Source organism: Lycium ferocissimum, chromosome 6 (assembly GCF_029784015.1).
Source record: "Lycium ferocissimum isolate CSIRO_LF1 chromosome 6, AGI_CSIRO_Lferr_CH_V1, whole genome shotgun sequence".
NCBI classification, from domain to species: Eukaryota; Viridiplantae; Streptophyta; class Magnoliopsida; order Solanales; family Solanaceae; genus Lycium; species Lycium ferocissimum.
Genome location: NC_081347.1, coordinates 8,691,722 through 8,763,810, shown reverse-complemented (window position 1 = coordinate 8,763,810; position 72,089 = coordinate 8,691,722). Strand labels below are relative to the sequence as shown.

The window sequence follows — 72,089 nt, the reverse complement described above, 5'->3', positions numbered from 1 at the left end:
TGGTCCCGGACAGACAATGGCCAACCATCCCTGTACTACTGTTTAGTTAATGGAGTATTTGTTTATCTTTCCGACCCCAAAAAAAAATGTATAGCCTTAAGCCAATAAGCATCAACCAATAAGTGGTTTACAATTTTAGAAATTTAAGTAGAATTACGTGTAGTGATAAGCAAAAACGAAGACATTAAAACCAAGGCAACTTGGAAAAGGGCAGGGGGAATCTCCATAAAACAATTAGTTGGATAGTAATTCCAAGAACCTTTTTATGTCATTTTCTGCAAAAAAAAAAAAAAAATGCTTCATTCAGCTTCCTCGTTGAGGAAACCTATTGATCTACCATAGTATATGTTGAGCCTATACATAGTTTTATACAACAAAGCTATCGAAGTAAGAATTGCTACAATGGCACAATGAAAGGGTAGACCAGCACCATTTGAATCTGTATTAGCAACTTCGACTAGATACATTTATAAACTAATCACTACCATGAGAAGTTCCGTATCCCCGACACACAACATCTCATTTTCAGGGTCCTACCTTGTGCTCCTTATGTTACTACGTCTCTTTTTCAGGCTCCTTCCTCGTGCTCCTTATGTGTAACATAACCTTTCAGTTTAAGGAATTATTACTCTTCCGACCAATGTTGATTGAAACACGATGGCAAGATCAAATGCAAGCCACTGGTTTGCGCCCGAATGCATAATCGCGTCGACCAATGTAACGACTCATTTGGCCGTTACGGTACTTTTGACCCTGACTTTCTCCGAGCTTTGTGAGCATATATTTAACTTACAGGGGCGGGTGGTATGATTACGGAGGCCATCAGATGAGTATTCGATAGGTTTGTGTTGCAGTTAATTTCCTGAGAGCTAGATGACAATTAGTAATTGTTCAAAGTACCATAGTTATGCAACTAATTTCTCTTTCTTCCCCCATCGTATTAATCATCTTTGGCTTTCTTTTAGCATCTTCATTCTCATTTTCCTTTTTTGAAAAGTCACGAGTACCTTGATCTATTACTAGTAGTATTTAGACTTAAGATTAAATTAGGAGTAATATTTGTAGTATGGTTTCAAAATTTGTTGGTTGTATCAACCATATAGATGGTTTATTGGTAGGTAATAGTTTTTTTTTTCACGTTTGAATGACCTCTTACCATTTCATTTCTTTGGTCTATGTTATGTGCCTCTATATATCTGTGCATGCATGTATGATGAGCTTATGTTTCTTCATCTTCTCAAATCTATTATTTTTTCCCCGCCCGACTCCTTATTGAATTGTGGTTGTAGTTGTACTAACCTATCCGCCACCCTCAAAGCTTTTGCTCTGGATAAATCCTTTTGGGGGACCTACAGTAGGACCCGACCCACGATGGGCCCATGATCCGACATGCACTTGGTATTGTACGTGCCGTGGGTACGACGGATCCCCCCGCACCCCCCCGGGGTAAGAGGCGATTCCCTTTGGGGAATGTAAAGGAGCCTGAGGTTCCGGGTTCGATACCCCGTAGGCCGGCTCAGCCGAAGAGGATTATGTGCGAACCGGGCACCCGGCACAATACAATACCGGCATGTCGTCGGATCATGGGCCCATCAGGGGTCGGGTCCTACCAGAGGTCCCCACAAAAAAGGCGTCTTTTTTGCGAGGATCCACAGTGTGCTGCAATGGGGTTGCCCTCCATGACATGCATGCTTGGCATACTTGGATATTGTTAGCACTGGGTACAGCCGATTCGCACAGGGACTTTGCCCCCATTTAATCCCTCTTCACGCTGCAGCGCTACGGGAGTATCGAACCCGGAACCTCTGGCTTTTTACACTCCCAAGGAGCGCCTTTCACCAACCGAGCCGCAGCCTCACCGCGAGAGACGTTCCCTTCGTGGAAACAAAAGGGGAGAGGTCACGGGTTCGATACCAGCCGCTGCAGCGTATATCGAATTGTCTGTGTCTCTTGCCCATACAATACCTGAGTATGTCATGTCATGTCAGATACATGTTCCCAGAGGTTCACAAAGATGGTCAGCGCCCAGCTGTGGGTCCTCACATTTTTCCACCCCTTACCTGTTTTGACAATTCTCTGATTATAATTCTTATTGCCACAGACTGCAGCATGTCTCTGAATTTCACTAGAGATGAAAATTCGGATTACATCATGTTACGACATTTAATCATATCACGTCATTTTTGTTTTGTTCTTTTTGGTACCAATTTTATTTTATATTGATAATAGATTATTATTTTTATTTGCTAATCTATGTTTTATGAAATGTAGAATAAAAAATGACGACAAAAGCAAGTGGAAGTAGATTACGAATTGCATCGTGGAACATCAACAACAAAAAGGTTGATATAGACTTTACATTGGCGAATCAAGACGCTTACATTATTGTATTGCAAGAGGCTACTACAGTGCCCGACTTGGGAACTAAATTTCATTTCTTGAAAAACGACGATTTGGTGTTCATATGGGATTCTTTGGTTGTCCGGCCTACTACGCCTACAAATAAGGATTATGAGCATATCTCGGGTGGTAACAAATATTTATGGTATGAATTTGAGCTTATTAAATCAAAAGAAAGAATAACAGTTATTGGAGTTCCTGGAGATCCAAGATATGGCCCAGATTTACTATAAAAACCAATACTGCATGAGTGCAGGAAGAAAAAAACGCCATGGATTATGTTGGGGGATTTCAAACTGACAGTGGATATTAAAACGGAAAGAAGCTTGATGTCTGGAGCAAAAGATAAACGCCAAGTCCAGCTCTACAAGAAATTTTTGGAAAAACCTCATATTCATGAAGCAGATTTTAAGGGTGCATATTCATTTATAAGTAATGAGAACCCACAAAGAAAGTCCTTGCCAGATAGAATTGTTTATAATGAACAGTTTAAAAAGTTATTTGGTGAGATTAGTGTATCTATGATACCAGGTACCTTATCTGACCATTTAATGATGTTTCTAGAAGCGAATTGAAATGAACCTTTAGCAGTATTCTTGATTCAGTGTAATAACGTAACTGAATGTACTATTACTTTGCTCTGCACAATATGAAGCATGTTATGTATTATCAAATTGTTATTTTAGGGAATGAACTTTTTTCTTTAACTATTGAGGAATAGTAAGTCCTATAACCTCCAGTCTCCACATGTTAAATACTCAAGTTTAGTAGTCTAATTGAAATTTTTGCAGGTTGCGCAGCTCAGTATTTTTTTTCCAGAGAAACTTGCAACTCTTCAACCACTTAGAAAAATGCAACTCTTATAGTAATAAGTTTGACAGACTAGTAGTATAACAAGGGGTGTCACTGGTTTTCAAAAAATCGACTTAACCTACCAAATTAAACTGATTTTTAGGTTTCTTTTAATAAAACTGATGGGTTGTATTAAAATTTATAACCGCACCGAATAATTAGGTTGGTTTTTAATTTTATAAAAATAAACCGAAAAAATACCGAACCGTACCGAATAAGATTATATGTATAAAACATATTCTATGTATTAGATTTAAATTTAATAAAATATTAAAAAAAATTGCCTTGGGTTCGGGATGATGAAAACAACTACAAGCCGTCAATTTAATTAACACCTAAAGTTCCAACTCCGAAACTTACTATACTACTTCTATTGAAATTAAATTAGTTCTGGCGTCTCCAAAGAGCAACTAGCTTGTAAGCTACAAGGTATTTCAAGATAGAAAGCCACAAAGTATTAGATATACTTCCTCTCATATGATTTTAAATTTATCTTATTAGATACTTAATCTTAGTAGACTCAATTCTTGAGTCCCAGCTTGATTGATTTTTGCCCCCTCGTGCGATATAATTATACTTTTTGTCTTTGCTTAACATTATTTTACACTACCGTAAAATAGTGGGATCAATCTTTATTCTTGTCGTCTTTCATGTTTTCTTTATTCATCACCTTTTAAAAAGTAAAAATGTCTAGAAGTATGCATGATTAAATGTGCATTGTTAAAGTTGGAGTGTTTAGTTTCCAATAGAAGTTAAGTTTAAGTGTTTATCTATGTATTATACCAATAAATTAATCCCTCTAGATAAATCACAAAAACGTAAAGACATAAAGCATTACTAATTGTTAAACTCTAATTCCTTGACAAAAACACTAAAACCCTAAACAAATTGTAGCAAAAACAAATAAGCCCTCCACAGAACGCACAAAACCGTAGAAACATAAAGCATTACTAATTATTAAACTCGAAATCCTTGACAAAAACACTAAAACCCTAAACAAATTGCAGCAGAAACAAATAAGCCCTCCACAGAAAGCACAAAAACATAAATACATAAAGCATTACTAACTACTAAACCCTAAGGGGTCATTTGGTTCGAAAAAAAATTACGCTGGGATAAGTTATCCTGGAATTATTTCTTATTGACTGTTTGGTATGTTGTATTAAAAGTAATATACATTGAATAATTTCTAAAAAGAAGAAGCTTCTTTACAATGCCGGGATAACTTATTCCACCCTATGGCAGTATAAGTTATCCCAAGATACTTTTATATACGGGAAAACTTATCCTGTGATTAGTAACCAAACAAGGGATAAGGAATTATCTAATTCTTATCGCGTGATTATTTTTGCTTATCCTTCATACCAAATGACCCCTAAATTCTTGACAGAAACTCTTAAAACCCTAAATAAATTGCAGCAAAAACAAATTAACCCTCCACATAAACGTAAAGGACATAAAGCAATACTAATTATTAAACTCTAACCCTTGACGAAACACTAAAACCCTAAACAAATTGCAGCAAAAACAAATAAGCCCTCCACAGAACGCACAAAACCGTAGAAACATAAAGCATTACTAATTATTAAACTCGAAATCCTTGACAAAAACACTAAAACCCTAAACAAATTGCAGCAGAAACAAATAAGCCCTCCACAAAAAGCACAAAAACGTAAAAACATAAAGCATTACTAACTACTAAACCCTAAGGGTTCGTTTGGTTCGAAAACAAATTATGCTGGGATAAGTTATCCTATAGTTATTTCTTATTGACTGTTTGGTATGTTGTATTTAAAGTAATATATAATGAATAATTTCTAAAAAAAAAAAAAAGTTTCTTTATAATGCTGGGATAACTTATTCCACCCTATAGCCGGTATAACTTATCCCAGTACTACTTTTATTCCTGGGATAACTTATCCCAGGATTAGTAACCAAACAAGGGATAAGGAATTACTAAATTCTTATCGCAGATTATTTTTGCTTATCCTTCGTACCAAACGACCCCTAAATTCTTGACAAAAACTCTTAAAACCCTAAATAAAATGCAGCAAAAACAAATTAACCCTCCACAAAAACGTAAAGAACATAAAGCATTACTAATTATTAAACTCTAAATCCTTGACCAAAACACTAAAACCCTAAACAAATTGTAGCAAAAACAAATAAGCCCTCCACAGAAAGCACAAAACCATAGAAACATAAAGCATTACTAATTATAAACTCGAAATCCTTGACAAAAACACTAAAACCCTAAACAAATTGCAACAGAAACAAATAAACCCTCCACAGAAAGCACAAAAACGTAAAAACATAAAGCATTACTAACTACTAAACCCTAAGGATTCATTTGGTTCGAAAACAAATTACGCTGGGATAAGTTATCCCGAAATTATTTCTTATTGACCGTTTGGTATGTTGTATTAAAAGTAATATACATTGAATAATTTCTAAAAAGAAAAAGGTTCTTTACAATGCTGGGATAACTTATTCCACCCTATGGCAGGTATAAGTTATCTCATACTACTTTTATTCCTGAGATAACTTATCCCAGGATTAGTAACCAAACAAGGGATAAGGAATTACTAAATTTTTATCGCAGGATTATTTTTGCTTATCCTTCGTACCAAATGACCCCTAAATTCTTGACAGAAACTCTTAAAACCCTAAATAAATTGCAGCAAAAACAAATTAATCCTCCAAAAAAACGTAAAGAACATAAAGCATTACTAATTATTAAACTCTAAATCCTTGATGAAAACACTAAAACCCTAAACAAATTGCAGCAGAAACAAATAAGCCCTCCACTGAAAGCACAAAAAGGGAAAAACGTAAAGCATTACTAACTACTAAACCCTAAGGGGTCGTTTGGTTCGAAAATAAATTACGCTGGGATAAGTTATCCTGCAATTATTTCCTTTTGATCGTTTGGTATGTTGTATTAAAAGTAATATACATTGAATAATTTTTAAAAAGAAGAAGTTTCTCTACAATGCTGGGATAACTTATTCCACCCTATGGCGGGTATAAGTTATCCCAGTACTACTTTTATTCCTGGGATAACTTATCCCAGGATTAGTAACCAAACAAGGGATAAGGAATTACTAAATTCTTAGCGCAGGATTATTTTTGCTTATCCTTCGTACCAAACGACCCCTAAATTCTTGACAGAAACTCTTAAAACCCTAAATAAATTGCAGCAAAAACAAATTAACCCTCCATAAAAACGTAAAGAACATAAAGCATTACTGATTATTAAACTCTAAATCCTTGACAAAAACACTTAAACCCTAAAAAAATTGCAGCAAAAACAAATAAGCCCTCCACTGAAAGCACAAAAACGTAAAAACATAAAGCATTACTAACTACTAAACCCTAAGGGGTCGTTTGGTTCGAAAACAAATTACGCTGGGATAAGTTATCCTGCAATTATTTCTTATTGACGTTTGGTATGTTGTATTAAAAGTAATATACATTGAATAATTTCTAAAAAGAAGAAGTTTCTTACAATCCTAGGATAACTTAATCCACCCTATGGCAGGTATAGGTTATTCCAAAGATTACTTTTATTCCTGGGATAACTTATCCCAGGATTAATAACCAAAGAAGGGATAAGGAATTAATAAATTGTTATCGCAGGATTATTTTTGCTTATCCTTCGTACCAAACGACCCCTAAATTCTTGACAGAAACTCTTCAAACCCTAGAAAATTTCGTGTCACTTTCATTATGAATAGACTAACGTAAGCCTAAAGTGGACATGGAGCCCTTATAAGTTTAAGAAGGATATTTGATAATTTCAAGAGTATGCCTTAATGTTCCAGAGTCATATGAGGTAATGGAGGTAAGTTCATCGGACAAAGTTGAGGTTGAGTCATGTTTGGAAAGCTTTCATATCATGTGAGTTAAACATTGCTTAGTATTACTTTGAGGGAGAGATATAGATCCCCTTGGAGGGTTAATAAAGTTCTAGACAAGTGCCAAGAAGGTTCCATAAGGATTGGAGGTCGAACGGATCGAAAAGAATGCATTTCCGCGAAATCGGGAAAAATAGGCAGTGTGCAGTCGCACACTCAGTGTGCTGAGCCGTATACTGGTCACCAACTTGCCAAATTGGCTGGACTCACAGCCCAAAATCATCCCCAAGCTGAGGATGGAGTGTGCGGCCGCACACTCAGTGTGCTAGGCCTCATACTCATCACCAAGTGGAACGGGGGGTGATTTTGCCACCTTTTTAAATGGCAAACGACCCCAACTTCATTTCTAAATTTCCACACTTATTTCTCTACATTTATAGAGACTTCTTGAGAGCTATTTCCCTAACACTCCACACCTTTCCATAGCATCTAAAGAGAGAATCAACATCAAAACCTCAAGGGTAAATCCATGGAGAGTGATGGTTCTTGCTTCCTTTAAAAGTTGTGGTGAAATTGGTCTTGGAGAGAGAGTTGAGTAAGGTGAAATTATTCTAATACAAGGTATGTTATCCATCCTATTCTTATGGTTGAGTTGATGTAAAGGTTTAGTACCCCTTAGAAAGGAAAAGAATTAAAGTGGAGAAGTCATAAGTGTTGAAGTAAAGAAGATGAACTTGAAAAGGGGATTTTGGATAAGTTTGAGATTGAATTGAATATAATTCCTTGATTATGATATTATAGATGTGGTTATTGTTGTTTGGGAGCTATTTTATGATATGATGGAAATTGATAAAAGAGGAGAAGTGCTGCCCAAATGTTGTTACCTCGTTAAGTTATGCTAGTTGAACTTAAGCATGTTTCCAAGACTTAACCTTGTTATGAATCCTCTTGAATGTAGATTTTGTGTGCTTGGGAGGAAACATTAGTAGTTAAGAAGACGTGAAGGTATGTAAGGCTAATCCTTTCTTTCAAAAGGCATGATTCCTATGTTATGATCCCATACATGCTATCCATGCTACCCTTACTCCCAAAAATGCTAGAAGTCTATCATTCTCAAGACTCTTATGATGACTCCATGTTTAGTGGTACCAAAGCCCAAGGTTCTAGATGTTCTCATGACATGATTGAGCTTACTATATAATTCTTGATTACATTCATGATAATTGGCCTCATTTTATGTTATTGTTCCTTCAAAGTGAGACAAGATAGTGATGATGATTATGATGATGATTTTCATTCTAGAAAGGCCAAAGCTTAAAGTTCTTAATGTTTTCATGATATTATTGAGCGTGTCACATGATTACCAATTTTATTCATTATTGTTGATCTCATCTTATGATAGTTATTCCTTCAAGATGAGATATGGCGATGGTGATGATTCCATAATGACACATCGGAGGTAACCGACCTTACGTCACTCGGATAGAGTAGAAATGTTTCATTGGGCTCTCGTGCATGCTAAATGTATTTATATATGTATTTCTTCCACATCGCGCCGCCCTATAGGCGGCGGCGGCACAACCACCCATTAGTGGGGGCAGCTTATAATATCATTCTGGACGCGGGATGCCCGGACGCGGGATAATGATGATAACACCGCGCCTATATGGCCGGGCAGCATAACACCGTACTTATATGGTCGAGCAGTTTACTATGTATATATTTATGGATGTTGTTTTGAAAATAAAAGTTAGCATGCATGGTATCCGCCTTAAGAGGCAATCAGATATACAGGTTATCTCTTTATCTCATGCTTCTTTATTTCTTGATTATGTTGTTATTCATGCCTTACATACTCAGTACATTATTCGTACTGACGTCCTTTCTTGTGGACGCTGCGTTCATGCCCGCAAATAGACAGGGAGACGGATTTGATCCCTAGGAGCTTCATCAGCGGAGACTTAGGAGCGCTCCACTTATTTCGGAGCCGCATTCTATTGGTATTTCATTTATTTTTTTTGTAAATATTTTGGGCATGGCGGGGTCCTGTCCCGTCCTTATGATTTCCATTACTCTATATAGAGGCTCGTAGACATGTGTAGATAGTTAGAAGTTTAATAACCTCATCGGTACATATGTTGTATATAATTTTTGTAGCCTTATGGGCTTGTGTATATATATATGAGGTGGAGTTGATGATTATCAAGTAGATGAGTTTTTATTTGAGAAATTATGTCCGTTCAGACTATGCAAGTTGTGAATTAGATATGTGGCCCACCGGGATATGATTAAAGAAGCATGCTAGATTGTGCTCGGTAGGCTAGCTCCGGGTACCCATCATGGCCCTAAGGTTGGGTCGTGACAGAAACTCTTAAAACCCTAAATAAATTGCAGCAAAAACAAATTAACCCTCCATAAAACGTAAAGAACATAAAGCATTACTAATTATTAAACTCTAAATCCTTGACAAAAACACTAAAACCCTAAACAAATTGCAGCAAAAATAGATAAGCCCTCCATAGAAAGCACAAAACCGTAGAAACATAAAGCATTACTAATTATTAAACTCGAAATCCTTGACAAAAACCCTTAAACCCTAAACAAATTGCAGCAAACAAATAAGCCCTCTGAAAGCACAAAAACTTAAAAACATAAAGCATTACTAACTACTAAACCCTAAGGGGTCGTTTGGTTCGAAAACAAATTACGCTGGGATAAGTTATCTTGCAATTATTTCTTATTGACCGTTTGGTCTGTTGTATTAAAAGTAATATACATTGAATAATTTCTAAAAAGAAGAAGTTTCTTTACAATGCTGGGATAACTTATTCCACCCTATGGCAGGTATGAGTTATCCCAGTACTACTTTTATTCCTGGGAAAACTTATCCCAGGATTAGTAACCAAACAAGGGATAAGGAATTACTAAATTCTTATCGCAGGATTATTTTTGCTTATCCTTCGTACTAAATGACCCCTAAATTCTTGACAGAAACTCTTAAAACCCTAAATAAATTGCAGCAAAAACAAATTAACCCTCCACAAAAACTTAACGAACATAAAGCATTACTAACTATTAAACCCTAAATTCATTGACAAAAACTCTTAAACCCTTAATAGTTGCAGCAAAAACATACAGCATTACTAATTATTAAACCTCTTAAACCCTAAACAAATTGCAGCGGAAAAAAAAATCATCCACAGAAAGCAAAAAACAAAAAAAGGTAAAAAAGTAAAGCATAAGTAACTTACTTTGAAGCTGCTTGTCCATATACCTATAGAAAACAAAAACAAAATCAAAAATGGAAAAAGGAATAAGAAATCCACGTACATAAGGGGAAAAAAAAGATAGGAAAATAAACATACTTTTTGAGATCCGGAGGTTGACCCGACCTGCTCATCCTTGTGTTCTACTATTGATAACTTGCAAAGCATTAATAAATTTAGAGAAAAGAATTAGCAAGCTATAACAAATTAGGAGATATTTGCCTCTTTATTATGAGGAAAAAAGCACGTGTAAATACCTTACATTCGGGTTAATTTATAAATTTTGTTTATCCATACCAAGTACTTATATGAAATGTATATTAATTCTATGTTGTGTATCTGATATAACTTCTATTAATAAGAAGTTCAAACATTAATAAAACTAAATTAGAATTGCATAATTTCATCTTAAAACTACGTACTAATTACACAAATAAAAAAATAAAAAAAAACTTTAATTATTGCTATTGGTATATTGAGAGAATATACAACTAAAAAATATTAGTTTTAAATGTTACTGGTGGTTAATATTGATGCTAAACAAAAAAAATTAGTAGGACCATTCCTTTGCCTTGCGACATAAATTTTAAAATTTATTGTTTTGCAATTTTAATACATTACTTTGTCATCTAAGCATGCACATACATATTTAATGCATGAGTAACTGCAATACTAATTTGAGATAATAACACCATTTAATGAATAAAAACCATTGGATATTCACTTTTCAAAAACAATTACTCCCTCCGTTCACTTTTACTTGTCCATTTTAGACTTTTTATGCTATTTAAGAAATAATAAATGAAGTGCATAATTTACCAATGTACCCATATTAATTGGTGCATATTTTTATTGGATTTGAAAAATGATTTAAAATGAGTAATTAATACTATGGGTAAAACAGGAAAAAATAAATTGTCTTTTCTTGATATGCTAAAAATGACAAGTAAAAGTGAAAATCTATTTTTGAAATAGTGGACAAGTAAAAGTGAACTGAGGGAGTAATATTTAGACTAGAAAGAAAAGAACATGAACCATCTTCAAATAAATATAATTTAAGGAAGAGAAGGAACCAAAAATAATTGATTAAATCATGACAGTAGAAAAGTGCCATCTAAGTTACAATTTAGTTTTCTTCTTCTCTCATATTAAGATAAGATATGAACTCATCAAAATATTAAGTAGATTTCAACCCTCTGAATTATTTGATGTGAGCTTTCAATTATCTGTAGAAACACCGAAAATATGCTTATATAATTACTATTTTCACAAGTTCTTATTCCCTCACATTTGTTTCAATTATAAATTTTCTTTTTGTACTCAATAAATTCACCAACTTTATTTTTTAAACCTTTTTCAATAAATGATTTTCTCATTCTAAATCAGAATATTGAATTTATTGGTATATTATGTTAATTTACTGCATTTAATTTGTATACGTACTCTAAATAATAATCTATTATAACAGGTTATTTTTAAAAATTAGCACATTATATGTTAACAATTTTACAAACTGTCAATCTCTAGATTAATGTCATGTTAGTTACATACCCGACTGATTCATGAATATTTGAATATCTTAGGACAAATTTAATTGTGCATGTCAAGCTTTAAGATTGTGGTGGTAGAATTCTCATTTTCCTTTCCAACGACATTATTGCCAGACTTGTTCTGATTGCTGGGTCATTTTTATTCTTTTTCTCTTGACACCGAAAGAAAAAAGAAACAGATCTTCAAAGTATTATTTATAAAAATGAAAATAAAAACTTAAGAACTTAGAGTATCGGAGAAAGACGTGTTATCTCACGTTTGAAGGGAATTTGAAGTGTAATGAGTGGTTTAGTAGAAAATCAATGTAGAAAAGAAATAAAAATTATAAAAATTGAAAAGAATTGGAAAAAATACATAATAAATCTAGTTAACATTTATACAGAGTTTTGAAATGAATCATTTACATTATTATGTATTAATTGATCTTTTGCAGTAGAATTGAGATGGAAAGACATATCACGTACGTATCAAATATTTTCCAATATTTAATATCTATGATCAAACTTGTATGTTTCAATATAAAAAATGGAACAAATTTTTGTTAAAGATAAATAATTTCTCTCATCCCAAATCTAGTTTTGAAGAAAGAACTATGAGTTGAATAAACTCACATAATCACTTTATTCATTTTCTTGATCTAACCCTATTTTACTCATATATTCTATAAAATATCATCAAATGTTAAATAACTTATTCAATAACTCATCCAAAATTTACAAAAAACTTATTTTCCCTTTGAGTTAGATCATTATATTATTTGATATCAAAGAGAAATGAAATACATATTTAAAGTTTTACGAGTAAAAGAAAATCTTTCTCACAAACTTGAAGAAAATACTAAAAGAAAAGTCTTGCTTACCTTGAGATTTGCTTGAGAAAGAGAGGGGATAAAGCAATGATGAAAGTATTGAGATAAAGAAAACCATTGCATAAATCTATAACAAAAATATTATTAGAAGAAAATCACAACTCAATGATCACTCAGTTCTTTATAGTAAGTGTACATTTCTGGAAAGTGTATAAATATACTTAGGTTGTACCCACTGCAATATTTTCGACTAACTGTAAAAGAAAATAAAACAACAAAATCCAACATAAAAATGTTATATAAATAAAATTCTTGTAATAAGCTAGCTTCATGTTGTTTAGAACTACCACCTACAAAATATGATTGTGCTTCGAAAACTTTCTTATATCATCTTATGTTCAAAACATTTAATTCAAGATCTCTTAAAATAAAACTCACAATTTTAGAGAATGATCATACCTTTTCCCTAGCTGACTAAAAAAACAGAAAAAACACATAGCATCTTTTATGATATTGTTGTCGTAGCCTTGCTTAATTTCTTTCTTTCCAATGCCCATCTTATACAAATTAAATAGCCTCAGAGAAGAGGAAAAGAGGTAACCTATTTGTAATTAAAGTAATTTAATGAATTAAGAGTAAATTACGAAGATGAAGATGTGTGAGTTATGGAGATGACTTTTTATAAATAATTAAGAAAAATAAGGGAAAACGAGAAAAGATAAATAGGATTAGACATTTTAGAGCATGCTACATCACTCTCCTATTGTCTAGCTTTATATTATATATAGATAGATTTGAACTTTTCTAATTTATTGGGTCAAGCTTGAGTTATTTTTAAAAGTGTTTTTTTTTTTAAAAGAAAAATTGTGAGGAGTAGTTTGTGTTTGGTCGATTAATTTAACAAGCACTTTTGAGCAATAATTAGTATTTGCTCAAGATTTTAAAAAGTATTTTAAGTATCCTTTCTCAAAAGCGCTTTCTAAAAAAGTGTTTTTAGGGAAAAATACTTTTTTTAACTTCTCAAAAACAACTTCTGCTACTCCCCATAAGCATTTATTTTATCCCAAAACTTGGCCAAACACTTCATTAAACATGTAATGTATACTTGTATTACTCTATATTACAAATAGTGGCAAATACAAATACGAGACAATTTAATAATGGAAAAATGTACATTAATAAAAAAAAAAAAATCAGAGAAAATAAAATTCAACTACCTTTGATAGTACATAATTAAATTGAAATGTTTTTTCCAATCAAAATACTACTTTACAATAAACCCAAGGCCTCAACGGAACGATACATGTATAAATGGCGTGGGAGGAGTTGATTACTAAAGTAAAATTGGGAAGATAAATGATTTTCATCCAACTGTTTAAATGTAGTTGAAAAATAGTCAGTTCTTCATTAAAACAAGCACTAAGTGACTTTTCTGTCATTTCATCTTAATTTCCTTCAAGCGACATAAAACATACTCTTTGCGAAGGAGTGATTAGTTCAAACTATTCCATGTCTTGAACCTTCCTCCTTATATATACACTTTCTAGTCATTTCTTCCTTCATTAATCTCTTCAATTCCTTCAACTTTCGATTCGGATTAATTTATCTTCTTTTTTTTTTTTTTTGTCCTCTATATACTTCTATAATCATATCTAGAAAGTTCGATTAATGAGCCAAAGTTCTCCACTAATTTGCTACTCCTTCCGTCCCATAATAAGTGTCACCTTAGTAAAAACAAACATATTAAGAAATCAATAATGCAATGTAAAGTTTATCAAATTACCCCTATATAATAAAAGGACATTAATTTTTCCTCTTGATTAGAACATGTACAAGTAGTAAATCTTTTGATATTGGGAATCTAACAATATCAAGTTACTATGTGGCCTTTCCAATCATCATTTAGATGTTACTTTAACTTGTAGTTTTTGTCTAAGGGTCGAATTGGAAAAAACTAGCCAATTTATGTCTTTGTTTCCTAAGATGACACTTATTATAGGATAATTTTTTTTGCTAAAGTGACACTTATTACGGAACCGAGGGATTACTTCTTTTCGTCGCCGCAAAATAACAAGAAAGAAGATCAATTTTTGCACGAGAGAAGACAAACTTTTCAATCATCGGCCACAAATTTGAACTCCATCAGATTGTTTTTCAGTTTTACTTGTATAAGTTCAAACTTCCAAGTGAAATTCTTGAAGTTTCACTCATATAAATTCAAATTCTATGATATTGTTCAAATTTTTGTTTGTATATGTTCGAATTTTAAAATACTTGTAATTTGAATGGAGAAATATACGGGTTCTGAAGCAATTTAGGCTTATATAATGCTAGAAAGGATAATTGCAAGAAACACATGTGAATCAAGAAAATGAATAGACAGCATGATGCAAGTATTATCATAACTTTGTCATTTTTGTTATGGCTTTAGGACACTATCTTAGAGTTGGAGAAGATTAAGGAGAAACACTTTTGTGTGGAGAAGAAGTGGTTGTGTGCTGTTGATACGTGAGGAACATTATTGTCCAAATATTGTTTATTAATTAAGGAGTTGCTAAATTTCAATTTTTGAAAGGTGGCCAAGTTTAAATCAACAATCCTAAATAGGCTATTTGTCAAATTCATCCCGGTCATTTGCACGATTTCCATTGGAAGGCACTGATATTTAAATTTTGTCCTTCGCCTAATACCCCGAGGTTCTGGTTCGAACCCGGCTCAATCAAAAAAAAAAAATTGCAAGGCAGAGGATTGTAGCAAAATTAGGCCTATTCGGGCAAAAGTTAGACCTTAAGGCAGACTTTTACCTAAACTCTGCCTTATAAGGTTCAAAATCTACCTTACTCTACCTTAAGGTAGAGTTTGAATCCAAAACTCTACCTTGTGATTTTTTATTTTTATTTTTAACTGAGCGGGGGTTCGAATCCAAAACCCATGGGTTTTTAACCAAAAATTAAAGACCAACAATTTGAGGGCCAAATTAAAGACCAGTGCCTTTGAAGGGCATTCCGCGCAACCATCCTAGATAAACATTTTTTAGCGCGCATTGTCCTTCAAAGGCACTGGTCTTTAATTTTTGGCCCTCAAATTGTTGGTCTTTAATTATTGTCCTTCGCCTAATATCTCGGGGCTTGGGGTTCGAACCTCAGCTCAGTCAATTAAAAAAAATCGTAAGGCAGAGTTTCATAGCAAAATTAAGGCTATTCAGGCAAAAGTTAGGCCTCAAGGCAGAGTTTTGCCAAATTCCAGCTGAGTTAAAAATAAAAAATTGCCTTAGTGCAAACCTCTACCTTAAAGCAGAGTTTTGCCTTATGCCTGAATGCAAAACTCTGCCTTATGCCCGAAGGCAAAACTTTGTCTTAAGTAGAGTTTGCAATCAAACTCTGCCTTGTGAATCCCAAACTCTATCTTGCGATTTTTTTTTAAAAAAAATTGACTGAGCGGGGGTTCGAAGCCGAAACCCAGGAATTTTATGCGAAGGACAAAAATGAAAGACCAGCAATTTGTGGGACAAAAATTAAAGACCGACCCCGTATAAGGACAATTATGCAAATTCTCCCTAGATGCGTATAAAAACCAGCCCAGCACTTTTTATTGGGCCAAGACTGGACCTAACGGGCCCTCTCCCTCGTAGATTAGGATCCAGTCCTGGATATGATTGGCCTTTTGTTTGGAAAATGAGAGTGTGTGGAGAATTTGAAGTTCTTTTTCTTAAAACCACTACTTTTGAAATTAAAAAAATCGAAGAAAGAAAGTGAAAATTATCCATTAATAAACGCTACAGTTAAGATTTCTTTTGAATCGAACTGATCAATGTGCTCTAAATTCTTGTCTCCTTTGATTTTAATACTATATGCAAGGGATGTCAATTTTTTGTAGTCCTCATAAGAGTAAAATGATAATTTTACATTTTTAGAGTTCTAAAGCAAATCTTCTTCTTCTTTTTTGGCCACTTGGGCCTTTGTAGTTGGTCTATAATATACTTTTGTGCATCACTTTTACCTCTTATTTGGTTATATTTTACATTTTTTGTCCTTATGTATAAATCTAAGAAACGTTTAAGTCAAATTTTTATTTTCAATTGGGGCTTTTGGTAAGACCATACATTTAAACATGCCTAAATAGTCTAGCTTGATTTAGATATTAATGACTTCCTTTCTCCAACTTATTAATTTAGAAGGTTGTATGCGTGTCCATTAATTCTTCAATAAAACCAATTTAAATTAAACTATTTAAAAAGAAATTGCCATGTCTTCGTGTGTACTCCTTCCTTCAAATTATCTTTCGTGATTTCTAAAATTAATTGTCTAAAATTATTATCATTTTAGAAATTCATGACAAAATTAATTATTCTTTTCTCATTTTAACCTCAGTAGTAATTGTTCTTGAAGACTATAAACACCTCTTTAATATTTTCTCAATTGAATTTTTCTGAAAATGTTTGCCATTAAAAAAAAAATTACTCCTTATTAGTTTATAGAATATTAAATCACTTGTATATTTTTGGTATTTGTAAATTTTCTGCCAAACTTTCTTCTTCATATAGAATTTTTTTCCTTTAAATAGTTATCATTTTTTTAATAATGATGAATACTTATAAACAAAATTTGACTAACATGCCACTACATCAAATTAATTATGCAACAAAGAAAAATATGAATCAAATTATGCTTCCTTAGTTATCTTTTATTACTTTTATATTTTAAATTTGCACTCGGGCTTAGCACGAGCCTCCTACAACTAATGTGTAAGATAATGGCATATAAATCATATGTAGACCTAATGTCTATTCATAACACCTGGTTGCCTGTTCAAATTTTATTAAGAATTGCATATGATTTTACGATCCATAGTTCTAAGTGGTCGTTTGGTACACGGTATTAGCTAAGATATCCCAAAGACTAACTCTGAGTTTAATTTTGTACCATGTTTAATAGAAGGTATAAATTTATCCTAGGATAAATTTATATCTTGTACCAAACAAAGTTTAAAGTGCATCCCAAACTTGAAGATGGGATATCCCATCTTATCCCATTAATCCTGTGATTATTTTATCCCGTCTCCTAGATGGGATAAATTAGTTCTCTTAGATAAATTAGTCCCAGGATTATAATCCTAAGATAATTTCATCAATGTACCAAACGACCCTAAGAATAATAACTTTGTTAAGTATAAGAATAATTATATATCAATTTGTACGCTTTTACAAAGTAATTAATTGCTCATTCAAAATAAACTTTGTACGTATTACAATCAAATCAAGCTGCAATCAGTAATTTCGGATGTAGGACTTAATTAAATTTCACGCAAAAGATTTTCCTGAAGATCAATCCGAGCACAATCCTCAAATTTGTTTGCAAAAACGTTCTAATTTTCGAAAGAGTAAACCAAAGTAAATCCCAACATGCGTGACAACATTATTAGTCGATCCATAAGGTCCATGATTGCATAGTGGATGGGCTTAGAGGCCGTGCCTGCAACAGTTAATTTGATATTTGCCCGAAAAGAAAGTCATCCACGTAATCTGTCTTTTTATGTTTAACTATCCGATATTCAAAATACATTTATTTTTTTCTCAATTGGAACTCATTCACTTGACTAATTTAGATTCGCGGCGCTAGGACCCATTAAGCAGGAAGCATTCTCTTAGTGTTTGAACCCTATAACTTTGATTAATGATGGATGGATCTCATTCATGATTATCAAGAGGACTAAATCAATGAATGATTATGTAAAGAAAAAAGGTCCAAAAGGATTCCACCCATAATTATTAGGAGGACTACATTCATACTTTGCCCTTTGTTTTATGGGGTAGTAACACGGAAGGTCACTCAATTATAAGTAATGATCTTCCAAAGTTATATTTCTTTATTTTGTAACAATAAGGTCACCTAACTTTTCCTGTATCACATCAAAAGTCACCAAACAAATATTTGGCCAACAAAATATAACATGACATTTAATTTAGTCTACATGGACTTTTTCCTTTTTTTTTTTTCTCTCTTAGTCCACATGGCAAAAAGACCCGACCCGACCGGATCCAAACCCAAATTAACTCTTAAACCATATTTAGTTGAATAAAATCAAGAGGGAAACTTTGTGCTCTCACTAAAAATTCAGAACTTGAAAACTACTGGTGTATGTGGAGTCAAAAGCTAGGAAATCTAAAATAAAGGGGTGCATCTCTTTCCCACAGGCATTATGTAATGCGAAAATGGACCACTATGTTGAGGGTATTGCACAGAACATTAGAGAAAATGAGGTTAGTGTTTTTTTTTTTTTTTTAATTGTTGGCTATTGCATCTCGAAAAAAGTGGTCCATCTCTCAATCTATTGTATATTTGTAAAATTGTGTTTGGTCCATCTCGGAAAAAAGGTTAATTTGAGTTTGGGTCGGGTTGGGTCGAGTCTTTTTGCCATGTGAACTGAGAAAAAAGAAAAATTTATGTGAACTAAATTAAATGACATGTCATATTTTGTTGGCCAAATATTTATTGGATGACTTTTGATGTGATATGAGGAGAGTTAGGTGACCTTGTTGTTACAAAACAAATAAACATGACGTTGGGAGATCATTACTCATAGTTGGGTGATCTTCTGTGTTACTACCTCTTTGTTTTACATTTGTTCTAATATTAACACCCCCTTTTGGTTAGGGAAAAAGTATCGTTTTTGTCGTTGACCCTTTAACCGAGCTCTAGCTTGAAGGTTATTTTAAATCATAATCAAAGGTTGAGAAGTAAAGTTGGATCTTTTTTCATGAAGAATTTGGACATGCAAAAGTATAATCATTATACGTTAGAGCTATGTTATTAGCAAAGACAAATACGAGACAATTTGCTGACGTTAATGGTATGAACGAACTAACAATATAACAAAACATAAAATTAAAATTACAGAAAAGATAAGGGGGAATATTGAACATTTTCCTGGCGTAAAATTAGAAGCAGAGACTTCACGAGACGAATGAAGAAGGAAGGATCCAATACAATAAAAAGCAAAGTATTTGATACAGACGTAAAAAGTTATCTGCATACAATGTTTAAATCAATTCAATTAATGTGTGAGCATGTCTTAATTCATTTTCATATTACTAAACTATAATTAATACATATTTTAACTTTAATTAAACCGTAATAACTTCTTACCTAATATGGACTATTGGACTCTATGATTGAGCTAGCAATCAATTGTTCAAGAGGAATGTTGATAGGAGCAATTCGTTAAAAGCCAAAATCCACATTGCCATGATCAATTGGAAGAAAGGATTCGTAATCAACATTCTTTCATCACACACTATAATCATTTCTTAACTGACTCACCAAACTAACACGTACTAGTTACTACAGTGATTGGGAATTACACGACTTCATGAATTGTCACTCTTAATCTCTTATGCATCATTCATCAAATTACATTCTGAAAACGATGTACCATTTTTTTTTCTTTTTAATGATGTGGACAGAAATTAAAATTTTAGACTTTAAAGGCATCTACTTTATGGCCTAAATTAATGCTTAAAAGATTAGCATGGCATGTTAATCGCCTCAGTTTCAAATGTATTACTTATTTAAAGTACTAATAAGATGGAGACTAGAGGGGGAGTTAGGATTTTGAGTTTATTGATTATGAATTTGATCAGAAAAGATTGCTTATGGGATTCTAGATAAATTGTGCATACATACGGAGTAAATATTTTTATCACAAATATAGAATTTGAGCCAAAGCTCCTAAGGTTTTACCGAATTCGCAAGTTGCATTGTCGCTTCGCAATATATATATGTGTGTGTCAGTGTGTGTGTATGTGTCATATTTAACTAGCAATTCAAACCTAGAAGACAAAGTGCGACTAATTGTCTCGTCACATGATTTCGAGCATTGTCGCTTCGCAATATATGTGTGTGTATGTGTCATATTTAACTAGCAATTCAAAACTCGAAGGCAAAGTGCGACTAATTGTCTCGTCACATGATTTCGAACCATTATTTTATTGTATAAATCATTATCAACCTTCTTATCATGATCTTTACTCTCTTCAATTTTAATTTCAAATTTTCATATTGGCCGCAGAGTTTTTCTTTTAGACTTGTGAAATTCAGATCTAAAACGTTACATCATGCTTAGTCTGTAACGCCACATCTCCCATCATATATTAGAAACTCAAAGACAATAAGGGAGTATGATTTAGATTTTATATAAAAATAAACGCCTAGATGAAAGAAGAAAGCAATTCCATCTTAATTGAAAGATAGTTGACAATTCTGATTACCCATGTTATTTCATTTGGGTTCATTTCGTTCCAATATCCAGTATTTTATAATAGAGGACTTTGTAATAATTTCTACTTATATACGATTTAATTTCTAAACATACTAAAACAAACTCTAGCAAACACTGAAGCTAATTTAAACATATAATTATAATTAAGCGTAAATAGTAAATACCAATTAGTTAGTATCGCCTAGATCGAAGATCTGGGAGAATATATATATATATAATTTGCCAGGTTTGTATTTGCCATTATTAACAAATGACATCAACAATTAACAATAGCCACCAAAACCTTTGACGAAGCAACTTGTTCAATAAATTTGTGCTGCTGTTTTGTCGTCAATATAAGAGATAATGGACAAAAACATACCTCAAGTATAACTTTTTTTTTCCTTAAGTTTCCTACTTAAACTATCAGGTGTGAGAGTTTCCTACTTAAACTATCACTAATTAGTTTGCAAAACACACCTCAACTATCAATTGTGAGAGTTTCCTACCTGAACTATCACTAACTAGTTTTCGAAACACACGTCAAAACTGGTGCGATTTGTAAACTAGTTGATGATAGTTCAGGTAGGAAAAGTGCACAAGTGATAGTTGAGGTGTGTTTTGCAAACTAGTTCGTGATAGTTTAGGTGTGATAGTTTAGGTAGGAAACTCACACACCTAATATTTCAGGTAAGAAACTAAAAAAAAAAAAAAAAAAAAAGTGATACTTGAGGTGTATTTTTAACCCTTAACCCTAATATAATGGTTTGATTGGACCAAAAACATAACAGATGATATAATTAGACAATTTGAATGCTATAGAGATAACTTTGAACATTTCCTCCCTTGTAAAACTGGAGGTTCATACTTCACGTAAACGAATGAAGAAAGAATGATCAAATAAAATAGGGCAAAGGTGCAAATATACTCTTCAACTTTGCGATTGAGAGCAGTTATATTCTTCGTTAAAAATGATGTATATATATCCTTATCGTTATATAAATGGTGCAAATATACCCTTTTCACTTTGCAGAATATAGTTATGAAGAACTGATGAAAGATGAAGAAGATCAAGAAACCCAAGAAAATTAAGAAACACAAGACTGAAATTCAAGAAAAAGAAAAGTCCAAGAAGCTCAAATTTGAAGATTATTTCCCATTCTTGTTTCTTGAATCCTTTTCTGAATAGGTTTCTTGTTTCTTGATTTATATTATAGTAGGAATTAATTTCCTATCATTAGTAAGATCTTTATCCTAGTTCTAGTAGGATTCTAGTTTTCTTTATTCTTTTCCTTATAGAATAGGGATTTTACTTTCCTTGTTTTTTTAGCTATTTCCTTTCTAGCGAATAGGGATTTGTAGTCGTAAAAGAAAGACCTAGCCATATAAAGGGTTCTCATGACTTGTAAATATACTATTCACGTTTTTGAGCTTAAACCCTAGTTTGCAATAGAGTTGTTTTCTCTATTTGGTGTTCTTTATCCTTGTTTTTGGTTCCAAGTAAGGCGGTGATAGTCTTTACCTTGTTTTCAATTGCGTGTGGTGTTTCTTTATCACGTTAATTGATTTCAAGTGGTGACTTAGGAACTTTATTTGTTCTTGATCATTCAAGAACGCTTTCTTGATTAAAATTCGTTACCATTAAATACCAGAACCTTAATTTTCTTACCATCGTCCCGCCCTCAATACTTACTAGATTTAAACGATTCAATAGTTATTTTTATAGTTCAAATCGTCATCTTTCACATTTTTTGAATCACTTTAATCCGACGCCTACAACTTGAAATACATCCGTTTCTTGAATCTGCCCATCAAACCGCTTCAAGAACAAGATCCTGGTCGATTGGTTCTTTGTTAACTCGAAGAATCACATCAATTAAGATCCTGGTCGATTGGTTCTTTGTTAACTCGAAGAATCACATCAAGAACTCTATCATTGAGTTGGAAATCAATTCTTGAGAGGAACAAATCATTAAGAGCCATAATCCATATTGCCATGATTAATTGGAAGAAGGATGCGTAATCAACATTCTTTCATTACACATCATAATCATTTCTTAACTAACTCACCAAATTAACACTTACTAGTAATGTGGTTAGGAACACGACTTCAAAACTTTCTGTTTCATGTGGATCCTCAGCCCAAGAACAAATGCAAAGACCTCAATAATAATAGGTAGCCGTACACTCTACTCCCAGATTCCACCTGATGAGATTATACTGGGTATGTTGTTGTTGTAGTATTTCCATTTTTTGTTCTTTTTTGCCATCTGTTTCTAATTACAAAGTTTCATTCGTTTTCAGGAATTTGTCACTCTTATGCATCATTCATCAAATTACATTTTGAAAACGATATACCAATTCTTTCTTCTACTATTTTTATTTTTATTTTTCATGATGTGGACAGAAATTAAATGTTATACTTCAAAGACACCTACGGTGTGGTCCAAAATAATGCTTAAAAGATTAGCATGGCACGTTAATAGCCTCATTTTCAAATCTTTTTTGTATTTAACGTATTCATAAATTCGTTTCATTAGATGGAGCCAGAAGATAATGATATTTAACAAAGGGTGTGTTCGGTACGGAAAACATAAGAAATTGTTCGTTTGGAAATTTCCCAAAAAGTTAATTATAGCTTCTTCTCTTCATCAGAATAATAAGATCGTTATGCTCATTACTAAACTTGTTGAAGAGATGAAATATAATCAAGGAGAAGAATCTCTTAAATCCGGAGCACCTGGATCTATTTTTTAAGTGCCCTACATCCACCTATGTTAAAGCATCTGATCATTCTTCAGTGAAAGAAAATGCTATTCAAGGATCAAAAAAGAAAGTTAGTGCCTTAAAAAATGTTTTTAAATTTTTTCATGTTCGGTTGGTCAAAATTTTTATGTGACATAAATTTGAATTAACAGGAGCGCTAAAATAAAGATCGAACACCTAATGAGAAAAAATCATTCTTAAGGGAAAAAGAAACTTTCATATAAATAAATCTGAATACTGAAAAATTAGTGATACAAGTTAAAAAGTTGAGCTGCTTATTGACAATTAAGCTTGGATTGAAGTCATATCCACTGATAGTAAAAGAAGTTATCGGACTATTAATATAATTTACTCAGCATGAGACAGACTTTTTCTTTTCCACAGCATGAAACAGACTCATTGTGTATAATAATTGAAAAAATAGGCGGACTTTAGAAATATTTAGACTGTATTTACGAAATATAGTTATAGTTTCAAAAAATTACAAAATGTAGCTATTATACTTGACAGACATAGCTATCGGTGCTGATATAATATGTATTGATACAACTCTTTCACGCCATTTTCAATTGATACAGTATGACTGAAGCCGCCAAATACAGTTGAGCTTATACTTGCCTGCCTAAGCTCTTTCACTGATACGGTAACTACGTTTCGTAACTATAGCTATTTATGAAATATTCTCCATAATAATTAAAGGAAATCAGTTAGATTAGCAATGAGTAAATCAAAATAAAAGACGTTAAACCCAAAGACCAAACAAAACAAAGCCGTCCGGTCCCAAGGGAGCGTCTTTCCAATTGGCACCTAATTTCTCGTTCTATAACTCTATCTATCTATCTTCCTCATCAAGCTCCCACATTACATATAATAATAAACTACATACATATTCCTGCACAAAGCACACATCCCCAAAGCTAAATACTCAAAGAAAATTCAATATCAATACGCATTTCCCCCTTTACTATGCACGTCTAGTTGTCTTCTTCACACTCCCCTATACCATTTGCAACCCATTTCTTACTGATCTAAAGATTGAATCCTTTCACTTGCTTTCCAATATAAAACATATTGTGTTCACTATCAAGATTTGTTATGTCTTGTCCTTTTCTGTTCTGTTAAGCACTTGCCTATTTCTTCCATTGAACTCTTCCTCAACTCCTCAAAAATCTCTTTCTTTCTTTCTTTCTTTCTTCATTTAGTCCTTACCCAAAATAAAATATTGCTTTATTCCAAAAACCCATAAAAACCCATATTTTTTTTGTCATTTCTTCCATTGAACTCTTCCTCTCGTGTTCCAGATTCTCTGTTTGCCCGGAAAATTTCTTTTCATCAACCACATTCAAGAAAAGAATCTCGGTTAATTTCCAAAAACCAAGAAAAACCCACATTTTTTTTCAATAATATTGCTTAATTCCAAAAACCCATATTTTTTTTCATAAATAATTGTCATTTCTTCCATTAAACTCTTCCTCACGTGTTCAAGATTCTAATTTTCCAGGAAAATTTTGATTCATTAGCCATATTCAAAGAAAAGAATCATTAATTTCCAAAACCCAGAAAAAACCCAGATTTTTTTTTTGTTGTTACATTTCGATTTGGGTAATGGGTAATTGTTTCGGGTCGAGAAAGTCGGGTCGGGTCGAGATTGCACCGGCCGACATGCTAAAGAAACATCCGTCCGTCAAACTTTACGGTCATCCAAATAGTATTCCAACTTATTACATTCGATGTGCTCTTCTTTACAAGCCCGTTACCGTCAATTTTACTCCCTCCATTATTCACCAATCACCGTTACTACAGTACAAATCCGACACCGTTACAGGGTCCGTTAATGACGTGCTCCGTTACTTGGACGTTAAGTTTCCTGACCCGAAGGTGTTAACGGGGTGTTATGATGAAACGACGCCGTTTGTGGTTTGGTTGGTTATTTTGCAGCATAGGAGTATGACGTGGCATTTGGAGAGAATGGGGAGGTGGGCTGAGGATTTGGCAGCGCGTGGAGGGAAAGCGCGTGGTGATCCGGCTATGGGGACCCCACGTATGGAGATGAGGAAGTTTGCTAGGGGTTATTCACAGTTGTTGGAGTTGATGCTTGAACATGCTCAAATGGAAGAGAGAGTTGTGTTTCAAATCTTGGAAAAGGCTGATAGAGGTAACTTCATTATTTGAAGAATTTGTTCTCGGTGTATTAGTTTTATTCTTGTATTTTCTTATTTTTGGAGGTCTATTACTACCTGATGTTTCTTTAGCCTCAATTATCTTATTATCTCGTTATTGTTTCTGCTTGTTGCTACTGCCTCTTTTTCATCGTTCTTTGAGTACTCGGAATCAGACCCTTTCCCTTGTCAAGGTAGGGGTGTCTGCGCACACACTACCCTCCCAGACCACACCTGTGGGATTACACTGGGTTTGTTGTTGTTGTAATCTCTTACCCTTTTCATCAAATTGCTGAGCATTTTAGAGTCTTAGACAACTAAAACTTACTTTTTAGTTCCATTAATAAGAGTCTAAATCAAGCATGAATAGGGAAAATGCTCGTATGCTTATCTCTATCTGTTAAGATGTTTTTTTCTTTTTATGAGCGAGAAATCTGTCTTGGGCCAACCGTTAGGACCAACCGCAACCTTTTGAAGCTTAGGGATATTGACCCGGCCACTTTGCCCTTCTCCACTTAAATACCAACAGGGCTCGTACTTGTTAAGATCTTATTGATAAGTAATATTAATGTTATTTGAGCTGGTGCTCTAAAGTTAGAAATTACAAGATTGATCGACTTTCTTTTGGATATGGTTGCTCAAATATGAGACAGGGAAAAATATCTATGTTTTATATTTGTTTATCACGTTGAGGTTATTGTTTCTATGCAAGTTTTGCATAATTAACTACATTGACAACAGTATGTATATTGTTTTGAAGAAATGAAACGACTAATTGGATATTTATAGGTATGAGAACTTGAATAAGAAGTTTGAAAATGGGAAAAGTTGTGTAAGTGCGGCAGATTCTGCCAAACACACATCATAAGGTTATCGTTCTCTTGAATTATTGGGGATAGATGGTGTTGAACTGCCAAGATTTCCGAGATAGGTAGTGACTGTTGAGTGATACAAGAATCCTGCCTACTTTAAGTTCATACTTAGTTTGTGCAACTTAAATATCTTCTCAGATGCATATGATCTGTTAATATTTTGTTTTGCTGCAATAAATTGACCTTACATGGGCTATAATTCAGGATTGTCTAAAGCTGCAAATGAGGAGCATGCAAGGGACCTTCCTATGATGAATGGTATTAAAGAAGATATCAAATCTATAGGAGTTCTTGATTCAGGTCATCCTGCCTACCAAGAGTCCCTTTGCAACCTCTCTACTCGACTCAAAACCTTAAAGGTACATACATACATTCTGCATTCTGTATATCACTTTCAGGATTCGTATATATTATTCCACCGAATGTGTCTGAACTATCTTTTAACAACACTCCTACTTTATATCTAATGAAGAAGCATAGCAAGAAACACTTTGAAGAGGAGGAGAAGAATCTACTGCCACTGATGGAGGCAACTGAATTGAGTAAAGCGCAACAGGATAAAGTCCTAGACCAGTGCCTGGATGTCATGCAGGGGACCCATTCACATCTGTTTCGTTTCTTTATGGAAGGCCTCCTCCCTCAGGACGCAATGCATTACTTGGACATGCTTTCTAGGTGCAGCGACCAAAACCGAGTAACCTCAATGCTCAGGTTAATTGTTGACAAGGTTGTATGATTCAATTTGACTATCAGTCATCGTTTCTTTAAAATACGGATACAATCACTCGACGATTGAGAAATTAATCATTGAGCTTGGTCCAGCTTTGCTGTTAAAGTGGAGCACTTGATGCTATGATCACTGTAATGCTTTGCTTTGCTCTTCTTTAATGTCCTTTAAGCACCATTGGTACCTTTTGTGTATTTCTTTCACGAGGCAGATACTCAAAGCAAAAGGGAGGAGAGGTTGCCTTTTGTTCTTTTCTACTTTTCATTTTTTTTATATTTTTACTTTAGCAGTTTAGCTGGTTATAGTAATCTGTACAGAAGTGAAACATCAAGGGGACAAGCTTTGATGGATGTTGCTTTGAATCTACTTCTCTGTTAATGTAAATAATTTGAAGGTTGTTGCTTTTCAGTAAATAAGGTTTTACAACTTTTATGCTTTATCCATGTTCATCTAATTTTCTTGTATATCATGTCATTGGTCTTAACTTTGATGCCCTTAGCTTGGGAGAACAAGAAGAGAATATTGGATTGTGGACTATAGCCTATTGTTTCTTCTTTTGTGTTCTACTTTTTGCCTTCTTTTTCCTTTGTTATTCTTCACTTCAAAGTTAAGTTACCTTGGGAAACTGAAATAATTCATTTTTCATATTTTAATTTATTTGTCTACTTTCTTTTTAGTTTTGTTTAGATGAGAATGTCACTTTCTATACTCGATTATTCAATTTCAACATCTCATATGTCCTGTTAGATCATAAGATTCAAAAGCTCTTTTTACTTTCTTACAACTCTATTTTATCAAACTAAGACACATAAAATGAAACACTGCATCATATAACTTTGCCAATCAAAAGGTATTATTCTTCATTCTTGGAATCCTACAGTCTGGCTTGGGTTTATCAAGGACGAGTCTGAACACTTCTTCTTTTGAAAAAATAAAAACTGTACTAATAATTTGTCTACCCAACTTTATCATATATTTAAGTTATCCAGTTTTCTTAGATCTAGTTCCATCAAATAATGAAGAATACTGAATACAATTTCCAGCGCAATTAATTCTATCTACAGTGTTAAAATTGTTGATAGCTGACCTCACTGCTATGATCTTTTTTCAATTTTGAATACTTAAATTTGCCCAGTTTAGAAGCAGTTATTGGGCGAAATAAATTGAATCTGGAAGACGCACGTGATTTTAGCAGTCCGTTTTTGTTTGTTTGGTGATTTTAGCTAGTGACAATTATTTTATAAAATTTATATCATAACAATTGTTTGATTTTTTTATTTTGTATAATTATAATTAGACTTTTTGAAATCGTCTCATCGCCTCGGTTTCTCTTCAATATCGGTATATACATATTAATATACTAGCCCGATGTGGCATCTTATATACTGTTAAAATAGCCCGATGTGGCATTTATACATACTATTATACTAGCCCGACGTAGCATTTATACATAGTGTTATACTAGCCCTAATTGGCATTTAAACATACTGTTAAACTTGCCCTAAATGGCATATATACATATTGCTACATAAATAGCCTAAGTGGCCTCGTTGTTAGTGGGAAGATGTATAATGTACTACTTCGATCCAACAATTTCTTAGAAGTACGTTTTAGCTTTGTAAAAAACCGCGTGGATGAGTGAGAATATACAAATATTTTTGTTAGAAGGTATTTTCTTTTTAAAATGTCACGTAAAAGCCTCAAGAAAAAGTTATAAATGGAAGAAATTGCACGGTTTTCCCTTCAAATGGGTTGGTCTTTAATTTTTTTCCTTCAACATTGAATTTATGCCTAGCAGAGCATAAGTTTTTTAAGAATGCGAACATTAACTTGTTATATATTATGATGCGGAAATATAAATTTATGTCTCTTGAAAAAAGTTATTTGCTGAGCAGTAAAAATTAAAAGACCACCACAAAATAGGGTCAAAAGTGCAAATCACCCCGTGTAAAAGTCCCAAATAAATGACTTGTTCTTGCTATTTGAATAAAGAACGAAACTTATGTAAATATACCGTTCGGCCATTTAGTTTATCAAATATAGCTAAAGTATACACTGTCTATCACTTTGACTGTATAGTTAGTGTATAGATATATATATTATATGTATAGGTATGTAAATATACTATATATTAATATACTTTATACACTATCTTTATATTGTGTAAATATTTTATAAATTAGACCGTCAAATGGTAATTTGAGTGTTTTCTCAATAAAGAATTCACGGCCCAATAATATTACTCCATATTCGAGTCAAAAGATTGTGCGGATTGTCCTTCACATGACTGGTGTTTGATTTTTGTCCCCCAAATCGCTGGGCTTTAATTATTGTCCCTACTTCATTTATTGGAAAATTTGTGTGCCAAAGTACAAAGAAAAAATTTCACTGGACAAAGTTTTCATAAAAATTATGCATACTGGGGGCAAAATTATGCCTTACTCCATACTCCCTCCGTTCATTTTTAAATAAATTTTTACTTTAATTTGTCCATTTTCGCATATCAAGAAAAAATAATTTATTTTCCTGTTTTGCCCTTAGCATTAATTACTCATTCCAAATTATTTTTCAAATCCAATGCAATTATACATCAATTAATATGAGTATCATGATAAAATATGCACTTCATTTATTACTCCCACTAGATAAAAAAAAGTGTCCACTTAGCCTATTTTTCTTGAATAAAAAAAGTATCCACTTATCAAATCAAGAAAGAATTAACCTTATTTTTTTTTTCAGATTTGCCCCTATGAAGTGTTATATGATCAAATCTCAATGCTTATTTAATTAGAAATAGTTTAGTTAAATTATCAATTTTTATCTAAGATTAATATTTTTAGGGTGTGTAAATGACTAAATAGACTCTTTTTTTTTTATCGGAAGAAATAATTTTTAAGAAGTGTGTAGAATAAGTAGGCGTTTGGCCATGAGTTTTGAAACCATGGTTTCAAACCAGCGTTTGGACATGTGTTTGAAATGATGGTTTGAAACTGTGATTTCAACTTTTTAAAATATAAAATTTAACTCATAAGTTTATATTTTGTAAAAAAAGACTCATAAGTTGGTAGATATTTTTAACAATTACCCCAACAATCATTTACCAATCTTATTAACTTCCACCAAATTTTATTTATGTCTATCAACCTTTTAATTAAAAAAAAAAGGATCCATAGTTTAATTTTATTTATTGAACTAAAATTTGATCAATGATATTGTATTTTTAAAAAGGTCTTCTAGTATTAATTTTGAGCCGATTGTTATGAATTAGCATATTAATTTTATTATGAATTATGACTTGCTCATTTGGTAAGATTGTATAAGAATTAAAAATATTTTAATAATTTTCACAACTTATGAATTTTTTTCTATAAGAAAAAAAACTCCTTAAAATATTCAAATTATATATCCCGACATAATTTCAAATCATGTCCAACCGGGGCCTAAAATGAACCAGGGAGTAGTTCAGCAGGATAACTTCCTAGGTAAACTACTTAAACACTATTGGAGTACCGGAAAGTCGAGAGTGGAGTCTCCACTATTCGCACTTTCTGGCTGGATAATTGATTAGACGAAATGGTTTCATTAGAGCAGCTCCCAATTTGGGCATCAAAGCCTTGTATAATGGGTATTGATGAAGCTGGTCGTGGTCCTGTTTTAGGTACCCACCTTTTTTTCTTGCTCTGGAATAATGGCCTTTCAATTTGCATCTGTTTTTAACTCTCTTTGTCTTTCCATTTCTTCATACAGGGCCAATGGTCTATGGATGCTTGTACTGTGCACGCTCATACCAGAAGACTCTTTCCACTTTACAATTTGCAGGTTATTATTCATTTTTAACACTGTACACTTTTTTTAAGAGTGTGTTTGGTATGAAGGAAAACTCTTTCTTGGAAAATATATAGTTAACTGGTGTTTGGTAAGTAAGCAAGAAAATTATTATCCCAAGAACATTTATATGTACTAACAACAAAAGTATTCACTGTTAAATAACGGGGATAAAATGGGGAAATAGTGACATCGAGAACTTTTAGGTGGAAAAACAGCCAAAATGGAGCAAATTGATATCACTATGATGAGGAATTTTACACTCTATAGTGACAAGTACAGTACTCAAAAAGTCACTACCCTCTCAAAAGAAACAGCGCTTTTTTGATTTCACACACCTCACTATAATACCGCTCACACTCTCTATTTTTCTTGACAAACTATTTTCAAGAGGTGGGGGTTAGGGGCATTAGAGGGTGGGAGGATACGATGTACTTAGAATGTCACTTATGGTACTTGTTTTTCCTACTCTCATTAAGGAAGTCATTTCTCTTATTTTTAAGGAACTTGTTTTCTTAGATAAAATGTTTTTCCAGACAATTTGACCAACCAAACATGGGAAAATTCTCCATACCAAACACAACCTTAATATTAGTTTATTATCTGCGCTCACACGACCAGTCAAAAGCCCCAAATAAAAGAGGACCATTGTGCTAGGTTGGCAGCAGAGTAAAATTAGTCAAATTTATGACAAATTCTCATGATGTTGGTTATGTTAATGTCAGGATGTACTCTCCTAGGCATGATAAACTATTATCAGTGACGGAATTTGATGTTAGATAGGGAAGGATTCGGGTCCAAATAGAGAAGAATGGATATTTTAGATCATATAGTCTACATCAATAAGTTTGGATTGAGGTGTAATTGTTGTTGTTGTAGTGTTGCGCCTTTACTCTTTGATTTTTGTTGAATTTGGATTCAAGTATCATCTCTAAGGATGCACTCAGTGTTTAAGTAGCTTATATTTGTTTTGGCTTGTTGGGTCGCCAACTATTTATTCTTGCTGATTAAAGGTATGCTTGTTGTTGGGTTGTAATTTGATGATGAAGAAGTGCTACCAAATCGGTATTGTGCTTTGCAGATTATTCCTAGACAATAATCAATGTACACGATTTTCTGGAATCCTCATTTGTGTGAAGTAGACCTTCTAAGCTTGCCATTGCCTTTTTCTATTGCAAAAATTGCATATACATCTTTGTTTTTCTAGTTTTTTTCTGTTGTAGGGATAGTAGTCAACTTTTGATCTTTCTGGAGCTTGGCATGCGAGGAAAAACAGCAAAAAAGTTTATTAATGAAAGTGAAAGCAGTCAGCTAATTTGGATGACCAATGAAGATCATTTCTAAAATGTTGTCTCTTTCTTTCTAAATTAAGTACAATTTAGGGCAATGAAGAACTAGAAAACATTTTAAAAAGATGCTGAGTTCAATGTAGAAAAAAGCTATTGCAAAAACTATTCAGCATTTGCCTAGTATTGACGCTTCAACAGACAGCAGTTTACTTGAATGTAAGAATGAGCACTAAATTTACATGTGCTAACAAAAGTAACCTGCTTTAGGAGTGTGCCAGTCTGTAAAGGCGCAGATTTTTTGTTTGGTGTGACCCCTCCCAATAATGTAATTTCATTAACACTGGTTTTCAGAGCATGCAAGCAATATGTGCATTTTGACTGGTAGTAATTATAATTTATACAAGTGTAATTGAATTACAACATGCGCTACACTTGAATAAGCCTCCAATTTCATTCTACGGTTTTCCATGTTGTAGATGTTTCTAGGTTTTGCAGTGTTTAATACTGTAATAGAAGTTGCCACATCAACTGTCCATGAGGTTCATGTTCTATTAGGAGTAGACATAACTAACTAAAAGGGTTATTTAATGAACTTTGGTTTCCTAATTTGCATCTCTTCATTCCCATTCTTTTTTCTGTTATACATAAGCAGCTGTACCTTTCTCATTGCTTCTTGAGACTTCTGGGGTTTGTTTTCTTTTCTCTCAACACTATTTCAGTTTTCATATTTGTTCTTTTCTTTTTTCCTTTTCTTTTGTTCCTATGTCGGAGTCTGTGATAATTGAACCCACATAGAGGTATTGTGTGTAGAATTATAAGATTGCCTTTCCTTGAAGTGCAAAGATGATTATTTAAAATTTTATGGCAAATCTCAGCTGGGTGAATGTAACAAAAAAGAAATTATATCCTGATTAAAATGTTAGAAAACATATTGGATGAATCATAAGATGTCAGTTGTTTTCTGTACATATAACAAATAGCTATTTTACCTGCAAGTTTCTTTTTCATGCTCATGCAGACTCAGTTTCTCTTCTTTTTTTTAATTGATAAATAATACAGACTCGAAGACTTTGAAAGAAGAGAAGAGGGAAGAATTATTCGAGGAATTAAAGACAAATGAATCCATTGGATGGGCTGTTGACGTGATAGATCCTAGAGATCTCTCAGCCAAGATGTTAAAGAAGTTTGTACAAAACTCTCTTTTGGTTTACCATACTCCAGTTTTATCAATTCCTCACATGACTTCTCTTTTTCTACTATTTGACAGAAACAAAGTAAATCTTAATGAAATATCACATAATTCTGCCATTGGCCTCGTAAGGAAGACACTGGACCTAGGTGTTCTTTTAACGGAGGTAAAATTATCTTATTTTGAACTCAATAGACTTGCTTCCCTTCAAGATGTCTGCACTGCACTGACTTGTGTGTTCTTTTAGCAAAAAGGGAAACTTAATAAAAAATAAGATATCCAATTTAGTGGAATATGGGTACATCCAACTTAGTTTCTTCCAGTTTTTACCGAAAATTGATGCAGAAGGTGTGCCCCTTTTACTCTAGTTAGCATATATAGGGCTTTTTCTTGCCTCACAAGATAGACCCCTTTGTGTGAGTGTGACTGTTAAGAGAAGGGAAAGAAAAGCTGAAATAAATCAGCTACTGGAACTATACTTCAACCATCCTTGCTATTTTAACCAAAATATTAATTAACCAATCAGCTAGATAAACAATCCCAAGCTAGTTGAGTTCGGCTATAGGAATCCTGCATAACCCATTTAGAGGATTCATCATATTCAGACTACATTTATGTTGTTCATTTACCCACTACCAACTCTCCTCCTTTATGGCTTTATCTGGGTTTGAGACTGACTATACTTTGCATAGCTCACATTGGTGAAGTTACTCTAACCAACTATTTTTATGTCGGACTCTCTCTGCCGCAGACCACTGCTTTGATTTTGGTTATCACATTTCATACCTTTAGTTTTGTTAGTATAATATATGGGGCAAATTGCTCATTTTCCTGAATGACTTACTTCACTAAACAACAAATAGGAAAAAATAGACTTGATGGCTTCAAATACTGATACAGATAATATTTATAAATCAAGTATATATTTTATTCCACAAGTAATTTAGACATTGTCAGAAGCAATGCACTAATAAATCCCTTTCAGGTTTATGTGGATACTGTTGGTGATCCTGAAAAGTATAGAGTGAAACTCTCTGAAATATTTCCAGCAATCAAGTTTGTTGTTGCGAAAAAAGCTGACAGTCTTTACCCTGTCGTAAGTGGAGCTAGTATTGTTGCAAAGGTGACTTGGCATCTGTCACTTTGTCTCGCTCTATTTATTACTCTCTGTAAGATTAGAATCTTAATGTCATTTTGAACCATCTTTTAGGTTACTAGGGACCGAGCCTTGCGGGATTGGGTGCTTGATGAAACTGCTGAGAACATGCAAAGAAACTTTGGATCTGGATATCCTGGAGGTAGTTTTTTTTTAACTTCCGTTAAGTTAAAGTTGGTACGATATGTTGCTAGATATTCTAAACATCTTACTCAAAATAATGGATGTAGATCCTGAGACAAAAGCATGGCTGGATAATCATAAACACACAGTTTTTGGGTTCCCCACCTTGGTCCGTTTCAGCTGGGGAACATGCAATGCATACTCGAAGGATAGTGTTGAAGTAGTATGGTGAGTCCATTACTAACTCCCGTAAAACATTTGATAGGGTTAAATTTTGGTATGTAATTGGAGCATGCAGGGATCCTTTATTTTGGCCGGGTCAAAATGGGCTGAGTTAATAATGACCTGCCCAAAAGTTACTTGGGCTGAAATGGTTGGGCTAAAGTGGGCTAAAAAGTGGGCCATAACCCAACCCACCCAATTCTTACTAAGTTTAAATTTCTTTGTTTGTCTTTGTAATCTTTTAAGTACCTAATAAAACTATTTTTTTCTTTATTATGGCAATATATTACATATCAAACAAACAAACAAAAAAGTCTTGTTGAAAATATTATGACAAGGTTTCTTTGGATTAATTTGGGCTACATATCAGCTCAACTTTAGATGAGCTGAAATGGCTGACCTGCCCAAACTTAAGGGAGTTGGGCGGGTCACGATTTCATGGGCTAATTTTGCTACCCCTAAATTCTCATTGTTTTACTTTGCCTCAGTTCCTTCTGTATGGCCAAACATTTTAAGCAGCATATTTTTGCGCAAAGTCTTTTCATTTGCAAGCTTAGTACCATTGGAAATGTGTTGGGTAAGATAACAGTCTTTAAAAGAAAGAAAAAGCACCCTTCCCTCTGTTGGGCTATCCATCTGATAGTTTTCCCCTATTGCTGTTTTTTAATAGACAGTGGAACTCAGAAAGAGTGAAAGCTTAATAAGTTTTTCATACTGCAACAGAAGCAGTTCAATTCATATTTTGCTATTATAATTTAATGTGGATCCTTTTTATGTGGTTTCCGTAGGGAATCTGATGCTAATGACGAAGATGAGTCCAAAGGAAGAGCAAGCAAGCGGCAAATGAAGCTAACTAATGTTGGTTTCACAGGTGTAAAGAGGAAAAGTGAAGATATTGAGTCAAGTGGGAAAGGCCGTTGCAAATTCTTCCAAGCTCGTAAACTTGAGCTCCTCTCGCAGTTCTGAAGGACACAATTCACATTTACTGATAGGATGTGAACTGTTGCTTCAAGCCGAATTCATCTGATATTAAATAGAACAGTGAAATTGGTTCCTTAGACATCCTTCCAGGATGGTGATTAGATTAGTTAGTTATAAAATGTTTACCAGATTTGTAACGCGATTAATGTGATAACATCTTTTAAGGATCATCCATACGTGTTCCTCTTTGGTTACCATAGTTTTTGTGCTCGTCGTGTCTTCAGCTTGCAGCAACTAGAATATCTTCTGATTTCTGGGGACCACTAGCATCTCAAAGGACTATGAACGTCTCGATATTCATGTAGTCACTTAAATTATCTGTTATTTCATGTGTTCCAGTTTGGTGTCTGATGTATCTTTCTAACTTGCTTCTAGCTTTAGAACTCGGATACAATTGGATAGTCCCACCTCATTGAGGATCACTCTGCTTAAGGTTATGTTGTGCATTTAAATCGAATACGCATTTGATGAGAATATGTTCTTTTTTAGATCTTGAACTTTGAGTAGATGGTGTGGAAGAATGAATTCTCACTTTCCTTCTATATCGAACATTTGGAGGGCTAAGGATATCACTTGTTAAAACAACCCAATAGAGAGTTAATTTGAACAACTGGCTATTAATTTATTTCATAGTTTAAGTTTTATACATCGTCAGTGTAATCGATTTTTTACTTTATCAGATCATTCAAAGGATATTTACGGGTAAGCCTCTTTAAAATATGAGATTTAAAATTTTGAAATAAGACATGTATCCTACTATAACATGCAAAGATGACTTGATAGTATAAAAATGACAATGTACGTTACTTAAATTCTTAATTTCAAAAGGTGCATTATATCTGACTGCTGAGCAAGAAGAGATAGAGACTGCGGCGTATCCAACCACAACATGAAAGGAATCTTAGCCATTTTTTTCTTTTCTTGATGCAATTAGAGATAAGTATACATCTTCAAGCTTCTCATTATCTCATGCAACACATCTATGGCTGGAAAGTCAGGTATCATTTGTCATCTTAAGATACCATTGTCTTCCACGTCGTCTCTTATATTAATATTCCTTCAAGGGAAGAAAGTAAAGATAACTACTATAACAAAAAGGAAAAGTGAAAGAGTTGTTGCTTTTAGAACAAAGTAGCAGATGGGGCACGTCTATCTACTAATCTAAGTAGGAAAATACATGCTATACTTTGTCCCATTCATTTCTTATCGTTAGCAAATCACCTCATATGTGTTCTTGTCAGTAATGACGCTCCAGTTTGAAAAGGTGAATTCAATGTGTCTAAATCTTTCGACAGAAAACTCCAAATTTACCCCTCAACTTTTGAGGATGATTTTAAATCACCCTCAACTTGGAGCTCCCCGAGGTGTCAAGAGTAAAATAAAACTTTTTCCTAACAACGGAGATTTACTAGACTAATAGTCTGTTTGGTCAAGCATCTAAAATCAGCTCATTTGAAAAGTACTTCTTTCAAAAGTGCTTTTCAAAAAAGTATTTTTGGCGAAAAATTATTTATGTTTGGCCAATTAATTTAAAAAAAAAGACTTTTGAGCAGCAATTTGTTGTGTTTGGTCAAACTTTTTAAAAGTTTTTAAGTATATTTTTCTCAAAAGTACTTTTCAAAAAAGTGATTTTGGGCAAAAGCTATTATTTTTAGCTTCTGAAAAAACTATTTCTGCTACTCCCCAAAAACACTTATTTTTTCTCAAAAGCTTGACAAAACACACTCGCTTTTTTTTTTTTTTTTTTTTTTTAAATAATCACTTTTAGAGAAAAATAAGTTTGGCCAAACAGGCTATAAAAGTCAAAGGAAGGACACAAATACTCAATTTCGAATCAATACAAAGATAAATTTAATCCTTTTCTCTCCTTAAAATATAGCAAATGCTGATGAAGATGCCCACTTGACTTAACTTTAAAGATTCCTAGGAGAATTTCTGGTAAAATTCATGATTTAATCGTAGAGGTCTCTCTTCATACATATTTGATGTGACAAATCTATATTTATAACATCTATAGAGACAAGTTACCCGTTATGTGCTAATTTTATAAATTTCTTCTATTGTTTCCCTTCAAATTTCACCTTATAGCTGTAGTGATAAAACTCAATACAAACATTAAAAATTTGTTTCCAAGTGAAAGTAAAAAAAATTCAACAAACAATAGCCAAAAAATATTCAACAAACAATAGCCACCTAAAGATCATCCAAATAAATCCCTCTCAAATTCTTCATTTAGTGTTGATATCTAAATAACTCTTTTAGCCAAAATGTACATTCAAGTCCCAAGAGAATGTTGGAACATGCCCCCTATAAAATCAGATGCAGTGCATTCTGCTACACGCAAGCAACAGCAGTCGCACCTAATGAAACATGAGGTAAAATATAGGAAGTGAGTTCAATCCAGTATGAATCCTTCTAAATCCAACATTGTTGTGTCTATGCCAGTTTGCGTAAAGTAAAGAAACATTGAGGGCAACTTCACGTATTAAGTCTTCATGCACCAGTCTGATACTTGGCTCGGCAAAGTTAAGTCTTCATGAGATAAATCTTAAATCAGAAAAGCTTGCCAAAACTGCATTGATATAGGCAACTTATAACAGCATCTCCGTTGAATCCGAACTGTATAAGAATCCTCTTTAGTCAGTCAAAGACATTTGGAACAACACCACAGTTATACTAATAATCAAGAAGCCCTCTTAGGAGGTGCCATATTTTTAATAAGAGAAACGGTTGTACCAATTGCAAATAATTGTACCACAAATCCTGCAGAACAAAGGCAGGGTCAATACATCAGTTGTATACAGCATATGATGAGAACCGGCTTTGCAACATGAAGCTCACCTAGTAGGACAACGGCAATCTTTAGAGTCTCCAAACTTGTAAAATCTTGGAAAGCCTACAAAATAACATCATTAGATTGTTTTAAGTCAAGCCAAAAAGATATCAAGAAATCAAAGAAAGAAGCAAATACACAATAACATCATTAGATTATTTTCCAACCTCATGGACAAATGAGATAGAACTATCAAGTGGTCAGTTTGATGCTTAAAAGAGGCAACCATAAAGTGAGAGGGTACAGAGAGAAAGGTGAACATAGAGCAGGGGATCTTCGACAAAGGATACAAAGGGAATACCAGGTGTTGAGGGTGATAGTAAGAAGGGGCAAGAATAGAGTGATAAGGAAGAGGAAGAGACAAGTGAAACGTTTTCTACTCTTTCCTCTTGTTTTGGGCATAAATAGATAAAAGTTGAGCCATAACAAGCTACCTTCCTTCAAACAAGAATCTTCCACAACCAGGATATATGGCTGTTGGGATATTTCGGTCTCTCTGTGCATTAGTGAGGTGGGTTATACTCTCTTTAACCTTTCTCAAAAAAGGGTTGTGGATGAAGGACTAGTGAAATCAACTTATCTAGTTTGGACTGCAAATTGACGAGCAACTACCAGCAAAACCATACTAGTGCAATAAAATTATCCACGGTTTAAATGGAGAAAATAATTCTATCGATCAGAACATCTCTTACAAAGTTAAGAAATATAAGTGCTGCTTCTTAGATTCTAAGGAGCCATTTGGGCAACATTTGAAGTTGGACAAAAAACCATTTGAAGTCGAGATTGGAAAAGGTTGGTGGAACTTGAGAATTTGTGAGTCTAAGTTGAAGATTTGAAAAACTTCACTTCAAATACCCCTTGAAACTACAATTTAAAATCTTGAACTTGGAGATTTTTTTTCTCCCTAAGTTTTGCGCCAAAACTCAAGCACTAACCTTTTAAAAAATAATTCCAAGTGAAGTTAAACAATTAAACACAGCGCCACCTAAAGATCATCCAAGTAAATCCAGGTTCTCTTAGCTCAATCATGCCAAAGAATTGAGAGGTCCCTATTCAGCATACTTAGATATAAAGCAACAAGGTCATAAATACATTTCTGTCAATTACACCCTTGGAATGAATAACCACATTACCATACCTCCAATGAGAGATTGTTGATGGCAAGACATGCCATTGACAGCAGGATTGCCATCGATGACCCAAAGACATAAAACTTCAGAAAGTTGGACCGACTTTTCTTTCGACCTAATTATAACAAAAGAGAATGTCCAATTAATGGGTGAACGATTAAGTTAATTAGGTCACGAATGAGATCCAGTAGCAAACCTAGTTCTCCTGCCACAACAGACACGAAGCCAATCGCAAGGGAAAAAATGGAAACTCTATCGGGAGACTCCTTCTTTGATAATGAAATAAATACATTAGCTGCTATCATCAATTGAGTGACAACCTGAAGTGCACAATGCAAACTTATCGTCAGAAAGACCACATTAATATGTTTGCAAGCTGTTCCTAAATATGCCACTTATAACCCTGGAAACAAGATAACTACTTTAGTTAAGCCTCCATTTGTCTTTCTTTCCTTTAGTTTTAATTACCAATATCCCAGTAAGAAAGAAATGACATAGGTACCAACAGATCTAAAAAAAAACCCAGTATCCTATTAGACTAAACTAAAATGTCAATTAGTTAACGGTGGCACAATTCAAGTTGAGATGTATACAGTTATTGATGGATTAATAGCATCTTGAAGAACAACTAACTTCACAACTTGTTTTAATCCTATACCAATTCTGATTAAACCAACGATCTTTATGTAATAATAGATCAAATTCAATCTACAAACCTGAGCAAAGATCAATTTGGCCAGACGAGACTTTGCTTTTGCAACTTTCGTGTATCCTACCAGGAAAAAAAAAAGTAAGATTACAGAAAAAAGGAGATAAAATGAAAGTGAGAGTTGGGAAATGTAAAAGGGTAGACAATACTGGAATCAACGACCATGCGGTAGGAGAAATCAGAACCATCGGTTCCGGAGGGCCTCCCTCTAACGGCTGCCCTCTGATTCATATTCACCAGTTTCTTTTCTCTCAACGTCAGATTGACGACTTCATGAAGCCCCAAGGTCTCTGTTGAACAACACAAATTCTCAAGTTCCACCAACTTTTTTCCAATATCATCTATATATATATTTATTTGTGAGTGCAATATTTATATCATCTATATTCTCAATATTTATCGTCTATATTCTCAAGTTACATATAGACGATATAAATATTGTACATATTTAAGATTAGTTCGATATGAAAAATGTCAAAAATTGAGATGATAGAGTACATGTTAGTGTTAAGCATGGTGAACAACCTAGAAAAGATGTTAAATGACGTGTTGAAATACGTCTACTTACATCTACTTACAAAAAGTAGATAAATATGTAAAAATATAAATTTGGTCACTACATTTATTACTCCAAATTCAAGAACATAACCATTTTCAATCCCACTAAAATAAATGTAAAAGTTGTATGTTTCATTTAGATATGAATCTTAATTTCAGTTTGAATAAAGTCTTTAAAATATTACTTCTATTTCTTCGGTTACCAGTGAACTTTTTATTTGTTTACCTGCTTTTCTTGTGGATTTGTAATGTTTTCTATCCTCTGGTCTTCTTTTTCTCATGAAGTACTAATGAATTTTGTAAAAGGCATCAAGAAGATGCAACTTTAACAAGACAATATAAATACAAAAAGACAATTTTAGCCCTTTCAAGTTCTCCATTCTTTGGTTTTATGTAATTTGTATTTTGTGTGTTTGAAGTTCTGCTTGAGTGGTTTTCTTTTTTGTTTGCATGTGGTTTCCCCCCTCAATTTCCAAGTTTCTTCGCTTATTGGGACATCTAGCAATATGATCTAACATAAATTTTGTCCCATATATCACAATCGCCAAAGCGAACACCATCAACCATCACCAATCTAAAATGTTACCATGCTTTAGAAGTCAATTTCGTTTTTCTAGTTTCAGTAACTTCATTGGACCTTGTATAGGCCTTTGACTCTCACTATTAATGGAAGAAGTACTAGAAGATGAATACATCGGATTTGTTTGTCTTGATACTACATGCTTATCTTTTTTGATAAGGAAGTTTCGACATTGACCTGTCCACAGGTTCGCCTATGGAAACCGAGAGTACATACTTATCTATAAACACATAGCTACATTATCAATTAAACAAAGAGGTATTGAAGAGAAAGCACGCATTAACAATGGCAACTTTGTTTGGGAAACAAAACGTCATATTACAGTAAAGTTCTGAGTCAACAAACTGCTTTCTTGAGTTTCTCTGCTCCTACTTGACAACATTATTTATCCAGACACAACTACTTCAACAAACTTTAAGTTAACAATATAGTAAGATGCCCCTGTCTTACCATTAAGAATCTTACTGATTTCTACTCAAAAATAAAAAAGGGCAGCTCGGTGCACAAAACATCCCATGTTAGCAGGTCTGGAAAAGGGCCGTACCCAAGGGGTGTAATGTAGACGACCTAACCTAATGCAAGCATGACTCAAACCTGTGACCTATAGATCACACAGAGAGACAACTTTACCGTTGCTCTAAGCGTCAGTAATTCGAATTATACGCTGAGAAAATTCCTGCAAGATGAATTACTCCCTCCGTCCCAAAAAAATTGTCTTAGTTTGACTTGACACGAAATTTAAGAAATAAAGGAAGACTTTTGAAATGTGTAGTCCAAAATGATATTTTTGTGGCTGTATAAATTGTTTCTAAATATAGAAATGTGTCAATCTTTTTGGGACGGACGGAGTATTTCTTTGTTCAAAAGTTTTGTTTAATCACTCCATAGTATATATAAAAAGAAACTGGTGCAAATCCTGAGACCAACTGAACTAAGTAATTATTTCATGACATTACTGTTTGGATGACTTAATGCACAAAATGGGACCCAAACTCTTCAATAACGTAACTTTCATTGAATCTTGAAAAAGGAACAACCAAAGATAAGAACCCCAGATCATGAAAACCTTGAAAACATTTTTTTGTTCAAACAAAGGTAGATTTGAATCAAACAACCAAGAAAAATTTCAGTAAGACAATAAAAGAATAGAGAAAAAAGAATGAGGTGTAAAGTTAGAGTATTACCGAGAATTCAGAGAATGAGACTGTAAGAATCAATTGTTCAGAGGTTGCTTCAGCAAGGTGAAAACTTTGTTTTAGATAAGTGAAATGACAAAAGGGTCCCTTATGTTTGAGGAAGGTTCATAATGGTCCTTTATACTTCTGATCAAATTTGATCTTTTAAGTTTGTCAAAAATGAACCAATCATCTATGATGCCATGTCAGTATATGATATATACCATGGACGTATCATAGAGAATTGAATAGCGTTTTCTTGAAGAAACAATCATTCCTCTATGATACCCTGTCAGTATATGATATATACCATGTGGGCATCATAGAGGATTGAGTAGTGTTGGAATGAATATGTCATCTATGATACCCTATCAGTATATGATATATATCAGGTTGGTATCATAGATAACTGAGTGTTTTTCTTGAAGGAATGAACCGACAATCCTGTATGATACACTGTTATTATATGATATATATCATGTGGGTATCATAGTATACTTCAACAGTATACTTCAAATGCTATTGATTTGATATGCTATATGTTAGAATTTTTTTTTTTGAGATATAGGGTAAAAATAAAAAATAGTAAATAAAAAGTATAATATATCAGTGATTTTTTTTATTTATTGTATAAAAAACAAAAATAAAAGAATCAAAAGGTGCGTAGAATTAGATTATGAAAAAATATAAAGAAAAATAATAATTTGAAAAAAATTAAATTAGAAAAAAGAATAAAGAAGTAAATGAAAATCACCAGAAATTAAAAAAGAAGAATAAATAAAAATAACAAAATAGGTGAATGAAATTAGATTATGGAAATAAATAAGAAAAAAGAAAAGAAAAAATGAAATTAAAAAAGGAGAAAAAAGTAAATGAAAATCACCAAAAATTTTAAAAGAAGAATAAATAAAAATAGCAAAAAAAAAAGAATGAAATTAGATTATGGAGATAAAAGAAAAAAAACAAATGAAATAAAGAAATAAAAAAGAAAGAAAATAAAAAAAAATGAAAAGAAAGGAGTTAGAATTAAATATAAAATCAGATTATGGTGAAAAAGAAAATAAAAAATAATATGATTTGAAAAAAAAATTAAATGAACAAAAAGGAGAAAAAAGAAAAGAAGAAAAGAAAGAAAAGAAGATAAGAAGTAGGGAAATAAAAAGGAAAAACAAAAAAAGAGACACTTAACTACAACAACCACAATAGGTATAAAGAGTAAATAATTTTGGGAATATAAATGTAAGGGGTATGGAAGTATAATTATTTTATGTGTAAAGGACATTGGTGTTCTTTTCCCTTATTTATTTAACTCATTTTGACCCGCATATATTCAACTCAACCTATTCATCTAACACTCATAACCTTCTCTATCAAAGATTTGGAGGGAAAGAATATTACTTGTCTAACCTAACATAGAGTCGTACTTTGAACAATTAGCTACAATTTCAAAAGGAACATTACCTTTGACTGCTGAGCAAGAAGAGATAGAGACTACTGCATATCCAACCGCTAGAAGAAAAGAATCTTACATGCATTTTTTCATTTTCTTGATGAACTAGACATTATTAAGTATAAATCTTTAAGCTTCTCATTATTTCATACACAAATCTGTGGCTGGAAACCAGGGACGGAGCCAGCTTATGTCCAGGGGGTTCATCCGAACCCCCTCGGTGAAAAATTACAGTGTATTTTCAAAGTTAAAATTATTTTATTATGTATATATAATAGATGTTGAACCCCCTGACTTCTTCGTATATTTACCTTTTGGAATTTTTGAACCCCCTGGATGAAAATCCTGGCTCCGCCACTGCTGGAAACTCAGGCATCATTTGTTATCTTTATTCCTTTCCCCTATAATATTCATTCCAAGGATAACTACTTCTAATAAAAGCAAAACGGAAGAGTTGTTGCTTTTAGCTAGCACGTCTACATATCTCTACTAATCTAAGTAGGAAAATACATGCACTTGACTATGAGTTAGGATTTAATTAAGAGTTGTGGTGGAGTGGTAAGTATTCCTTCAGCTTTAACCATTAGTCTCGGGTTTGAGTCATGAGTATGAAGTCGCCTTTGTGCATTTGCTAGAAAGCGTTTTACCTCCCAATATGAAATTTTCCGGCATGAATCTAGATTTAGACGGTCCCAGTCACGAGATGTTGGACACTGGATAAGGGAAAAAAAAGACTATGAGTTGGGTTTTATACTTTAAAAGGGAAAGATTAGTTTATATAGATAATGCCTTAGAATCCAAAACCGGATAAAAGAAAGCTTGGAAAAGGTATAATCTGATGTGTATTTATTATGGACAATTTATGAAAGCAGTGGACTATAGTTATATGGCTTATACTTTCTGACTCTTTGATTTGTTAAAGATTAAAGATTTTTTCTCGTAATAGATTGTGCAATTGGGGTTTCTTGATTTTCACCTATGGTATGTGTATCTATAATTCTGGAAGAAATTTAGCAAATGCTGATGAGGTTGTCCAGTTGACTTAACTTTAAAGATTCCTAGTACAGTGCTTGGAAAATCTTTAACTTTAAAGATTCACCTTTAATTTTTTTAGCATCAAACTCATTTTTATGGGTTCAGATCTAAAGTAAAATCTCAATAATAGTCATCCTCTACACAACATTTTACTATAACAATCATGTTTTCTATGGAACTGATCTTTTCATGTTATGTTATATTATGAGTTTTTTATTACAGTATTTCGCTATAACAGGCAAAAAATATCTGGACAAATAATGTTTTTATAGAGAAATTTGACTGTATATGTACAAATATTGCCAAATCTTGAGTTTCTCATGACCCTCAATGTCCATCAGTGGCGGCGCCACCTTTCTCCAAGGAGTGTCCATTGACACTCATTTGCTGGAAAATTGCACAGTGTAGATAGATAATTTTTTTATGGATGTATATATATATTGTAGGTTGAATCTGCCTTCCATATTATCTCATGAACAACCTAGATGGAGGAGGAGAGCTAGAAGAGCCCCTCAAGCTAACCAACGGCCAAGCTCTCGAAGAGAGCCGGGGAGGAGGGCCCACAAGCTAACCAATAGGTCCAACATGTGTGGAAAGCTAAGGAAACTGAAGGTGTGCAACAAACAGTGGAGATATCAGGAGATAATATAAAAATAGGAGATTCTACTTCTACTGAATCAACAGTTATTCCCACAGCTAATAGTACTGAGATTAGTACTTTAGTTTCACAGAAATCTCCAGTGAAGGGCCAGGATGGAGTTCAACCTGGGCCAACTGAAGCTAGTTGTAGTGCTACCCCTGAGCCCGGATTATCTGATGGAGTTCCAGAACTCGTTGTTGGATATGGAAGGCAGAAGAGTATGGCGGTGAATTTAGTGAATCTGAGACCACAAAGACCACCTGGACCATCCCCTGTAGCTAAAGGGGTGCCAGTCTCCCAATCGCTATGACTTGGTTAGTGTGAAATATTAGGGGTATCAACAAGAGGTATAAATAAAAGGAGCTGAAAACTTATATTCAACAGAAGCATATTAAATTAGTTGGCCTCCTAGAAACAAGAGTTAAAGAGTTTAAAGCTAGCAAAGTGATGAAGATGATTGCTCCCAAGTGGGAAGTGCATTATAACTACCTTAATGCCCACAATGGTAGAATATGGCTGATGTGGGATCCTGAAGCTTATAATGTTACTGTTATGCAAACTAAGGCTCAGTTTATTCATGCCAAGGTTCAGCAGAGAGGTCAAAGTCTTGAGTGCTTATTGACTATAGTGTATGGATACAACACTGCTGCTCAAAGGAAATCCTTATGGGATGACTTAGCAATCGTAGCCAGAATATAAACATCCCATGGATTGTTTGTGGGGATTTTCATGCAATGCTATACCCCCAAGATAGGCTGTTTAGTAATCCTTTAACCCTAGTTGATGTTAAGGATTTTCTTTGATTGTGTTCTGTTTACATCTTAATGAACTTGCTTGGAAGGGGGACTACTATACATGGACCAATAGATAACATGGAGTAGATAGAACTAGTAGCAGGCTGGATAGGGCTTTTGGCAATGATCTATGGATGATGCAATGGGGACATTTATATACAGAGTATGATCTTCCCGCAATTTCTGATCATTCTCCTATGCTATTCAAGATTAAAGAGTCTAGATGGGTTCCTAAAGTTCCATTTAGGTTCTTCAATGTATGGGCTGATCATGAAGGCTTTGCTCCTCTTGTAGAATCTATTTGGAAGAAGAATCAGGATGGTGACACCATGAGATCTATTTGGGCCAAACTCAGAGCCTGGACCACTATTCAAGAAGGTCGAATGTTTGAAGAGTTCAAAGGAGTTAACCAGAAAATTGAAAAGGCTAGGTATGAACTAAAGGTGGTACAAGAATCTATAGCTATGCAGTACTTTGACCAACTACTGACTCAGGAGAAAAATACAATAATGCAACTTGAGAAGTGGTCACTCATTGAAGAAAGTATTGTGAAACAAAAGTCTAGGGTAAAATGGATGACATTAGGGGATTCTAATATCAAGTATTTCACTGCTGTAATGAAAGAAAGGAGTCACAAAAATGCATCCAAGAACTCACTGCTAGTAATGGGAGTACGCTTACTGACCCTAATGATATCAAGGATGAAATTGTCAAATTTTATAAGGCGGAATATGGCATACTGCCGCATCACTTCCCGAATAGTAGAGTGGTTATGGCCAAGGGCCCTCAACTGACCTATGATCAAAAATTGGCTCTATGTGCTGAAGTTACAGAAAAGGATGTTACTGAAGGATTATGGGCTATTAGAGAGGATAAGGTGCCTGGGGTCGATGGCTACAATGCATGCTTCTTTAAGAGAGCTTGGTCGTTCATCAAGAAAGATGTAGTTGATGCTGTTAAAAATTTCTTTCATACTGGCAAGCTTTACAAAGCTATCAACTGCACAGCCATCTTTCTGTTCTTCTTTGTTTCTTTTTTGTATCGGAATGCCAAAGATACTTGAGTGTTGACATTTCGCTCTTTCTTAGTTGTTCTTGTTCAATGATTATCTTGACTGTTGTTTTAGTTTTCTTTGTTGCCCCCTCTTTTATTTTCGTTGCTTCTCTCTTCAAGTTCAAGTGAGTTCTTGGAGTGCTTTTGTAAGAAGCCCCCTCCTGTTGGCGTGCTAGAAAATGGAATTCGAGTGATAGGATGGCTTGATACCAAAGACGTCAAATCCTACTACCATCAGAGAATACAGACTTATTGCATGTTATTCAGTCTTATATAAGATCATTTCAAAGATTTTGGCAACAAGGCTCTATGCTGTTATTCCTACTATCATATGTGATACTCAAGCTGGTTTCGTACCTGGTAGGAAAATAGCTGATAATGTTATACTGGCACATGAATTGGTCAAGGGGTATATGTTATACCCCATTTAAACGGGTTAAATTAGAGTACAACATATTGGAGATTCCTAAATTGCTTATTTTAAGGAGTCGCCACCTAATTGATTTTAAGGTGAATTAGGGCACCTATTTTATTAACTAAGGTAAAAGCCAAACTAAACCTCCGTTAATGGTCCTTTAATCTTAATTCTAGGTAAGGGTTCTAATTATCCTAAAGGGAAGGGATTAGGCATCCTCTAGAATCCGTAACTACGGTTATCCGGCCAAACTTAGGTTAATTAATTAAAGTTAAAGATGCAGTGTTTACATTTTAATAAAAAACGGCTAAGAAATATTGCTAAGATTTTAAAGAAAAATGTAATAACATTGTTTAAAATAAAATTTACAGAAAAATAATAATTTGCATAAAAAAATAACTTTAAATGCTATTTTAGAAGAAAATTTATAAAAGCTGCTTAGACTTTAAATGAAAGCAATAATGATACTATTTAGGATAATGCTTATAAAAATATAGTAACTTGCATAAAAGAAGATTTTAAATGCTATTTAAAATAAAGCTTATAAATGTTGCTAATGCTTCAAATGCAAGTATGCTAATGTTATTCAAAAATAAGATTTGCAAAAATATGATAATTTACGTATAGGCAGAAGAAAATGCAAGTTTACGCAATATTGTAAGAAATATTTGAAACAACTCAAATGATGAGATATTAATTGATTTTGCAGTTTAGGAATATAGACAAGATGGAGTTTTCTTTCTCCTTTTCATTACCTTTTATTAACTATGCTTAATTAAGAAAAATGCATGATTAATTCAAACTTGAAGAGTTATTTATAAAATATACTTGAGCTCATATTTGCGTGTTAATGACGTTTTGAAATTTTAAGATAGTAAAATAAAACCTAATTCCTTTGATTATGTAATCATGCAGCTTTGCAAATCAATTGTTCCAATAAAATAAATATTATATAGGCTATAAATAGTTTAACATAAGAGAAGCTTATAGGACTAATGGTGAGTTTTTTCTTAATTAACTACCCATTATACTAGAGCTAACCCCACTAAATTTACTAGAATTCATCTAAGTTAAGAAAACAAAACAAAATAGAGAGTTAAACATGCAATGCAAATTAAATACATCAAAAGGAAAATAACGGTTAATAGGCTAAATGGGCTCGCCCCCATTTTTTGAGGATCTAGCACGCTCATTTGTTTTTTTTTTTTAATTTGGGCTTTGGCCCAGAATTGATTTTCTTTCCTTTGGCCGCTGATAGAACTGGACCGAGAGAAAACGACATTTCGTTGGGCTTTGGCCCAACATCGAATGCGGGAGATGAGTCCCTCGGACTCATACGCGATAGTCATGCAAGAAAATGAAAGAAAAGGATTAGTATCTAATCAATGAATAAGGATAAACATATAAAATATAAACTCAAAACAGGTCAGTAACTGGTATACATGTTATGTATATTAAAGTATATCTCATATATACACAAATCAGCCACCACACACTTATGATATATAAACAGGGCAATATTCAAACATAGGCCGAATCAAATAGTGTAGCATTTATTGCTCTTAGATATATATAGAATTTGGACATATACGAAGGCTGGTATGCACATAATATTCCGGGCATGCATGGTAACATAAGACTCACAATAATTGTATAGGCAGTGAGATGACATGCTTTATCTGATTCAAGAAAGGCATCGGCACAGTACACATAACATGCATGAATGATAAAAATACCATGTTATCATTTTCAACTCAACTGTCCAAACTTTATGCAAGGCAGTTTCAAATCAACAAACTAAATTAATGCATGATAAGCTTGATTGGATCAGTTAACTCAACAAAGGTTCAGTGGTATTCGACAAGGATATTCATATTTACAAATAGACATATTTAACAGACACAAAGATGGGATGCCAGGTTCAAATATAGAGGACTAACTCATTACACCATACTCTATAATTCATACATATATTCCGAACTCTCAGGTTAACAAAATTCATGCCTAAGCTTGAAACAGGTTTATTTCTCATGTCTTTTAATCCATTTTAATCAAATAAGGAAAAAGATAAAAGCAGTCGATTATACTATCGTGCCTAACTAAACTGAATCTAATCATGCCTAGACCTTACTACGTAATAATCAACTAACTACTTTTACCATGGTAGTATATTAACACGGGACACGCATTTAAACTGGACAAATAATACTCACATAATGCCCAAAGATATGCTTAAAACGGACCAGCCAACAACCTACATGCTAAGCAAACTAAATGCCTTAAATCTACTGAACAACAAAATGCAACCAAACTAAGGCATATCAAACTGAACCAAAACAAGAAGGTATCTCCAGAAAAGAAACTGAACAAACAGGGGACTAATTGCCCCAAATTGTGTCTAGTAAACTTAACAAAACAGGAAACTCACCAACATAATCTACACATGATAAGCTAATAAAAACAACAGAAAAGCAACTAATTTTCATAAATTAAACATATAAAATGCGAAATATATAAAAAAAAGAGAGAGAGGAATTACCTTCTTCGGGTGCAGCGAAGTGAGGCGAAGGTTTCGATACAACCTCGAACACTTCAAATCTCCGAGTTTGCGTAGACTCGGATGCGGAACACAGAACGGGGCAAAAAATGAGAATAAAACAAATGACTCGACGCTTCGAATATCAAACAGTGAGTTAATATTTTAGGGAAATTGAGGTGGCTAGAGCTAATATTTTTTAAGGGGATTTCCGTGATTAAAACTTGCTTCCCTTTTTAGGGGATTTCTATGCTAAAAGACTTATTTTCGGGGGAGGGGGGTTTGTCATGATGAAAAGCGTTTTTTTTTTTTTTTTAGGATTTATCGCTCGCTCCGTCCAGCTTGTTTCAAACGAACCCCAAGACGATTATTTATAGGGAAAGATTTAGGTTTTTGCCGAGATTCGAATTTTTTTGGCGGGATTCTTGGTCAACACATTCAAATCCAACGTCAGAACCCTTCTGTCACCGATCGTGAACAACCCGTAAAGAAACAAAATCCATTAAGCCCTTTTGTACCCGAAAGTAAAAAGTGAACCGATGAAAACGATCCGGGTTCATGAACGAACAAAACTCATTAATGCCTTTTCGCATGTAACAGAAGAGGAAGAAGAAAAAACAAACATTTAGCTCTCTCTATGGTTGAATCGGACGGGGGTGTACAGTATTAATTTCTTCCCAAATCGACCATGCACGGTCCGGGGAGGGTGAAAGTCTCGAGACTTTGCCATTTGTGTTGAAGACGCCAGAAAGAGGAAGAGGAAGAGATGATGAGGGTCGAAGAGGAAGCAAACGAAGTTTGCACAAAAATGGGAGGTCAAAACTGTCCATGGTTAAAGGGATGGTGGATTTTAGCCGGAAATAAAAGGAAGGGGAAAGAGAGAGAGGAGAGATAGCGGAGGAGAGAGAGAGAGGCGAAAGAGAGAAGAGAGAGTAAAGGGAAGGAGAGAGAAGCGGATGGGGGCGAAGATGAAAAAGAAACCCTAGTGGTTTCTTTGTTTAGAAACTCTGCCTCGGGTCAAATCTTTTTAGGTCGGGTATTAGAACGTGGGCTGGTCTGAAAATTGGGTTGGGGTGAATTAAAATATGGGCTGGCCTGTTTGCAAATTTTAAAATATGGGCTGGTCCGAAAACATTGTTGTTGGTTGTGCTTTTAGATAAGAGACTCTTTAATTAAACTCGGTATTACCGCGTGCTAAAATACTACCTAATATGTAATTATCAGTGTTCAAATAACAATAAAATTTATGACGTCGTAACGTACCGTGCAATAATATTTTTGAAAGTCAATAGTAAATAAACGCTATTATTTAATTGCGCAGAAATAAATGCAATGCGTGTGCATACGATGGTAAAAAAATGCTGAAATAATGATAACGCGAATTATAATAATACTGGTAATAATAATAATAATAGTAGTAGCAATAAGGGTAAAAATAATGACCGCTAGTGACTGCACTGGAATAGTGAAACGTCGGTAAAAAATCCAACAGTTATAGTAAAAAAAAATACGAAGAATCATTTTCTTAAATTGCTAAAAATACTATAAATGTAAATAAATATTTATGTAAGCGGGACAAAATTGGGTGTCAACAGTTTACAAGAAAGCATATTTCTCCCAGATGCATGATTAAAGTAGATCTACAGAAGGCCTATGATTCTGTTGAATGGGTCTTTCTTGAGCAAGTAATGGAAGGTATTGGGTTCCCAGCTAAGTTCTCCAGGTGGATCATGGCTTGTGTTAAAACAGTCAACTACTCAATACTCGTTAATGGAGAACCAACAGAGCCATTTGATGCTGCTAAAAGGCTCAGGCAAGGATACCCTATATCTCCTTTCCTATTTGCACTGGCCATGGAATATTTAAGTAGAAGCTTGAACTTGTTAAAAGAGAAGAAAGAGTTTAAATACCATCCTAAATATGCCAGACTTGGTATTACACACCTTAGCTTTACAGATGATTTGCTCTTATTTGCGAGAGGTGACCTAAATTCCATATCTTGCCTTCAAAACTGTTTCCTTCAATTTTCTACTGCCTCTGGTTTGCAAGATAATATGGACAAGATCTCAGTTTATTTTGGAGGGGTCACACTGGAGAATAGAGAGGTGATATCAAATCAGTTGGGGTTTGGACAGGGAGAATTGCCTTTCAAATATTTAGGTGCCCTTTGTCGTCCATCATCCAATGACAACCTCTCGATTGATAAAATGGTGGCCGAATTTCATCTTGGGATCGCTAAACTTCTTGTCCTATCTTTGGTCGAACACAATTAGTCCAGTCTGTCCTCTTTGGTATACAAGCTTATTGGTCACAGCTTTTCCAGATACCCGCTAAGGTAATGAAGCTAATTGAAGCTCATTGCAGGAGCTACATTTGGTCGGGCACAAACTCTATAACAAAGAAGGCTTTGGTCGCTTGGGACAGGGTCTGTTCCCCTAAGTGTGTTGGTGGGCTGAACCTAATAAATTTGAAAATTTGGAATAGTGCTGCATTAACTAAATCCTATTGGGACCTCGCCAACAAGCAGGATAAATTGTGGATTAAATGGGTCCATATATATTATATAAAAAGGCCAGCAGATTGACCTATGTCCTATTCCTTCTTAGGCTAGTTGGTTATTGAAAAAGATTTTCGAAGCCAGACAAACTTTAGGGAATATCCAACAGCAGAATGTACAAGGCAAGAGTTTCATCAGACATGCGTATCTACAGCTACTTGAACCCACAGTGAGAGTGCCTTGGAAATGTTTCATGTTCAAGAATGATGTGAGAGCTAAAGCAATGTTCACCATGTGGCTTCACTTGCAGGGAAGGTTACTTACCAGTGACAGGTTGCTAGACTGGGGCATTCAAGTTGACGCAGAATGTGTGTTCTGTCATGCACCATTAGAAACCAAAGATCATCTATTTGTGTATTGCGGATTTGCTAGAAGATTATGGGATAGGGTGTTGCTTTGGCTACAAAGGCAACATTATTCAGCAAGTAGTTGGGATCAACATCTGGCCTGGGCAATACAACAAGCTAAAGGAAGAACTCAAGCTGCGGCTATCTTTAAACTTGCTTATGCTGAAGTGATACATGCTATTTGGGTAGAGCGAAATCTGAGAATTTTCGAGTACAGAGAGAGAACAGTGGAGGGGATTGCAAAGGAGGTGGCTTTCATATGTAATGTTAAGGCTTCACCTGGTATTAGATCCTTGATACAGGGATTGACTTTCTAAGTTGTAGGTTGGAGTCTGTATTAGTTTTATTGTTTACTACCTGTGGTGAAGGAGCGTGACGCCCTATTCATAAGGTGACTAGTTTCCTTTCACCTCTGTCTACAGGTTTAGGAGTATTTGGTGGTTCTGTTTTGAGATAGTCGGGTGTGTATCCTGGGCTGTGGCTATGTAAATGATTACTTTGGTGATTAATAAAATCATGTTAGTTACCAAAAAAAAAAAAAAATACTTCAATTAAGAGAATGATGAATCTGAATCTTATTACGAAATCTAATATAAATTTGCATGAAAAATGTAAAACTTGTGTGCAATCTAAATTACCTAGAAAACTTTTAAATCTGTGACTAGAGAATCTAGTATATTAGAATTGGTGCACAGTGATGTTTGTGATATTCAAGTTTACTTTAGAAATGGCAAAAGATACTTTGTGACATTCATAGATGATTTTTTCAAGCATCGTTATGTATTTCCAATTCGAACAAAAAATGAAGTGTTGGCTATGTTTACTTCATATAAAAATGAAGTTGAAAATCAAAAGGAAAAGAAAATAAAGATCCTTCGATCGGATAGATTTCTGCAGAATTTTTTAATTTCTGTAGTGAGAATGGAATCATTCCTAAAGTGTCTCCTACTTATACACCTCAATAAAATGGTGTTGCAGAGAGGAAAATAGAACTTTATTAGATATGATAAATTGGATGTTCTCATGTTCTGGAGTCCCTAATAATTTTTTGAATGAGGCGTTAGTGTCAGCATGTCATATTCTAAATAGAGTTCCTCATAAAAATTTAGAGAAAACTCCATATGAATTATGGAAAGGGAGGAAACCAATTTTGAGTTATTTAAGAATGTGAGGGTGCTTGACAAAAGTGAAGATTTCAGAAATTAAAAGGAAGAAACTAGGACCAAAAACGGTTGATGGAGTTCTTGTGGGTTATTCTCAGGATAGTGTTACTTATAGGATTTTAGTAATAAAATCCGAAATCGCAGATATAGGAGTCAAGAGATGTTGTATTTTTTGAGGATATTTTTCCTTTTAAAAGTACATTGAATAAAGCAAATCCTTTTAATTGCACTTCAAATTTGGTAGAGCATGATGAAGAAGATGAACACAACGTAGAAGGTCTTAGAAGAAGCAAACGAGCAAGAGTAGAGAAACACTTTGGACATGACTTTTATTTATGAAGTCTTTACTTAATAATAAGACATGGATTCTGACTGAATTGTCAAAGAGGTGCAAAACTATCTGCTGCAAGTGGATATTTAAAAAGGAACTTAAGCCAGATGGGTCAATAGAAAAGTTTAAGGCAAGATTAGTTGCAAAAGCTTATTCCCAAAAAGAAGGGTTTGATTATTTCGACACTTATTCTCCTGTAGCAAAGATGACAACCGTTCAAGTGTTGTTAGCTTTGGTATCCATATATAAATTGGAGATCCATCAAATGGATGTTAAAATCGCCTTTCTAAATGGTGATTTAGAAAAAGAGATACATATGAAGCAACCAGAGGGATTTGTTATATCTGGACAAGAAAATAAGGTTTGTAAATTAATAAAATCTTTATATGGGTTGAAGCAAGCCCCCAAACAATAGCATGAGAAATTTGATCAAGTCATATTATCAAATGGGTTTATGATAAATGATTCAGAAAAGTGTGTTTATAGCAAGACTTCTGAACTGGGATGTGTTATATTATGTCTGTATGTTGAGGATATTTTCATCTTTGGTAGCAACTTGAATATTATTAAAGAAACCAAAGCTATTATGTCAAATAATTTTGATATGAAAGATCTAGGAGAAACAGATGTTATAATGGGAATTAGGATTCAACGAGATCCTATGGGTATTACAATTACTCAATCGCATTATATAGAGAAAATATTGAAGAAATTCAAATAAGTATGATTGTAAACCTGTGAGTACCCCTTACGACCCAGATGTCAGACTAAGGAAAAATGTTGGTGAGCCTGTTTCTCAATTGTTGTATTTCCAAATTATTGGCACACTTATGTATCTCACAAATGCTACCACTATAAAAATAAAAAATAAAAAGAGTAATTTGCGGAGGTTGAAATTTGCACAGCAAAGGTTTTAGCCTCCGCTAGTTGCTAGAGGAAGCTAAAACCTCCGCGAATTACAACTTTCAACCTCTGCAAATTACCCATTTTTTTGTAGTATACTAAGCCTGACATAGCACAAGCTGTGGGAAGGCTAAGTAGATACACAAGTAATCCTAATGAAAATCATCTGATGGCATTAGAGAAGATATTAAAATACTTAAGAGGTACCAAATCACTTGATATACATTATCCAGGATATCCTGCTGTGCTTGAAGGCTATAGTGATGCAAAACTAATTTATGATTCAGATGAAACAAAAGCTACCACTGAATACGTGTTTACATTAGGTGGGGGTGTAGTTGCATGGAAATCCTCCAAACAAACATGCATTTCTCGATCCACTATGGAATCTGAGATGATAGCCTTAGATGCAACCGCACAACATGCAAAATGGCTAAAAAAAAAAAATTACTAATGGATATTCCAATTATTGAGAAGCCAATTCCTGCAATTTGTATTCACTGTGATAATCAAGTGGCTATAGCAAAATGGAAGCAAAAGAACTCAAATGAGCAAAAAGGACATCTCCGCTTGAGGCAAAAAAACAATTATGAGTTTGATTAAAAATGGAGTAATCACCTTGGATTACATTCCTTCTTTGAGAAACACCGCGGATCCGCTGACGAAAGGACTTGCTAAAAAACAAGTCATTGAGTTCTCAAGAGAGATGAGACTGAAGCCCCAAAATCTGTAATTAGTAATAATGGCAACCCAACCTTATTGATTGGAGATCCCATGACGAAGGTCCAATGTGGTAACAACAAGCTATTGAGTAATTGGAGAAGTACCATAATTTTTCTTACTTTTTTAGTCCCATCGAGATTTTCATGGTACTTAATGTAACGGCTAGGAAGAGCACATGTTCTGAATGAATTCATAGCATAATATCTAGGATATGCTTCCGTTACACATATTCTTGAAGAATTCACCTATTTGAGTGTGTTTGTGAGGCCGCAACCTATGAGATTGGGCTTTTCTCTAGAGCACTCAAGAATCAAGATACTGCGCAAGGCCGTTAAAGCGAACTCAATAAAAATCTCATATAATATGTATGATGAAATGAAGATCGGACTAAAAGGTTCTAGTTCAAGACTCAAGTTCACTATGTTCCTTCCGATCATATTTTCTCATACTAAGTGAGGCTCAAGTCCACAATTGCATCCACAATGTAGTCAGTAATGAGTCTTATTTATGGGGAGATTATTCTCTCCATAGTTTTTAATGCTTTCTTTTAAATTAGGTTTTTTAATATGTAGGTCACTTGACCAAACCATTTTATAATATTATGCTTTTTAGAATATTTTTTGTGTTGTTCGATTTATCGTCGTTCAAGGTTTGCAAATTATTAGCTTCCGCATGACGCCATATTATTTCAATCCCAATAAGTGGTAGCCAAGCCAATGATCCAACACGTCTACCATTTGGTTTACTACATTTACCCATAGCTTGAAAATAGATACACACAAAGATAACTTTGTGGACTCTGGCGACATAAATATTGAATAATGTGAGTGGTACATAGTGAATCTATGAATTAGCCCACGAATCTTGATGGCCATAAATATTCGAATCAGTTGTAGTTCCATTTCAAAGTATTTATTTTTAACCATATACACGAAAAAGTAAATCCAGGTGTTGACTCTAAAGAAATGAACATCGGTGAGAATTACAACCTTACTTTTTTGTTTGCGAGTAATTATTCGGTTTCAATGATCTTTATGTTTTACTAGGATGTTTCTCGGGTAATAAAGTTTAGCTTTATTCAGTTTCATTGATCTATATGTTTTACTAGGATGTTTCTAGTGTAATAAAGTTTAGCTATAAAAAATAAAAAAAAATAAAAAAAAAAGAGTCCACAAAACACCTTCACTGATTGCATTATAAAATGCTGCTTTGTTATCCTAGAATTCTTGAATCACGTGGGAGATTGTTAGTTAATTTTAGGTGATTCAAAATTCCTAGTGTGAATAGGTGTCTTCTATTATCAAGGGTTGCAACTTTTCGTAGAAAAGGTGTGTTAGGTTTTTCTACACCTTATATATAGAGCCCGTTTGGATTGGCTTATAAGTTGCTTATAAATTCGTTTTCAAATTTTTTTTGAAATTGACTAGAAATTTTAAAGTCATTTTGTGCTTAAAATAAGCCCAAAAAATTAATTGGGCCCGTTTGGCTTAGCTTATCTAAAGCAGCTTATAAACTGAAAACAACTTATAAGCCAAAAAAAATAAGTTGGCCTACCCCAACTTATTTTGTTTTGGCTTATAAGTTGTTTCCAGCTTATAAGCTGCTTTTTTTAAGCCCATCCAAACAGGCTCATAGTAGGTTTCATGTAGATTTTCAGCACTTAGAAAATATTCCAAAGATTACAAATATTCTAGCAATACAAAATTTTTGCAACATAAAATTGTACATTCTTCCTCTTCCTTTTCTACAGAAAGCAGTTGAGAGATTAAGAGTTCTTCGGAACTTTTATTTGAGTGCATACTAAAAGTTCGTGAGTGGTTCGTTGTATCTTGGGAGTAGGACGTCATTCGGATATTAGACCAGGGTAGCGGCGGATTTCTACTCTGAAGAGAGCGCCAACCATAGCTTGCCTCGAACCGTTTTTTCACTTCCAATATTTATATCTTCTGTTATTGTTAATTGTTATATCTTGTGTGTCATTGTTTGTTCTTCTTTTAGTATTTTAATATTTTTGTAGAGCTTATCAAATTCAACATCTTATACAGGGGAAGTTTAGGAGAAAAGAGGAAAAGTAAAAGACATAAAAAGCACATCCTAACAAATTCATCTCCGCGGCCTAATCAAAGACTAAGCAAAAACAGAGTACACAACAATCACTAGACAGGTCAACATGGTTTTCAACCTTTTTCATGTACAACAAAAGCACAATTATAACCTAAGTAGATCAAGACAAGGGTCAAAGCTCGATGTCAAACATGCCAAAGGCTCAGAATGAGACGAGTCAGGAATCCAGAACGACCTTATTGTAATGTGTTATGCGATTTGCTCGTGGTCTTTAAATACAAAGGCAAGCGAAGAACATTGTAGCGAATAAGACTAGATGTTGATTGTGGCTTTTGTGGCTGCTTGCAGCACCGTGATGGCGATTGTGGTGAGCATTTGCAGCATAAACTGGTATGAAATTTGATCCTTGATTCGAAGGAGATCGAGATCCATCGCCATTTACTTCCCCTCCATTTCCTCTGCCACCACCAACATGGCCATATTTGTTGTTAACAGCTATAGTTGTCTCTCCATCAACATTATGATTATTATTAAGTTGTTCAGCTACTATTACTTCTTCGTTATCTGCAATAGAAGAAGGTTTATGTGAATTAAAGATTGAACAATATATATCAATTATTATAACAATATTAACAGAGGCGGATTCAGAATTTAAACTTGACAGGATTCAACCTTTTATGTTCTCACCACTAAACCCAATGCACTTATACTATTATGGGGTTCAAAATTTAGTGTTTGTTTGAAATTTCACTGAAATCCTCAAATGTCATCATATTGAGAAAAAGATATACGACTTCAAATAAACTAAGGCACCTTAAAATAAGGAACACAAAGAAAGAGCCCGCATCCCCCACCCCTCAAGAAAAGTGACAATTCGTTAAAGATATGGCTTTTATATACAACAAATATACGGAATACACTAACAATAACAATTATGCCTCAATTCCAAGTAAGTCGGGATCGGCTATATGAATCATCAATGACAATGTCACTTTGCTAAAGCTCATCTCAAGCCATTATTAAGCAAAATAAATTAAAAATAAGTACTAAAAGTTCAGTATATACAATATACGGAAGATAAGTTGCAAGAAATTTTCATCATATTAGTATACTCCAACACCTGTGGGCAATCTATTGTTTATATTTATTTAATAGTACTATTTTTTTCCATCATATATACAGGATTGAAGTCATTTACGAGTTCATTTAGTTACTGAGTTCAAATAAATCCATTGCTTGTTGACTAAATCTGCCCCTACTTTCCTCCTCTATGATTCAGATGAAAAAAGGAAAAGAAATATAGAACTTTATTGAAATAGGGTAAAATACAAAGTTTTCCTTCCAATTTAAGTAACTGGATCAAATTATGAAACGTAGCACTTCAACAGTTTGACTTAAACTGAAAGAGGAGAAAGTACAATTCTACAAAATTTGCATAAGCTCAAGAACACGAAGGCAAAAAAAAAAAACACTAGAGGAATTAAGGAGTATAAAGGGAAAAAGATTACCAGAGGGCAAAATCCTGGCTTGATAAAAACCACATGAAAAGTAGAAGGCCAAGAAGAAGAGAAGTATCATTTTATTGGTTCCCATTTTTGCTGTCTAAATTCAAGAACTCCCATGCAGAGAACTTTGATCTTATTTCTCTTGTATTCTAAATATTTCCCACTGTTTATAGCCTTTGTTTGTTCTTCCTGAATCGATCTTCTCACTCCAAACAAAAACCCTTTATTAAAGTTAGAAAAGACAATAATTTATTGCCTGTGTTAAGTGATCTTATCAGTTATAGTAAAAAAAGTTGATAAGTGGGGACTGAATATATGTGATACGAATCTTAGGACACGGTTTCTTGTCTGAAATTATTGATTTGCCTAAACCTACGGGCGTATGCAAGCAGTATTGATTTATTATGACAATTTAACTAGCAATTAATTTAGGTTTAGAAATGTATTGGTTTTAATGCATAACTTCTTTTATAAAATATCAGCGTGTTGTGTATATCAAGTATCAGTAATTGCGCTAACAAGGTAAGATCGGTTATATTATTTTTATTTTTATAAAAATATTATTTAGATACACATATATAAAGAATTATTTTTGAAGCGCTGTTGGATGACACGTATTGGTATTAACCTACACCCCACTTTTTTTATTTCTTGAAGTGACCTTTGATAAGAAAGATTTGGTGAGTATTGGATGTTACCCTTCCAGAATATAATTGAGAATGATAGCTCACCAATGAGCTAACCCTTGGTTCTTAATAATCTGACCTTTCCAGCTTGAGGACCAAAGATAAATGATATGACACGTAAGAAGTTATTAGTCTAAATTGTAAAAATAAAAAATATAATTCAAATTCTAGTAGTATAATAATTAAAATGTTGGAATTATATGGTATTCACAAAATATTAAATTAGAGTACTTTAATTCCGAAAATTTACCCGAATTCACGGTATATTTCTTGACGAAGTTGTGTGGAAGTGCTTCTCCTTTCTGGACAAACTTATTTCTTTCTCTTTTTCTTCATTGCTTTCCTTAGAGTAACATAGCTAGAGTACGATACTTCTATTTTTTCAAAAGAGAGAAAGGAATAGCAGTTTTTAAAAGGTTTTAGGCTACTCTTCACGTTCGATCATTGCTAAGCCCATTAACCGATCCAAACCGGACCGGACCGGACCGGACCGGCAACCGGTTAGGAAACCGGCCAGTTTCCGGTCAAAAAACTGGAACCGGCCACCGGTTGCCAGTTTCCAGTTAACCGGTTCCAAAATTGGAAACCAGAACCGGCAGGTTCTAAACTCAAAAAAACCCTTTTTTTTTTGTTTTTTGTATAGTATATGTATATTATAGTATTTCTTAGTATATTGTAGGTATATCTATATATGTTATATACGTTTATAACTAATGTTTATATATTTACTAACTAACAAAGATATATGTATATATATATATTAAGTTATATGCTTAAGTTATACTTGAAAAATAACTAAAATATACTAAGAATATAATTATAAATATACTTAAGTTACAAAATAGAAATTTATAAATTTAGAAAAAAACTTATATATATATATATATATATATATATATATATATATATATATATATATATAAGTTATATGTATACATAGTATACATAGAACCTAAATAGTATGTTTAGTATACATATAACTTAAATATATATGTTTTAAGTTATATGTATACTATACATACTTATATATGTTTAAGTTATATGTATTATAACTTAAGTTTTTTGTAAGTTTATAAATTCCTATTTTATATCTAAAGTATATTTATATTCTTAGTATATTTTAGTTACTTTTCAAGTATATAACTTTTTATTTTTTAATTTGAGTAGATGTATATTATAAGTATATTCTTAGTATATTTTAGGTATATTCCTAACTTAATATAAGTACAAATATGAACACAAGTAAATAGAAGAAAGCTCAATGAGCCACATATTTTATTCATTCATGGATAACATTTATTTGCAAGTTGTAATTTTTTTAACTTGCAAATAATACATGAGTTGCAAAAAGGTAGTAGAATAATAAAATCAAAAAGTGTCAATCATTTGGCTAATATCCGCCATATCATATTCGGTCATTGAGATATCTTCAAAGTCTTCCACTTGGTCTATTCCACTTACTATCAAATCTTCAATCTCTTCCTCTTCGCCTTCCACTGCTTCTAAGTTTTGGTTGCATCGCTCCGATCTAATCCAATCGCGAATACAAACTAGTACTTGCAAGCTAAATCCGGATAATGAGTGTCTATGGTCTCCAATTTGTTGTCTTCCTTGGCTAAATGCACTCTCCAAAGCCACAGTTGATATTTGAACCGTAAGGATATCTCGAGCCATTCTTAAAAGTACCGGATGACTCGCCTTGTATTTCTTCCACCATGCTAAGACGTCAAATCATCTAGTTGGTTGATATCCACATTTGGCTGCATCAAATAAATGTGATATTCATCAAAGTTTGCATTATTAGAAGGAGCTGGTTGTGAATGTAAAATTTTTAAATTCGACAAACCCTTTAAGCCCTTTTTGCTACCTTGAGAAGTAGTAGGGCGTGGAGCAATGGGTGTAGCACTTTCTTTCAAAGTAGAATAATGACTAAAAAAAATTCTAAACTCGGAATCGATCGCGACCTCGGCGTCATGTAAAGATTGTTCAACTTCCTCGTCAATTTCTAAATAGGTATAAATTTGACCAACTAATGCTCTAGCATAAGATATTTTAAAACAAGGATTTAAAAGAGAACCCAATATAAATAAAGTTAGTATGGGAAAAAAATACTTCTTAAATTTTGTTGTCATTTTAAAAATAGCCTCTTGATAACCGGATTTATCTTATACTCATATAAAACTCTAGCTATTTCCGCTAAGTAGGCCAAAATTTCGGTTACCTTGGGATAAAATTGTCTAGAAAAAACAAGAGTTGCATTATAAAATCTTTGTAAAAGTTCAATACATTCCTTAACATCTACCCAATCGGTAATATTTAACCAATCATCACTATCCGTATTAAAATAGTTGTGAACTTGTTGTATGGAAATCGTATAATCATATGTTTGTTGTAACATAATGTAAGTGAAGTTCCACCTAGTGTCAACTTTTACTTGAATTTTCCTAGGTCTAAGGCCATTTTGCACACAAGAATTCTTAAAATCTCTCATTTTTTGCTTATTAGCATTACAAAAGAGAAAAGCAACCGCATTTCTAACTTTTGAATAGAATCTTCAAAATAGTCAAGACCATCTCTAACAATCAAGTTTAAAATGTGACAACTACACTCACATGAAAAATATTTTTTAACGGAGGCTTTAATTCCCTTTTTAAAAGACCAACCGCCTTTGTATTATTAGAAGCATTATCTAAAGTAATAAAAAGGTTTTTCTATAAATGTTAAAAAAATTCATAATAGTTGACATTGAATCCGCTAAAATTTTTCCATCATGACGGTCTTTCCCTTCATCATATAAAAAAGCTATAATTCTTTTTTGCATCACCCAATTATCATCAACCCAATGACATGTAATAGCAAAAAAATCTAACTTGTTAAGACGAAGACCCAAATCGGCGGTAAGAGAAACACTACAATTTAAAGAATTAAATACATGGCGCAAATAAAATCTATATTTTTTATATAAATCTATAATATCCGCTCTACAAATACTTCTAGGAATATCCTCAAATAACGGATTGTAACAACGTTGAATATAAGTAACAAACCCTAAACCCGAAGGAAAGGAAAATGGTAGAGTATCAAAAACAACCATTTTAGCTATTTCTATACGATCTTTTTTCTTGTCATAGCTAAAATTTCTATCGATTCGTGGGTCTATTGTTTGACCCCCCACATTTGAACCCGTTTTCTCTCTCGAAACATCCCTTTGTTTACCTTTCATATGATTCGTTAGTGAAGCCATTCCACCATCCTTACTAGTTAGTTGCCTAAAAACAAATTCTTGTTTACATAAATTACATGTAGTTGTTTGTCTTTCGTTATCCTTAGTCATAAATTTCTAAATTCTAGCGGTTGGCTTACGAGTTCTTGGCGGTTTATCTTGTGTATGTGATTGTGCAGGACCTGTATCTCCCATTGGATTTTCGGGGGCTTGTGTTTCATCATCATCATCAATTTCATTAAAAGTGTCGGTATAGTATTGTTGCATTACCTCATGATCTAAAAGTGGATTATTTTCACTAATATCAATATATAAATTAGGTGTTTCGTTCACAAATGTTTCCTCATTAAACCCACCCCTAACAATACCACTACTACCGACACCACGTCTGAATCTATTCGACATTATTAAATAGAATTACTTCAAATCACACTCAAATAAATCACAAGAAAATAAATTGCAACAAATTAAATTGCGTAAATTAAATAGCGAAAAATAAAGATAGAGTTGGAACGAAGGTACCAAATTGCCAGACTAATTTCCACCAAAGTGAAGGCGGCTAGAATTGTAAATCCACCAAGATTTGGAGTTACTTCGGATTGTTGCAAAATCATCAACTCCACCAATAATTTTTTTTGTAATTGCAAAATTAATAATTGAAACTAGAATAAAACTTTATAATATTTAATTGAGAGAAATTTAAAGTGGCTAATTGTTACAAAGTATCTATAATTGAGAGAAATTGAGAGAAAGAGAAGAGTGAATTGGTGTGAATTAAAATTGGAAATGGAGAGGGGCTTATATAAGGGTGGGGGATGGGTTAAAGTGTAAAAAAAAAAAAAAAAGTTTGAGGGGGTTGGGGGCCAAAAGGGGCGTTTGGAGCCGTTGTCCAACTGTCCAGTTCACGCAGGCAACGGCTATATTTAAAAAAAAAAAAAAAAAAATTGACCGGATCATCGGTCCCAAAAATTAAAAACCGGACCGATATTAAAACACCGGTAAACCGGTTCCAGTTTAACCGGTCCGGTTACCGGTTTGAACCGGTCCAATCGGACTTGTTAATAGGCTTAATCATTGCGAAGAAGTGGAGACGTACGGGAATTATTAATCATTCAATAGAAATTTAGCTACTAAATTATCTATTAAAGCAAATACTTATAATTATATGTAGGCCATGTGGGACAAATCTTACAATGACTCCTCTTTTCCTTTTTTTACTTAGGTTTCTTTGTTTCATTCTAGCCAAACCTAAGTAATCTAAAGTTATTAATTTCCATAAACTGTTGAACAAAAGTTAATTAGCACATCATTCTCCTTTATCTAATCTTGGTCCCTTTGTGTTGGAGTTGCATCTTTTTTCAATCAGCTAATGTGGGGCACGACTTGAAATGATTCAATTTTTTGTTCTTTGTGGTTTTCCTTTTTGCTGATTTAAATGACAAGTGTTTAATTCGTAATCAATGTTTGTATTTCAAGAGTTTCACGACAGTAAGTGATGTGATGCATCGGAAAATAATCCGTATTCGTAATCTCACAAGTCTTACAATAATAGGTGATATATGCATCGGAACACCATCCATTATGGCTGACGTTTTCTCCTAATTAACTAGCTAGGCTATGATTGACTGAAGTAGGAACTCACAAGTAACAAGACTAGCTATCCTCCTGACCAGTTAGGCAATACACCAGACTAAAGCCTGTCAAACCGGTTTTGGTTAACCGGTTCAAATCAGTAACCGGACCGGTAAAATCAGAATCGGAATCGGAATCGGAACCTCGTTGGTGGCCAACCGTTTAATACATACCGATCCGATTTCGATTTTTTTGGGACCTCTAACTAGGTTAAACCGGAACCGACCGGTTAATATCGGTGAACCGGCCGCGGTTAAACCGGTCGAATTAATTTTTTTTTTTTTTTAAATGTAGTCCGTGGGGACATTTGGGCCGGACCGTCAAGTCAACGGTCCATTTGCAAAAATGGCCGCCGCCAAAAGGGCCAAACTCCCCTTTTGGGCCCCCCCCCCCCAACCCCCCCCCAAACTTTTTTTTTAACACTTTAACCCATCCCCCACCCCTATATAAACCCCTCTCCATTTTCATTTTAATTCACACCAATTCACTCTTCTCTTTCTCTCGATCTCTCAATTATAGTTACTTTGTAACAATTAGCCACTTTAAATTTCTCTCAATTAAATATTATAAAGTCTTATTTTAGTTTCAATTATTAATTTTGCAATTATAATATTGTTGGTGGAGTTAGTGATTTTGCAACAATCCGAAGTAGCTTTGATGGATTTACAATTCTAGCCGCCTTCACTTTGTTGGAAATTAGTCCGGCAATTTGGTACCTTCGTTCCAACTCTATCTTTATTTTTTGCTATTTAATTTACGCAATTTAACTCTAGCAATCTAATTTTTTGCAATTTATTTTGTTGTGATTTAAATTAATTCTATTTAATAATGGCGAAGAAATTTAGACGTGATGCCGGTAGTAGTGGTATTGTTAGGGTGGGTTTGATGAGGAAACATTTGTGAACGAAACACCTAATTTAGGTATTGATGTTGGTGGAAATAATCCACTTTTAGATCATGAGGCAATGCAACAACATTATACCGACACTTTTAATGAAATTGATGATGATGATGATGATGAAACACAAGCCCCCGAAAATCCCATAGGAGATACAGGTCCTGCACAATCACATACACAAGACAAACCGCCTAGAACTCGTACGCCAACCGCTAAAATTTGAAAATTTATGACTAAGAATAAGGAAAGCCAAACAGCTAAATGTACCATATGTGGACAAGTATTTGCTTTTAAACAATAAACTAATAAGGATGGTGGAACGAGTACACTAAATAATCATATGACAGTTAAACATATGGATGTTTGGGGAGAGCAAACAGGTTCAAATGTGGGGGGTATTCAAATGACGATAGACCCGCGAACCGGTAAAAATTTTAAGTATGACAAGAAAAAAGAGCTTGTAGAAATAGCTAAAATGGTAGCTCATGATTGCTTACCATTTTCCTTTCCTTCGGGTTTGGGGTTTGTTACTTATATTCAATGTTGTTATAGTCCGTTATTTGAGGGTATTCCTAGGAGTACTTGTAGAGCGGATGTTATCGATTTGTATAAAAAATATAGATTTTATTTGCGTCTTTAAATTGTAATGTTTCTCTTACCGCCGATTTGGGTCTTAGTCTTAACAAGTTAGATTTTTTTGCTATTACATATCATTGGGTTGATGATAACTGGGTTATGCAAAAAAGAATTATAGCTTTTTTTTATGATGAAGGGAAAGATCGTCACGATGAAATTTTATTAGCGGATTCAATGTCTACTATTATGAGATTTTTTAACATTTATAGAAAAACACTTTGTATTGCTTTAGATAATGCTTCTAATAATACAAAGGCGGTTGGTCTTTTAAAAAGGGAATTAAACCCTCCGCTAAAAAATATTTTCCATGTGAGATGTAGTTGTCACATTTTAAACTTAATTGTTAAAGATGGTCTTGAGTGTTTAGAAGATTCTATTCAAAAAGTTAGAAATGCGGTTGCGTTTCTTTTTCGTAATGCTAATAAGGCAAAATTGAGAGATTTTAAGAATTCTTGTGCGGAAAATGGCCTTAGACCTAGGAAAATTCAAGTAGAAATTGAGACTAGGTGGAACTACACTTACATTATGCTTCAACAAGCATATGAGTATAGAGTTCCCATACAACAAGTTCACAACCATTATAATATTAATAATGATGATTGGTTAAATATTATGGATTGGGAAGATGTTAAGGAATGTGTTGAACTCTTGCAAATTTTTTATAATGCAACTCTTGCTCATTCTAAATAATTCTATCCCACGGTAACCGAAATTTTAGCCTACTTAGCGGAAATAGCTAGAGTTTTATAAGAGTATAAATATAAATCCGGTTATCAAGTTGCTATTTTTAATATGACAACAAAATTTAAGAAGTATTTTTTTCCCATCCCAACTTTATTTATATTGGGTTCCTTTTAAATCCTTGTTTAAAATTGTCTTATATTAGAGCATTGGTTAATCAAATTTATACATTTTTAGAAATTGAAGAGGGAGTTGAACCATCTTTAGCTGAAGCCGAGCTCGCTATTGATGCCGAGTTTAGAAATTTTTTTAGTCATTATTCTAATTTGGAAGAAAATGCTACACCCGTTGCTCCACGCCCTACTACTTCTCAAAGTAGCAAAAAGGGCTTGTCGCGTTTGTTGCATTTAAAAGTTTTACATTCACATATACTATATATATATATATATATATATATATATATATATATATATATATATATATATATATATAAGTTATATATCCTAAGTATATTGATATATATAAGTGAATGTTGTTAGTATATTCTTAGTATATTTTAGGTATATGTAGTATAACTTAAACATATAACTTAATATATATATACGTATATGTTGTTAGTCAGTAAATATATAAACTTTACTTATAAACTTATACTCCCTCTGTTTCAATTTGTTTGAACCTATTTCCTTTTTAGTCCGTGCCAAAATGAATGACCTCTTTCCTAATTTGGAAACAAATTCACTTTATGAATGATTTACAGCCACACAAATTTTCAAGGCTTATTTTGAATCACAAGTTTCAAAAGTCTTCCCTCTTTCTTAAACATCGTGCCCAGTCAAATGGGTTCATATAAATAGAAACGGAGAGAGTATAACATATGTAAAAAAAAAAAAAAAAAAAAAAAAAAAAAAGACGTTTTGGACAGTTTCACATCGGATCGGTCCGGTTTCCAGTTTAAAACCGATAAACCAGAACCGGTGGCCGGTTCCGATTTTTAGATCGAAAACCGGCCGATTTTCTAACCGGTTACCGGTCCGGTCCGGTTTAAACCGATTGACAGGCTTAATTACACCAGAGTAAGAACTGACGGTATATACTGACCATCCTCCCGACCAGTTAGGCCAAATTAACACAAACATTTTATAAATTTGTTCTATTTCAAAGTCGGGGCATTTTACCCGCATTTAATTATCTCTTATCTCAAATAGCTTCAAGGATCATTTCATCTCTTTGATTAAAGAAAAAAAAAATTAGACTCACCATAAAGCCGTAAAATTTAGCCGAATTCAATTCTCTTCGACAAAAAATCAAGTAGCTCATTTTCATTTCTTTAAATGAAAATCAAGAGAAAAGGATTACAATAAAGTCATTGAGAGCATGCCCAGAATTTTATAATCTACACTCTTTTACTGATAGAAACATTTAAAAGTATGCACAGTGCGTCATACAATTAATGATCCATAAGTACTACTTCTTCTGTCCAAAAAAGATTGTCCTACTTTCCTAATTAGTTTATCCCAAAAAGATTGACACATTCCTATATTTAAAAATAATTTAACTTTATGAGATGATTTACAGCCACACAAATATCTAAGGTTTGTTTTGAACACACATTTCAAAAGTCTTCATTTATTTCTTCAACTCCGTGTCAAGTCAAACTAGGACAATCTTTTTTGAGACGGAGGGATGAGTATATAAGAATCATAAACGCTTAAGCATCTAACGAAAAAAAAAACACTTGAGCAAAGTTCAAGACTTAGCTAATTAATTTGGCAATTTCAACATTTATTTTAAATCATGGAGCAAATTACCATGCAAGCTTGTCTCACAGGTGCATGAAATCACATTCAATATACGGTATTTCAAAAGCATGAATTAGCATGAAAGCTCAACAAGATAACTTAAAGCTCGGAATACAATAGCATCTAATAATCATTCATTAGCTTCACATTTAATTAATAGGTTCACATAAATTGTAAGGGAGAGAGTACATATTTTCATATAAACTTTTATCACTTAATTATGATAATTGAACACGTATTTTTCCCTCCATTTTCGACTTAAGCTATATATAATACATGTGGTCTCATTTTTCATGAGAATATCGAGTGTGAAATATTTAATTTGTTGTACTAAGCATGCATCTTATCCTGCTATTTTCCGCCAGACCTTTGGAATCTTGGAACGTTTTATGTTCACATTTCGGGAAAAGGAAAGTTACTGGCTTACTGCTTTGCTGAATACGGGAAAAGTAGTTGTTCCAACATTTATATGCAGTTCATACGTAATGTTTGATTTGTTTAAATTTAGTTATAAATGTCCTTATACTTATCTTCAGGATAGGAGCTACGTAGGTTGAAAGGTTGTCAAGTACACTGAACACCTTTTGTTGAAAGGTTGTCAAGTATATTCAACACCTTTTGCCGGAAATTATATTGTATTATATATATATATATATATATATATACTTTATTAAAATTTCTGAACGAAATTTCTGACTTCACAGTAATAGGAAAGTTCAGAATTGGATTGCTGCTGAACAAGAACCAAAACCAGAACCGGATATTTGTTTCATTCTTAATTTCTTATGCTAACCAGCTATCGTTAATTAAATTATAAATTTTGAAAAATTAACAACCGCCCTCCGATTTACGTAATTTTATACATGCCAACAAATATGTCACTTTCCACGAAATATTTTATTCATGGGATTAATCAAATTTGGAGAAATTAAATAATTTAATTCCAGGTGCTGCCAAAATGCAATTTGATCTTGCAACGTGATTCGTCTGTCTTTCACAAAACAACATGTTCAATTATTGTCACTATATATCATGTGGGAAAACACACACATGCCCTCTTCTTATCTTTAACATATTCCCATTTTTCTTTTCCTCTTCTCTCACTATATTCATCAAACTCATATTGAAATTTGAAAAACTATGTCTCTACAATCTCCTCTAGATGAAAATCATGTCCGTGCAGATACTGTTGCTAATACTGATCAAACTCTAGACAACGATGAAGAACATGTCATCAAGAAATCTCCAGAGACCTTCCTCGATTTACCACCAGAATCTTTTTGGATCCCAAAAGACTCCGAACAAGATTGGTTCGATGAAAATGCAACCATGCAACGTAAGACCTCAATGAAACTCGGTTTTTTTGGCAAGTCAAATGACAATTCGAGATCATTCTGTCATCGTTCTTTCGCCTCAACGTTGAATCATCATAAAAATCCCAAATCTTCTTCTCTTTTTGCTCTTCCCAAGTCTCATAAAACTAGCTCGAGTGATGCAAATCCCCGACATAACAAGGTACCGAGACGTTTATTTAGAAGCCGGTCTGAACCGGGTAGAAAGGGAGCAACAAATGTGAGTGAACCGGGTTCACCTAGGGTTTCTTGCATTGGGAGGGTTAGGTCAAAGTCAAAGAAAGACAGAGGTGTAAGAACCGGGTTTTGGAAAAAGTTAAGAACTATTTTAAAGATCCGGCCTAGAGTAAAAACTGTGGCCAATGTAAATGTTGAACCG

General features: G+C 33.6%; 5 protein-coding genes across 5 annotated transcripts in view; 2 read left to right on the top strand and 3 right to left on the bottom strand.

Moving 5' to 3' along the window:
• LOC132060617 (probable small nuclear ribonucleoprotein G) overlaps positions 1–11,051 on the bottom strand; it is a 62,213-nt gene extending 51,162 nt beyond the window's left edge. Inside the window, exons 1-2 of the mRNA XM_059453605.1 lie at positions 10,475–11,051; positions 10,361–10,383 (exon numbers count right to left, since the gene is read on the bottom strand). Coding sequence (XP_059309588.1) covers positions 10,361–10,383; positions 10,475–10,509 — 58 coding nt within the window. The 5' untranslated portion in view covers positions 10,510–11,051. The remainder of the gene's footprint in view (positions 1–10,360; positions 10,384–10,474) is intronic.
• Positions 11,052–24,623: 13,572 nt separating this feature from the next.
• LOC132059221 (uncharacterized) lies at positions 24,624–27,911 on the top strand. Its single transcript, XM_059451771.1, has 3 exons — positions 24,624–25,911; positions 26,992–27,146; positions 27,260–27,911. Exons 1-3 carry the CDS (start codon positions 25,362–25,364, stop codon positions 27,521–27,523), a joined length of 969 nt encoding a protein of 322 aa, XP_059307754.1. The 5' UTR covers positions 24,624–25,361; the 3' UTR covers positions 27,524–27,911.
• A 3,088-nt stretch (positions 27,912–30,999) lies between these two features.
• On the top strand, positions 31,000–36,647 carry LOC132059219 (ribonuclease H2 subunit A). Its single transcript, XM_059451770.1, has 8 exons — positions 31,000–31,172; positions 31,262–31,333; positions 33,688–33,811; positions 33,896–33,983; positions 34,803–34,940; positions 35,028–35,115; positions 35,204–35,324; positions 36,107–36,647. Exons 1-8 carry the CDS (start codon positions 31,088–31,090, stop codon positions 36,282–36,284), a joined length of 894 nt encoding a protein of 297 aa, XP_059307753.1. The 5' UTR covers positions 31,000–31,087; the 3' UTR covers positions 36,285–36,647.
• A 1,826-nt stretch (positions 36,648–38,473) lies between these two features.
• Positions 38,474–43,472, bottom strand: LOC132059218 (uncharacterized). Its single transcript, XM_059451769.1, has 7 exons — positions 43,294–43,472; positions 41,121–41,261; positions 40,979–41,034; positions 40,459–40,582; positions 40,271–40,377; positions 39,141–39,195; positions 38,474–39,062 (listed from the first exon to the last, which is right to left on the bottom strand). The coding sequence occupies exons 2-7, from the start codon at positions 41,200–41,202 to the stop codon at positions 38,983–38,985; spliced, it is 504 nt and encodes a 167-aa protein (XP_059307752.1). The 5' UTR covers positions 41,203–41,261; positions 43,294–43,472; the 3' UTR covers positions 38,474–38,982.
• Positions 43,473–59,303: 15,831 nt separating this feature from the next.
• On the bottom strand, positions 59,304–61,062 carry LOC132059217 (uncharacterized). Its single transcript, XM_059451768.1, has 2 exons — positions 60,804–61,062; positions 59,304–59,859 (listed from the first exon to the last, which is right to left on the bottom strand). Exons 1-2 carry the CDS (start codon positions 60,886–60,888, stop codon positions 59,567–59,569), a joined length of 378 nt encoding a protein of 125 aa, XP_059307751.1. The 5' UTR covers positions 60,889–61,062; the 3' UTR covers positions 59,304–59,566.
• Positions 61,063–72,089: the final 11,027 nt, after the last annotated feature.

Bases quoted from the DNA above. Each gene is read 5' to 3' on its own strand.
- LOC132059217 (XM_059451768.1), bottom strand. From the start codon at position 60,888: ATGGGAACCAATAAAATGATACTTCTCTTCTTCTTGGCCTTCTACTTT. The intron at 59,860-60,803 runs GTAATCTTTTTC...CTTCTATTGCAG, and splicing joins AGCCAGGATTTTGCCCTCTG to ATAACGAAGAAGTAATAGTA.
- LOC132059219 (XM_059451770.1), top strand. From the start codon at position 31,088: ATGGTTTCATTAGAGCAGCTCCCAATTTGGGCATCAAAGCCTTGTATA. The intron at 34,941-35,027 runs GTGACTTGGCAT...ACCATCTTTTAG, and splicing joins GAGCTAGTATTGTTGCAAAG to GTTACTAGGGACCGAGCCTT. The intron at 35,116-35,203 runs GTAGTTTTTTTT...TAATGGATGTAG, and splicing joins TGGATCTGGATATCCTGGAG to ATCCTGAGACAAAAGCATGG.
- LOC132059221 (XM_059451771.1), top strand. From the start codon at position 25,362: ATGGGTAATTGTTTCGGGTCGAGAAAGTCGGGTCGGGTCGAGATTGCA. The intron at 25,912-26,991 runs GTAACTTCATTA...GCTATAATTCAG, and splicing joins CTTGGAAAAGGCTGATAGAG to GATTGTCTAAAGCTGCAAAT. The intron at 27,147-27,259 runs GTACATACATAC...TATCTAATGAAG, and splicing joins CTCGACTCAAAACCTTAAAG to AAGCATAGCAAGAAACACTT.
- LOC132059218 (XM_059451769.1), bottom strand. From the start codon at position 41,202: ATGAATCAGAGGGCAGCCGTTAGAGGGAGGCCCTCCGGAACCGATGGT. The intron at 41,035-41,120 runs GTATTGTCTACC...TTTTCCTGGTAG, and splicing joins CCGCATGGTCGTTGATTCCA to GATACACGAAAGTTGCAAAA. The intron at 40,583-40,978 runs GTTTGTAGATTG...TGTGCACTTCAG, and splicing joins CCAAATTGATCTTTGCTCAG to GTTGTCACTCAATTGATGAT.